The sequence below is a fragment of the Homarus americanus genome, unplaced genomic scaffold (genome assembly GCF_018991925.1).
Source record: "Homarus americanus isolate GMGI-L3 unplaced genomic scaffold, GMGI_Hamer_2.0 scaffold4896, whole genome shotgun sequence".
NCBI classification, from domain to species: Eukaryota; Metazoa; Arthropoda; class Malacostraca; order Decapoda; family Nephropidae; genus Homarus; species Homarus americanus.
This window is the reverse complement of record NW_024749657.1, coordinates 3,823,499-3,891,981: the sequence shown is the minus strand read 5'-3', so window position 1 is coordinate 3,891,981 and position 68,483 is coordinate 3,823,499. Positions and strand designations below refer to the sequence as shown.

The 68,483-nt window shown below is 39.4% G+C and overlaps 3 protein-coding genes across 5 annotated transcripts; 1 reads left to right on the top strand and 2 right to left on the bottom strand.

Moving 5' to 3' along the window:
- Positions 1-6,949: 6,949 nt before the first annotated feature.
- Positions 6,950-8,273, bottom strand: LOC121853563. The gene has a single exon (XM_042347782.1). The coding sequence runs from the start codon at positions 8,107-8,109 to the stop codon at positions 7,234-7,236; it is 876 nt and encodes a 291-aa protein (XP_042203716.1). The 5' UTR covers positions 8,110-8,273; the 3' UTR covers positions 6,950-7,233.
- A 25,827-nt stretch (positions 8,274-34,100) lies between these two features.
- Positions 34,101-48,415, bottom strand: LOC121853687 (lysine-specific demethylase 7B-like). 2 transcript variants are annotated; one of them, XM_042348027.1, is made up of 18 exons: positions 48,313-48,415; positions 45,794-45,879; positions 44,935-45,052; positions 44,050-44,210; positions 43,535-43,676; positions 42,647-42,845; positions 42,377-42,481; positions 42,037-42,182; positions 41,033-41,228; positions 40,359-40,622; positions 39,646-39,836; positions 39,340-39,492; positions 37,953-38,116; positions 37,468-37,633; positions 37,063-37,253; positions 36,308-36,513; positions 35,965-36,061; positions 34,101-35,574 (listed from the first exon to the last, which is right to left on the bottom strand). In XM_042348027.1, the coding sequence occupies exons 1-18, from the start codon at positions 48,408-48,410 to the stop codon at positions 35,492-35,494; spliced, it is 2,766 nt and encodes a 921-aa protein (XP_042203961.1). In that variant the 5' UTR covers positions 48,411-48,415; the 3' UTR covers positions 34,101-35,491. The 2 variants fall into 2 exon arrangements, with proteins under 2 accessions (XP_042203961.1, XP_042203962.1); XM_042348028.1 differs by having other exon boundaries at positions 39,448-39,492.
- A 2,388-nt stretch (positions 48,416-50,803) lies between these two features.
- On the top strand, positions 50,804-66,560 carry LOC121853688 (dnaJ homolog subfamily C member 16-like). 2 transcript variants are annotated; one of them, XM_042348029.1, is made up of 16 exons: positions 50,804-50,974; positions 51,965-52,031; positions 52,464-52,675; positions 53,375-53,525; positions 53,977-54,106; positions 54,353-54,444; positions 54,955-55,245; positions 55,400-55,613; positions 56,200-56,399; positions 56,699-56,775; positions 58,768-58,863; positions 59,270-59,497; positions 60,196-60,400; positions 62,474-62,521; positions 64,675-64,785; positions 65,096-66,560. In XM_042348029.1, the coding sequence occupies exons 1-16, from the start codon at positions 50,823-50,825 to the stop codon at positions 65,234-65,236; spliced, it is 2,415 nt and encodes an 804-aa protein (XP_042203963.1). In that variant the 5' UTR covers positions 50,804-50,822; the 3' UTR covers positions 65,237-66,560. The 2 variants fall into 2 exon arrangements, with proteins under 2 accessions (XP_042203963.1, XP_042203964.1); XM_042348030.1 differs by lacking the exon at positions 62,474-62,521.
- Positions 66,561-68,483: the final 1,923 nt, after the last annotated feature.

Here is a 68,483-nt window from a genome sequence, read left to right as displayed (position 1 = left end):
GATATGAAAGTGATTTAAGATTAGTATTAGCATAATTACGATGGGTAATGTTGATTTAATTACTACTACTACTACTACTACTACTACTACTATTATTACTACTACTACTACGACTATTACTACCACTACCTATACTACTACCACTACAAATAATAATAATAATAATAATAAAATTTCCATCATTATCTTTACTATTAGCATCATCATCATCATCATCATTATTATTATTATTATTATTATTATTATTATTATTATTATTATTATCATAGAAGCAAACGCCGCCCCCTTGTTACACGTAAGAACACTCTCCTCTCAGTGCAGTACGACACTTTGAGAAGGGACCCCCGGCAACGCTGAGGAATACCCCCAACCCCGCCCTCCCCACTGCTGGCGGGCGTATGATGTTTCCCACACACACACACACCTCAGCTCCCTACAGGTACACAGTAGGTGGAGGCATATAGTGAGAGGAGGTGTACACATAAGGTGGAGGCGTACACATCAAAACATAACGAGAGAGAGAAAAAAGAGAGAGAGAGAGAGAGAGAGAGTTTTAACATTAAAGTTGGCCCAGGATCTCGCAATCCACTACCTGTACGGAGCCAATAACATCCCTCACACTGTTTTTATGGTGTGTGTGTGTGTGTGTGTGTGTGTGTGTGTGTGTGTGTGTGTGTGTGTGGAGGGGTATCTTATATCTCTCTTTCTCATCAATTTATCTGTGCGTGCTCTCTCTCCTTCTCTCTCTCTCTCTCTGCAAGTAAAGGAGGTAAGGACAGAATGATAGAACGAGAGAGAGACAGAGAGAGAACAGGTAATAAAAAAGTGTGTACATGCAGAGGAGGAGGATGATAGGAAGAGGAGGTGGAAGAGGAGACGAAGAGGAAGAGAAGAAACAAAAGGATGGGTAGAAGAGAGAGGAAGAGGAGCAGGAGAAGAGAGAAAGGGGGAAGCAAGAGGAGGACGAAGAGAAAAAAGGAGGAAGGGAACGAACAGCGATGAGCGTGAATGAGTGGATACCATGACGCCGAGGGGATAATGAAGGTGGGTGTGGGGGGTGGGTGGGTGGTGGGTGGGTGGGTGGGTGGGTGGGTGGGTGGGTGGGTGGGTGGGTGGGTGGATGGGTGGGTGGTGGATGGGTTGGGTGGGTGGGTGGGTGGGTGGATGGGTGGATGGGTGGGTGGATGGGTGGGTGGGTGGGTGGGTGGATGGGTGGGTGGATGGGTGGGTGGGTGGGTGGGTGGGTGGGTGGGGGTGGTGGGTGGATGGGGTGGTGGTGGATGGGTGGTGGTGGGTGGGTGGGTGGATGGGTGGGTGGGTGGGTGGGTGGGTGGGTGGGTGGGTGGTGGGGTGGGGTGGATGGGTGGGTGGGTGGGTGGAGGTGGGTGGATGGGTGGTGGGTGGATGGGTGGATGGGTGGGTGGGTGGGTGGTGGATGGATGGATAAATGATGAATCATTTTAATTCACCTGTTGACTAACCTAACCTAACCTAACACTAAACTACATTCACTCAAAACAACAAATAAAAAAAATAAAAAAATAAACGATAAATCACCTTCATTATATCGTAAAATTCAGTTAACAAATACACTACACTATGTAAGGTGATGGCCAAGTTTAGATCTCTCTCTATCATTACCTCAGTTATCCTAAGGGAGGCAGTCGAGTCTTGAGGACCAATCAACACTCAAGACCTCTGGACCAATCAACACTCGAGACTTCTAGGCCAATCAACAGTCGAGACTTCTGGGCCAATCAACAGTCAAGACCTCAGGACCAATCAACACTCGAGACTTCTGGGCCAATCAACACTCGAGACTTCTAGGCCAATCAACAGTCGAGAAATAATCACCTGCCTCTGGGCCAATCAAACTGCAGATATCCCATCGGCCGCTAAAGACCAGGTTAATTAGGCTAATTATGGGCTACACCTAAACCCAACAAACAAACAAACAAAGAAATAGAGAGACAGACAGACAGACAGACAGACGTACTCAATACTTTTAATCCTGAGACGTAGATGAGAGAGAGAGAGAGAGAGAGAGAGAGAGAGAGAGAGAGAGAGAGAGAGAGAGAGAGAGAGAGAGAGAGAGAGAGAAAACGGGTATCAGCCTCTCCACACACACACACACACACACACACACACACACACACACACACACACACACACACCTCCTGTGAGTCCTTCTGAAATAATCTATAGTTTTAACCAAGCAGGAGAGAGAGGAAGGCACTAAGCCACTCCCCAGCTGCTTGAGGATATCCGGGCTTAATTCAGAGGGAGAGAGGAGCCCCTGGCCTGAGGGAGGGCTAGGGAGGAGGGGTAGGGAGGAGGTGAGGAGGCCGGGGAGGGTCAGGGGTAGGAGGGGTAGGAGGTGAGGGAGGGGTAGGAGGAGGTCAGGGTGGGAGGAGGTCAGGGGTAGGAGGTCAGGGGTACGAGGTCAGGGAGGCTAGGAGGAGGTGAGGGAGGCTAGGAGGAGGTCAGGGGTAGAAGGTGAGGGAGGGCTAGGAGGAGGTGAGGGAGGGTAGGGAGGGCTAGGAGGAGGTCACTTGAGGAGATGGTGAGGGAGGGCTAGAGGAGGGGTAGGAGATGAGGGAGGGGGTAGAGGTCAGGGAGGGGTAGGGGAGGAGGGTCAGGGGTGGGAGGTGAGGGGGGGCTAGAGGAGGTCATAGAAGGTGAGGGAGGGCTAGGGAGGAGGTCAGGGGTGGGAGGTGAGGGAGGGGTAGGAGGAGGGCTGGGAGTAGGTCAGGGGTAGAAGGTGAGGGGGAGGCTAGGAGGAGATCAGGGGTAGGGGAGGGGAGGAAGGGTAGGAGGTCAGGGGTAGAGGTGAGGGAGGGCTAGGAGGTCAGGGTGGGAGGTGAGGGGAGGGCTAGGAGGTCAGGGGTAGGGAGGTGAGGGAGGGGTAGGGAGGAGGTCAGGGTAGGAGGAGGTTGGGTGTGGGGAGGTGAGGGAGGGGTAGGAGGAGTCAGGGAGGGCTAGAGGAGGTCAGGAGGGCTAGGAGGGTCAGGAGGCTAGAGGTCAGGGGTGGAGGAGGTGAGGGGTAGGTGGAGGCCGGGGGGGCTAGGAGGTCAGGGGCAGGAGGAGGTGAGGAGGGGTAGGAGGAGGTCTGGGGGGGGTAGACGAGGTGAGGGAGGGGTAGGAGGAGGTGAGGGAGAGGTAGGAGGAGGTCTGGGAGGGGGAGGAGGTCAGGAGGGGGGGGAGGGGTGGGAGAGGAGCTGGTAGCAGAGTGCTGTACGTTGCTTGCTGTCCTGAGGGGCCCCACCCGGGCCACCCACCTACCCGCCCGACCACCCACCTACCCACCAGACCACCACTCTACCCGTCCGGCCACCCACCCCTGCCCGACCACCCACCTACCTACCTAACCACCCGGCCACCCAGATAAAAGAGTGTTTCCTATACCTGCCAGCCAGCTTGTTAAAAGAGTAACCCACCCACTGACTGCATAAGACGCCCACCCCAGCCACCCACTGACTGTGCGAGAGCCGCCCACAGACTGCATAAGAGCCACCCACTGACTGCATAAGAGCCGCCCACCCCAGCCACCACCACCGTAAGGAGAGCCGCCCACTGACTGCATAAGCCGCCCACCCCAGCCACCCACTGACTGTGCGAGAGCCGCCCACCCACCCACTAACTGCATAAGAGCCACCCATCCAGTCACCCACTAACTGCATAAGAGCCACCCATCCAGTCACCCACTAACTGCATAAGAGCCACCCATCCAGTCACCCACTAACTGCATGATAACCGCCCACCCACTGACTGTATGAGAGCCACCCAGCCACCCACTAACTGTATTATGACCTCAACATATACAAGTAAATCTATATATATCAGCACAGATCCACCACCTTATGTGTGTGTATGTATGTATGTATATATGATGTATGTGTGTATGTATGTGTATGATGTATGTGTGTATGTATGTGTATGTATGTATGTGTGTATGTGTGTATTGTGTGTGTATGTGTGTGTGTGTGTGTGTGTACCACAAAACACCCCGTGACCCGCCAAGAAAAACTCAGACCATTTTTGTGAGTTGTCTTGTGCCGTCACCTTTAGGCTTATATGCCAGAGTGCGTCCCCTGCGAGTACCTGGAGTGAGTGCGTCCCCTGCGAGCACTTCTAGGAGGAGTGCGTCCTGAGTACTTCTGTGAGGAGTGCGTCCCCTGAGTATTCTTGAGTGAGTGCGTCCTGCAGAGTACTTCTCAGGAGGAGTGTCCCCGCGAGTACTTCTGTGAGGAGTGCGTCCCCTGCGAGTACTTCAGAGTGAGGCGTCCCCTGTGAGTACTTCCAGGAGTGAATGTCCCCTGCGAGTACTTCTGTGAGTGAGTGCGTCCCCTGCGAGTACTTCTCTGTGAGTGAAGTCCCCTATGAGTACTCCTGGGAGAGTACGTCCTTTGCGAGTACTTGTGAGTGAGTGTCCCCTGAGAGTACTTCTGTGAGTGAGCGCACTCTCTTGTGAGCACTTGTGAGTAGTACTTCTATGAGTGATTACATCTCCTGAGTACTTCTGTAATTGAGTACATCCCTCCTGAGTACTTCAACTACCCCCTCCTGTAATGACCTCATATCAGAACAATAACTACACCTCTACACCCGAACCACTACACTGTGTTGACGTTTCTATATCAAACTCTCTGAATCCGAGTGTGGATCCGTCTTCGGCTCCCCGTTCGTCAGACTATAATCTGTATCTACAACTGGATTGGCAGCGTCAACACGGACTAGATGGCGACTCTCTGTGTTGGCTATACTACCATAACTCTCTCTCTCTCTCTCTCTCTCTCTATCTCCTGTTGTTCCCGTCCCAAGAGAGAGAGAGAGAGAGAGAGAGAGAGAGAGAGAGAGAGAGTCAAACGCACACACATTCTTACCATTCATCCCCTGTCTCAAAGCTGCACGCACCTTGTCAACAGTCTGTGTGTGTGTGTGTGTGTGTGTGTTACCTCAGTCTCCCCACTCAAGCCTCCCTCACTCAAACACAAGCCTCAAATATTTGAAATTTGGCGTCTCTCTCTCTCTCTCTTCACCTCCTCCTCCTACCCTCCTCATCAAACACAGTTCACAGTTCGACTCATTCCAAACGTAACCGCACTATTTCTACTGCCAGCCACGTTTTAACACACACACACACTTTACTTGCATATATTTATCTAAAAATAAGTAAAATCCTAAAGAAAATACAAAAAAGTATTCATACACAAATCAAATTACAAGAACACAGACAAAAATTACATACCCGACCAAGCACAGGTAACAGGTAAAACACAGGTAAGAGGTAGAGTGATTCCTCTAATGATTTCGACGGGTTTGAAGCCTCGTGATTACCTCTCACCACTGTGTCCGGTTCGATGCCCTGGTTGGACACAAGAAGGATGTTAGTCAGTGTGAACCCCTACTAAACAGGTGTGTGTGATAGAGACAGGTGTGTGTGAGAGAATTGTGTGTGTGTAAGAAACACCCCCCCTGCCGTAACAAGTTGTGGTGTTTTCGAGCCATGAATCTAACACTGCCCACCTACCCACCACACCCACCCACCCACCACACCCACCAACCCAGCAAGCCACTACCTACCCTTTAACATAATCGACCCATGGTTCATCAGAGACCACGTAAAAGACACCATCACCAGTACTGTTAATCGGGACGCCTCTATACACACACACACACACACACACACACACACACACACACACACACACACACACCTGTGACCTAGCTGCATTAAAACTGATCATCATCCTTCACCTCTACCTGTTGTTTCTTCACTTCTCTACTTTATTTTCCCTCACCTCTACTTTATTTTCCTCACCCCTACTTTTATTTTCCTCACCTCTACTTTATTTTTCTCACCTCTACTTTTATTTTCCCTCACCTCTACTTTTATTTTCCTCACCTCTACTTTATTTTCCCTCACTTCTACTTTATTTTCCCTCACTTTACTTTATTTTCCCTCACCTCTACTTTATTTTCCCTCACCTCTACTTTATTTTCCCTCACCTCTCTACTTTATTCTCACGTGTTTTCAATATACTTTACTGATTTATTCCTGTAATTTAAGAAAGTCTGCTGTATTCTCACTATAAATTTACTGTATTCGCCTTAATTTTTTATCCTGAATTAACTGTATTTTACTGTATTAGTCTATGTAATGTATTCATCCATATTGTAGTTTTATGGTAAGTTTTGTAGTTTATTGTATCAAGTCTGTTCTCGTTGGCGTACAAACATTAATTAATTACGTAATTTCTACTGTACGACGGGACACAATAATAATAATAATAATAATAATAATAATAATAATAATAATAATAAACACTGAGCCACCACTGTTATAATACCACCATATTAACCAGTAACAGTGTATATAATTTTAACATAACATTTTAACATATCACATAAAGTTAAATATCCTGTAAGTTCACATTATTCAACACATCACATACAGTATATCCTGGTATATATAGTCAGGTATATATTCACACCTGTATATCCCCACCAATGACAATCACACGTTCCTAAACAGCCAATCAGCATTCACGTTGCCTGATTCTTGTAGCCAATAACGAAGCAGGAATATGGGATGTGGGGTGACTGGTGCACTCTTTAACACGTGGTGACTGTGGGGTGACTGGTGCACTCTTTAACACGTGGTGACTGTGGTGTGACTGGTGCACTCTTTAACACGTGGTGACTGTGGGGTGACTGGTGCACTCTTTTACACGTGGTGACTGTGGGGTGACTGGTGCACTCTTTAACACGTGGTGACTGTGGGGTGACTGGTGCACTCTTTAACACGTGGTGACTGTGGGGTGACTGGTGCACTCTTTAACACGTGGTGACTGTGGAGTGACTGGTGCACTCTTTAACACGTGGTGACTGTGGGGTGACTGGGGCTTATAAGGAAAAATCACAAGAAAGGGTTACATTTTGTGTCAGTTTATTGATTCAGAAACAAAAACAGAAAAATTGCTGTATTTTGGTGATACTGGCGACCTTGTTGGTGCTATGATGCGGTGAACTCCAGGTCAGAATGGTGCTATGGTACCTGCAATGGTTTGGTGACCTCGTCTGGGGAGGGAGAGGGTGTAGTGTTATGGTGGTAATGGTGCACTAGCTGGAGTCACTTATACTGGTGAAAGACTCGTGTACCTTCATCTCACCAAGTGTTCATGTGTGTGTGTGTGTCACGTGTACAGTGAGGTGGTGCCTCGGGTGCCATAATTAACTATGGAGTTCAATCCTGGCGTAGTTACCCTCGGGGCTGGTCTTCTGGGCACACACGCAGCCCACCGACACCATCTCCTCCGTGGGCATGAACTGGTCCATGTGACGAACCCACGTCCTGATGGGTCGCCGCACCGCCTGGCACCGGAAGTCGCCGCCCTCGTTGGAACAAAGCTCACGCTGACACATGCACTTGGTCTCCACCACGCTGTTGGGCCACACGTTGTCACCCAGCTTGCGAGTCTGTAGCTTGGAGGGACACATGCCCAGGTGAGCGGTCTGCCTCACCCAGTAGGGCTCCAGCTGCAGCTCCGCCAGGTCAACACGGAACAGCTGCACGGAGAGGTCCTTACACACCGTCTCCTCTGTTTGCTCCTGGGAGAACTGGACGAGGGCTTCAGGCACTGATAAGTAGTCATTTTTCCAGCTCTGGTGGACCTCAGAGGCGGGCACCAGATTCACCAGTCCGCGGCGACACCGATTTTTACCTTGTGACCTGCAGGGCCGTGACCGCTTGCCCACCCGTGTTGCAGCAGAGCTTCCACCCCGTGACATATCGTCCCTGACCTTGTCGTTCTCGCCGTTACCTTCGGCAGGCAGCACCAGCGACAACGTGGAGTCTTCCTCTTCTACTGCGTTCACCAGGTATTGGTTTGTTTTGGTGGTGGTGGCGTGTGAGGTGTGGTCCTGGGGCAGGGAGAGCACGGAGCTGAGCCACCACCACTGCGGCAACACCCACGGCGATACGTCTTGCTGCCGCTCCTGTCCATCTTCGGTAAAGGAGTCAGGACCTGCCACTTCACTGGCAGAGGCGACGCTGAAGGAGACATACACGGCAGCCAGAAGTAAATGTACCACAAGCCTCTGCAACATGTTCCTCCCTGCTAGCTGGTATGGCTGTCAGGTGTATGAAGTAGCCTCTTGAGTCACCAGCTGCTGCTCCCGCCTCACAGGTGTTGTCTCTGGCTGTGGTCTATCCTCACCGTTGACCAAGACGTAAGGAGAAACAGGTAATAGGTGATGGTAGTAGTAGTGTCCCCGGCTCAGGACTGGATGGTGTCTCAAGCTGCTGGACCCTAGTTTATATGGCCTGATTAACGCCCCCCACCACCACCACAGGTCACCACAAAACAACACAATTACAACCACTTGGCTTCCAATCACGAGCAGCTAATCAAGAGAGCGAGTCTTTTAGGGGGATTCTAAGGCGGCAGCGGCGGGTGGATTGGTGTTACGTGCGCCTATAATCAGTGAAACCAACACGCCACGATCAGAAGAAGTTAATGAAGTATTGACGATACACAAAAAACACAGTGAATAAGACCTGACGGAGGTGTTATTTTCGTCCTCTCAGCCTCAAGTCTCCAGCCGCCACCAATGAATCAGTTTTCTCAAGTGTCTTATAAAACGCTACCAAAAAATTACCATAATACTGATAATAACAGTGATAACGCTGATAATAACACTGTTAATGCTGATAATAACACTGATAACGCTGATAATAACACTGTTAATGCTGATAATAACACTGACAACGCTGATAATAACGCTGATATGCTGATAACTGATAATAACATGATAATAACACTGATAACGCTGATATTAACGCTGATAATAACACTGATAACGCTGATAATAGCGATAATAACACTGATAACGCTGATAATAACGCTGATAATAACACTGATAATAACACTGTTAATGCTGATAATAACACTGATAACGCTGATAATAACGCTGATAATAACACTGATAACGCTGATAATGTAACGCTGATAATAACACTGATAATAACACTATTAATGCTGATAATAACACTGATAACGCTGATAATAACAGCGATATGCTTGCCAGTAACGCTGATGATAACGCTGATAATAACACTGTTAATGCTGATAATAACACTGATAACGCTGATAACACTGATAACGCTGATAATAACACTGAAAATAACAGCCTGACAATACACACTAGAAATTGCAGTAGTAGCAGAAGTATTAACCCTCTGAATGCTAAACGTTAGGTTAGGTTAGGTCAGGTCAGGTCTGGTTAGGTCAGGTCAGGTCAAGTCAGGAGCTGTGACGTGTTAATAGCTAGCGAGATGAAATGAAGCAGATGGATGGTTAAAGACGGATAGCCCTTTCCGACACACACACTTGTACCTGTGAACAAACTGATGAACTAAAATGGTGAACTGTTGTACCACTGATGAACTGTCGCAGCCATGAACAAAATGATGAACTCTTGGACCAATGAACTAACTTTCCCCAGTCGCCAAAATTGCGGACGAGTGAACAGCATTCCAATTAGAGGCGCGCGCGCGGGCACACACACACACACACACACTTATCAGATAAAATAGTGGAATTATTAACAAAGAGAAAGAGTTGATTTTTTTACTAAGCAACACACGGCGAGCATCACCACCTAAGACTCGGGAGATTTTATGTATACACCTCCGGCCATCGCTCGGGAGAAAACATACATCTGTCTCTCTCTCTCTCTCATCTTTATCTCACTTTCAATCTCAGCACCACAATGGACAAAATATTACTGGACATTAACACTCTGGACAAAATATTAACCAAGAATTATCCCAACAGGTAATTTCGTCCTGGACAGAATCGCAGCAGGTTTTAAAGGTGCTAGTTTGGGCTCGTAGTGTTATTAAGAGATATTCAACACCCAATTTAGTTTACCTAATTACTCAACACAAACAGGTGAGAGACGTAAGAGAAAAAATATTTAAATAATCAGTGCTTGGAATTTTTTTGTAATGAATCCGAACTTAAGATAGTCATGAATCCGAACTTGAAATTTTGTCATGAATCCGAACTTGGAATATTGTGTTATCCACCCGAACTTAGAATTTTGTTTTACGAATTACGACTAAGAATTTTGTTTCATGCATATTCTTAGCATTTACTCTTGGCACATAATCTTAGCAAATACTCTCACATGCTGTACAAACATTCTCAACATATTATTAGCACATATTCTTGACACATACTGTGACATATTCCTAGCACATATTCTTTACACATACTGTAACATATTCATAACACATATTCCCCAACAAGTAACCCTAACATCATTCTACTAAAGAGGTTGTAAAGTGATATACTGGTTAGTTATGGTAAGGGAGGCAACGTTCCTTTGTGTAGCGCTTGACTAGATGTGGTGGTGGTGGTCCTGCCTCACTCACACACACACACACACACACATCCAGTACTAGTGTGGCCGTGTGTCGCCTCTATTACACACAGACACAAGGTTAAGGCCCAGGTTGGTCATTTATCAAGGGGGAGGAGAGGAAGGAGAGAGGCGGGCCAGGCAGTAACAGGTCGAAGCGACGGTTAGGTATTGATCAATAACCACCCCCCCCCCCACCTGCTTAAATCCACCGTTGCCAGAGCCGTGCAGAATGGAACCCTTCCTTTACGCCATAAAATCATATATATTTTCTCTATCTTAGTTTATCATATTTTATTTTAGGTTTTATAACTAGAGAAAGAAGCATCTAGGTGTTGTGTTTATGTGTAATTGTGGAGTGGGAGGTGGTGTGTGGGTGCTGTGGTAGGGTGGCGGTGATGGCAGCAACTTGTGTTTCCCGCTCAGTAAGGACTAGCGCCTCTTAGCGACTGGCTCAATGGTTCCTCATCTAATTTCATCCATTTTTAACCCACAAACAAAATAATATCTTGCCATCTCTACTTACTGTTAACAATATAATACAATAATTACGTGAAATACTTAATATATTTTGTTATATAATTCAGACATTAATTAATCTGATTACTCTTAATTTATTCACGAAATGACATTATCAGAGTAAGCGACAAGTGACCGCTCGATCGCTTAGGGTTAAAATTTTTTATGCACATCAACCTTTCACAAATTTTACTCATGAAAACCCAAACAACATCAAAATCTGTCTAGTTTTTAATACAGAACCATTCAAAATCTGTACCTTATTTCCCACTGAATCTGTATAAACACTCAGATTTAAAGAACCAATCAAAACCTAGATACTATTTTCCATTGACTTTATATATATATATATATATATATATATATATATATATATATATATATATATATATATATATATATATATATATATATAGGCTATATATAGGCTATATATATAGTTTCAACCAATTATTTTTCGCCAGGGATGTAATTACCACAATCAATCAAGCAATCACTTATTTATCATCACTAAAATCAAACTCGAATCACCTGAAGATTAGACACCCTAGCTTTTGTTTCACCTGATGAGTAAACAAACAAACAAATCCACAACGTAAACCGAGTCTTAATATAAGTTCATTTACACACACAAGGAAATAAAAATACACACACACACACACACACGGTACATAAATGTGAACACTAAACTGGGAGGAAGGGGGGGCGGGGGTTGAGAGGTGAGGGAGAGGAGAGGCAGAGGAGAGGTGAGGTTTGAGAGAATAAAGCGTTTAGGTTAGGAAACAAGTGAGGGAGGTGAAGGAAGGAGGGAGGTAGGAACTGGGAGAGGAGAGGGAGGTGGGACAGTACAAAGACGGGAGACTGCAAACACATTTTTTATTATAAAAAAAACACCATGAAACGAGTTGGATCATCGTGACAAACAGTCACAAGGACCATAAGACACACACACCTGCCCTGCTGGAGGGGGGGATCAAAAAGACAGACAGACAGACACACACACCAGTGATCGATCTACGTCTTTCTTCTGGGGATATAAACCCTGAAATTTATGTATGAAGTCGTGGTGGCGGGAACATCTTAAAGCTGAACTCCTCCGCCAGGGGGTGAGTGACGCCCCGCCCCCCACCACACGTCGCAGCCTCTGAGTGGTGGGGGCAGGATGGTCCTCTAGGTGGTGATTGGCTGGGAGGTTCAAGGTAGGCGGGGCTTCTCACATCCAAACCCGGACACAGGTTGGACGCCCCCCTCCCCATACATCTCCTCGCTCCTCCCTCTCATCTTTAAACCCCTCCCACTCCACCCCATCCCTCTCCACCCAACCAACCAGACAATGTCCTCATTTAGCTGTAGCCAAGTCCCTCTTACTAGTGCAGATTTCCTACATCTCAATAAACCTCCGGCCCCTCACCTCTTACCTGCAGATAAAGACACCTCAGTTTATCTCACCTGATGATTAACCTCCCTGAAGATAACCTAACCTAACTCCCAGGTAACGTTAGGGTGATTAATTTTCAGGTGATCCAATTAGTTTTACCCTCATCCACATCACCATCACCACAATACCACACAACCACCATCACCACACACCATCACCACCATCATCACTCTCTAGCGCTGCCTTCCATCACCTGTTGTATTACATAATATGCAAATGAACTCGCCCAACAAAATCATCAACAAAGAAAAGCGTACACACACACACACACACACACACGCACACACACACACACACACACATCCCAAGTCAGTCTATAAATGTCATCTGTGAACTGGAAGACTGACTAACTGATTAATTTCTGTATAGGGACGCCATGCATCAGTCACTCCACCTCAGTCGCTCACCAATTTACTCTGAAATCCCACTCACCACCTCCAAAGCTCCACCCACCACCTCCAAAACTCCACCCACCAGTTCTCAAGTCCCACCCACCAGATCTTTATCCCCTCCCTCCCGTCTTCTCCTAAACCCCTCCCACCAATACTTTAGCCACGCCCACCAGCTCTTCAACCCCACCTAAAATCTCTTGAACCCCTCCCATCATCTCATAAGCCCCACCTACCTTCCCCTAAACCCCTCCTATTAGACATAAGCCCCGCCTATCAGCTCTTGAGCCCCAACCACCTTCATCTAAGCGTTATTAACCTTATCTTAAACTCCTCCCATTACCATTTTATCCAACCTACCAAATGACCTTTCACAGCCCTTAAGCCACGCTCAATGACTTGTAAGCCCCACCCACTATAGCTTAGACCCCACCCACAAGAGCTTAGACCCCTCTCACAATCTCTTAACCCCTCCCAGCAACTCCTAAGTCCCACCCACCTTCTCCAAAACTCCTCCCACCAGGTTTTAAGCCCCTCCCACTCCCAAAACCCCAAATAACCCACACATCTAAAACAAAAACAAAAAAACACAAACCTCCCAGGGACCCCACAGGACCTCACACACCCCCAGGGACCCCACAGGACCTCACACACCCCCAGGGACCCCACAGGACCTCACACACCCCCAGGGACCCCACCTGCCCCACAAGCAAGGTCAGGACGACTCGACCACAATTTACAGTGCTCAAGTTCATGAGCTAATTGCAGGTTGTCAACTTTCCTCAGCCGACTGGTGGGTGTTGTAGCGCACGCACACACACACACGCACGCACGCACGCACGCCGCACGCACACACGCACGCACACAATGAACGACCAGTGTACATAGTAAATGAAAGTGAGGATATACGAGAAGAGGATTGAGAGAAAGTGGGTGGGGGTGAGGGAGGGGGATGTGGGGTGAGGGGAGGGGGGTGTGGGGTGGAGGGAGGGAGGGTGTGATGAGGGAGGGGGTGGGGGTGGGAGGTGGGGGGGTGGGGTGAGGGAGGGAGGGGTGGGATGAGGGAGGGGTGTGGGTGCAGGAGGGGGGGGTGGGGTGAGGGAGGGGGGTGTGGGTGAGGGAGGGGGGGTGTGGGTGAGGGAGGGAGGTGTGGGTGAGGGAGGGAAGATATGAATGAGGAAGGATAGGAGTCAAGCACCCTCCTCCTCACCTCAGGCACAAATCTTCACTACTAACCCGACGAAGCTTCCCTCATATGTTGTGTATATCTCGCCTCATGTAGGTCCATGTGAGGATATGTTGTGGAACGCCTCCTGACCCTCACCTCGTCCTCCTGACCCTCTCCTCCTCCTCCTGACCCTCTCCTCCTCACCACAACACCCTTACCACCACCTCCTCCTCCTGACCCCTCTCCTCCTCACCACAACACCCTTACCACCACCTCCTCCTCCTGACCCTCTCCTCCTCACCACAACACCCTTACCACCACCTCCTCCTCCTGACCCTCTCCTCCTCACCACAACACACAGACAGACACAACCCGCTGACTGCCATGGCCTGTGAGGAAGGAGTAAGGAGATAACAAGGTCTAGCCCACAACACTTAGCTGCAGACACACCACCACTACTACCACCATCACCACCACAACAACCATCAATAGTACTACCACTATTACAGCCACTACTACTACCACCATCACCACCACAACAACCATCAATAGTACTACCACTATTACAGCCACTACTACTACCACCATCACCACCACAAATAACCATCAATAGTACTACCACTATTACAGCCACTACTACTACCACCACCATCACCACCACAACAACCATCAATAAGTATTTTACCACTATTACAGCCACTACTACTAATGCCACCATCACCACTATTGAACAACCACATCAATAGTACTACCACTATTACAGCCACTACTACTACCACCATCACCACCACAACAACCACATCAATAGCAGTTTACCAATTATTACAGGTTTCACTACTACTACTACCACCATCACCACCACAACAACCATCAATAGTACTACCACTATTCCAGCCACTACTACTACCACCATCACCACCACAACAACCATCAATAGTACTACCACTATTACAGCCACTACTACTACCACCATCCCTACCACAACTACTACAACCTTTATCACCACCACCACCGTCTCAGCAACGCCACGCACGCTCACATTTCTCATGTTTGTATCAGGGTACGTTCTAGGTACACCCACCACACCTCACCCCCCCCCCCCCACACCTCTCCTTTCACACACCTCCCCCCTCACCACACACAGCCGTGAGGGGAGGGGGTAACACGAAACATAACTACGTCACTTCCGGTGGGGTGGGGTGGGTGGGGAAGTAAACAACACGAAATAGACCACAGTATATAATTATAACACCAAGAAGTTCACTCTCAGGCGAACGAAGACTTATATGCACACCTGTAAATTTTAGAGCGACAGCACAGTTTTAATTAACCTATACACTGACTGTGTGTGTGTGTGTGTGTGTGTGTGTGTGTGTGTGTGTGTGTGTGTGTGTGTGTGTGTGTGTGTGTGTGTGTGTGTGTGTTTCCAAACGTTTTATACCTTCTCCGTTCACCTCTTATATGATCTCGTTGCCTGATCCAGATGTTCCCAACGTCCATCTCTCACGTACTCTCTCACCTCACGTACTCTCTCTCACGCACTCTCTCTCACACGCACTCTCTCATTCTCACATACTCTCCTCACCTCACGTACTCTCTCCTCACCACGTACCTCTTTCACCTCACGCACTCTCTCACCTCAATGCACTCTCTCTCACCTCACGTACTCTCTCTCACTCTCACGTACTCTCTCTCACTCTCACGTACTCTCTCACTCACGTACTCTCTCTCACTCTCACGTACCCTCACTCTCTCACGTACTCTCTCTCACTCTTACTCACTCTCACATACACTCTCTCTCACTCACGCACTCACTAAACTGTTTATGTAGACAAAATATATAAACACGAAATAATTACATGCCAGAGGTTCTTAACAGGTGTGGCTCCCTAACAGCAACAGGTGTGGCTCTCTTTACAGTAACAGGTGTGGCTCTCTTAACAGTAACAGGTGAGATACCCTAACATCAACAGGTGTGGCTCTCTTTACAGTAACAGGTGTGGCTCTCTTATCAGTAACAGGTGTGATACCCTAACATCAACAGGTGTGGCTCTCTTTACAGTAACAGGTGTGGCTCCCTAACATTAACAGGTGTGGCTTTCTTAACAGTAACAGGTGAGGCTCCCTAACATTAACAGGTGTGGCTCTCTTAAAACAGTGGCAGGGACCAACAGGTGTGGATAAATCAATAAGCGCCCAGCGTAAGACCTTGAGGCAGACAGCAGGTGTGTGGCAGGTGTGGGAGGATTTGAAGAAGAAGATTAATCAGAGAACGGAAATGCGCACGAGGAAGAGGGGAGGAGTGGAGAGGAAGAGGGGAGGAGTGGAGAGGAAGAGGGAGAGGAATGAGAGTGAAGTGATAGGGTGAAGGGAGGAGAGGAAAGACTGGCCGGGGGAGAAGACGAGAGAGATGAGAGAGAGAGAGAGAGAGAGAGAGAGAGAGAGAGAGAGATTCTATATAAATAAATGAATTAATAAATAAATAAATAAACGCATAAATAGAGAAAAAATCCCAAACTGAACCCAACCAAACGAAACCCGAATTTCAAAAAAGCATCGTAACACCACTTTTTCGAACCCACTGACCCCTCCCCTATCCCCCCTCCCACACCCCCTCCTTAAAACGACCATTTAAACCACTTCTCACACAAGGGGGTCGGGAGAATTTATTTATATACAGGGGGTCAAATCTGCGGGTAATTTTTTTTTTCTGGGTCATACTGTGGAGTCATTCATCTTCGGTTCCGGGTAATAAGGACGCAAGAGAGGCTTCAATAACTCGAATTTTTCTGAGTAAATGTTGTCATATCGGCTCAAGGGAGGAGGAGGAGGAGGATGTGAAGAGTAATATGGAGAAGTATTGGCTGGTGGAATGATCTGTGAGGAATATTAGGAGAAATATTAACTAGTAGAATGATCTGTGTGAGGAGTATGCCAATTATTTCGACCAGGAGCAATATCTGAAAAACTCTAATGGACAAATACTAGCTGCCTGAATGACCTGAGCAATATTAGCTAGGAAAATTACGCACCAGCATGGGGGAATATTGGCCGGGCAGGGCGGTACAAGCTAGGTGCACCGTGTGTGTGTGTGTGTGTGTGTGTGTGTGTGTGTGTGTGTGTGTGTGTGTGTGCGCGCTTTCCCGTGTATGTGTGAGTGTGCCCGTGTCTCTGTATGTATGTGTGTGTGTGAGGCGGTGGCCGTGTGTACTGGACCATCGGCTTTAAACACTGGTATATCATGAGTCTATACAGTATAGCCTGTACACACCATGAATAATTTACTGTAGTTCTCGCGCGTGTCTGGTTTGTCCGTCTGTCTCTCGTTGCTCACGTTTACCTAATGTGTGTGTGTGTGTGTGTGATTCATTCCTTATATACACTCTTCTGGTTACCATATCCGGTTACTATTCAAATGGGAGCCACTCTAACCTAACCTGGACCCTTTAACAACCATAACATACAGTAATTGTGGATGCAACAGGTGTTTAATGTTTCCCCGGTAATGCAGCATAAACAACAAAAATTCCGGGAGCCTCGAAGAACGCCTGAAGGTACTGTGAGTGGGCGTGTTGCTACTGCCGCCACTGTTTTGCAGCATTTGGTTGTGGAGCAAAATAAAGGCCGCGCTCATGTTCGTCAGTTGAAATGGGCGCTAGAGTTTTATTGTTCTGGGTGATGGGGAACAAAGCGTGACAGGTCAGCTAGCTCTAGTTATTGCCACTATTGTGTTGACACCAGTTTAATCAGATTCCTCTGACAGCAAGCTCACGTTTGTTTACACTGTGACGTCATACCGCATTACGTTCACTGCTGCGCTAACTTGTTTGCCTCGTGACACCAATGTTATCAGTTACGTATGAAAATGACACTTTTACTTCCGTGTTAATCGTAACTGGCATACAAACAATGGTAAACAATAAGTCGATACAAACACGTAGCCAGAAATGTGTTGTTAGGTTATGAAATATCCAAGAAATACACCTTGTCCTCATTACACCACGCTTGATGAGGCCACTACATACTTAAGAAAATTTAATTGTATTACTGAAGCACAGGAGATATACATAAATGAATACGTATTTATAATTCAAAGGTATAATACATATTTCCTCCTATAAATTATAAAAAATACCTTCTGTACATTAAATAAATTCGCTTTTGGAAGCCTAAGATCTGTTTAAGTTAAGTCAGAAAGACATAATTCGTTAACCTGTTGACTGTGTTTTTTTTAATACTTCATCTAACTTTCATTCTCTTCTTCAATTACTTTTAGCTTATGGGAAAAATCTCTCTTAACGCGTCTTCTGTTGGTTTATTCATTTTTATTACCGCTGGCTGTAATCTGTTTTTAATATTCGTACTTCAACCAGTTCAATTTTCTTTGGCTATTTTAGTTTCTCGGGTAAACTTTTATATATTCATTTCTATGCCACTTCGTTTCATTTATTCCAATTATGTTCTTTGTTTCTTTGTTTTTTAAAAGTATTCGTTTAACTAGTTATGTTTTTTCGAATTTTGAGAGTACTGTACTGCAGTTTATATACTGTATGTTGAGTCACGGTGAGTTCGCTTAGTTTATTCCCATACATTTTTTTTTGTAGTCAGCGTTGTGTTTATATGTTGCAGTAGTCAGTGGCCTCCACACACACACACACACACACACACACACACACACACACACACACACACACACACACACACACACACACACTATTTTGTAGACCGTGGAAAAAACATTTTGTGTGCTTTTCCGTCCGTTCCATGGGAGCCCTGACAGCCTGCCCCGTAGAGGGAGGGAGGGAGGGAGGGAGGGTGGGAACGAGGCTGAAAGCAACGGAGAGAGGGAGGGAGGGAGGAAGGAAGGAAGAGAGGGAGGGAACGACGAAAGGAAGCACAGAAGGAAATAGGAAGCGAGGGAAACAGGGAGGGAAAGTGGAAAAAAATAAAGAGATTGAGACGAAACAAAACCAAATGGCAAAAGGAAATGGGGTGAGTGGGAGAGAGAATAACAGTAGTCAGTAGTAGAGACAAACTGAGGTAACAGGCGTGATCACACACACACACAAGAATAATGAATCGTCCAACTGTGAGCCCCTAAGACCAATATCAAAGATGGCTTAAATACATGTACAAACAATTATTCAAGTGTTGGGTAAATATATTTGGAATTCACTTGGATCTTCGTTCAGTGCTTCAAAATTGGCATGACAATGATTTATAAGCACACACACACACACACACACACACACACACACACACACCTTGAGTTTACAATTTCCTTGCAACATTATATATGGTGACGATACAATGTTATTACTGCGCTTCAACAACTAAGGTTTTTAAGCGCGTAACAAGGTTAGTAATTATACTAGTCCATTAATAACTAAATATTATGAGACAACGATCTATTTACACCAATGTATGTCTAAGAATATTACCAGATTAAGTCTTATGAACAAATTATAATACCTTATAATGTATCAAAAATAAACTGCGTGAAGAGGGAGAGTTAGTCTCCCCGCGTACACACTCCGTGACGGGATAACAGCACTGGTATTGATCGGCCAGGTTTGCCAAGAAAATCCAACACGCCCCTTGCTGCAGTAATCATACACGTCAAGTACACCCATGTTCATCAAAAACTCATATTCCTATACCATTATGTAATTTGTTATAGTATCACGCTGTGTAAGATCATTTAAACGAGGGAAAATAACGAAAATTATTCTGGCTTAGCGTCGGGAGCTATATGAGCCATCGGTGCGGTGCGGATTTTAATAATAAGCGTTCAAGATTCATTTTACCTGTACAGTACTTTATTACCTTGATAAACTTGTCCAACATTCTGTCAAGTAGTGTGATTTATGTCGTGATCATTAAGTGTAGAATTATCTAAAATGTGACTCGACTCAGTACAGCATACGCTACGCTAATCCACCTTTGCAATGTTGACGGGAAACAGATCAAGGCGCCTGTAAGGGACTGTGAAATACGTTGCTGCCTCACTATGTCACAATCTGTTACCGATGTTGTTCTTCAAATACATGGAGCGAATATTATTTCTAGGGTATAATGGCATCGTATCATTTATAGATAGATATTCATTCAACATACTCATTTTCTTTCCGTGTACATAAGCTACACATACCCAGCTCTTACGAAAATGAAGGGAGCAGTCCCAATCATATCGTTCGAATTCGAAACAAAAACTCATAACCAAATTTAAATTGAGTAAGAGCGTAATACTTTATGATCACATTAATACCGATTTAGTCACACTGGAGGTATGGTATTCAAATATAAAATGACTGAATTGGTGAATGAATATGTATAATTACATGTATATAAATTTAAATTAATAAAGATATATAATCAATAACGTACACATTTTCAGATACAGTAGTTTTTTAATAGATCAACAGTAGTTGAGTTATGTTATCATTACTGAGCTCCAACAACGAAGGCCTTTAAGCGCGTAACATGGTTTGCAATACGGTCGTCCAACAACGATTAAAAAAAATATGATATAACTGTGTAGTTGGGTTCAAATTCAATAAAGTCTTAATTGTGATGATGGAGTGATAAGTTAGATAAAGGAACTTTAAAAGGATACTGTAAAGTTAATATATATTGATTAAAAAAATAAATAAATGAACGATTTAAAATTTAAAACTCTTTTTCAACCTTATTTTTTGGCCAGTCCAGGTGCAACGCAGTGGCAATGGCGGAGGTCGTCTGCACGGACTGTCGCTATCACCAAGAACAATGTTTCTTTATTCATCATCATTACCATCTCTCTTAAGTGGTTTCGTTCTTCTAAATTATCAGACAACCAACTAAGACGTCATACACTGTGCCCCAATACATCAAAATACCAGACATAATTCCTACTCCCGCTGTTCTGCCTTTGTCCCCCTATGAGGTAAGTCTATAGTTTATACAATACTGAACTCAATCGGGATATTTTCAGCTCAGGAATAATAACAAGGGAGACCCAGTTGTCCTGTACTTAGCTCTAACCTTTTTGTGGCTCCGTCAACCCTGTTCTAGGTATTGTACAGTACAGCATATGGTAATGTTCAGTATATCTTCGCCACATTTTTTTTTCTGCCAGGATCATTATACATTTGTTTTAATGAGTAACATTCAAACGGTATTCACAAAGTGCATTGAAAAAATGTGTTCCCCTCCAGAGAAGATTCCGTCAAAAAGCGTGAAGAAATAGTGGCAGTTTAAGTGAACATGACTTCAGCTGACTGCCGAGTTCGGGTTGGCACCAAGAGCTGAGTTCCCACCAAAGTAGTTCCCCCAACAGCTTTCTTCGTACATCATCTTTAGGAGGGAGAAAGAATCTTGTACCGGAACCTCTCACAAAATATTGAGAGCCCCAAGAGCACAACACCTTGACGGCGTGGTGTAAAATGTCCAGTTTAGGAAATAGCAAACATTTGTCTCGTTATGCCAACACTGAAGTATACTGTAAGTTCATTTAAAGGATTTTATTTACGGTATAGCCTTCATTTGGGCCATAATTGTATAACTAATCACTCAATTAAAAAATAATGATCACAATCTTTATATATTATAAAAACCAGCATACAATGGAGCTCTTACCGGATTGGGTATACAGTAGCACAAAATTCTGTCACTTCCAGTCTTCCTTTCAAGGCCGAGTTCTGGTTGGATACAAGACACAATATTCTTCGGCCAGTGACCATGGAATGTTCAAGTGTCAGGTCACTCTTGAAAACTCTGTTGCTAACTAAAACCTTTTTCATAAAAGCGTCACAGACTCAACCGGTTACCAAGTCGGTGACCAGTGTTGTGGTTCTGACGTCACACTAACAACGTTCATTAGTCACATGTATAACAATATTGAATGGATTTATTAATGTTTAGAGAACCTAAAAAATCTGAAGTTAATCAAATAATATAATCTTGGAAAAGCCTAAACAAATTACTTCCATGTTACTTTACCTTCAGTCTTTAGATGACACACGAACCCCGCCACAGTACAGGTAGCCTAACAGGTAATTTTATAACAAGGACGGAGGGAGACAAGCACAATGTCAGGACCATAATGCTATTCTATTAACCTAAATAACTAAACGGCGCACTCAAAGCATCACTGGATATATCAATCGCTATTGTTATTTAGATTTAGTTTCGCGCTTTTGACAATAAAAATAATTTGGAAATTCGGTATTCCAGGATGACATTTCTCCCCCCCCCCTTTACAGACGATCACCAGGCGTGGCTGTGTAGGACATTGCACTGACTTATACATTAAAAACATTTTGCATCATTTTGTTAGACATACATTTTTGTTTACTTCTGATATCCATATTAGTGTTGAAAATAACTCGCTACTGTAGTTAGTTCTTAATGGAGGATTTGTATAAGTTATTGGTTGATAAAATGATTCCGAAGCCAAATACAGTCTGAATGATTGAATGTGAGAAGAAAGAATGGGGAGACTAAAATAAATATTGGTATAATTGCAAGATGGATGTACCTGTACTGTAAATATATAATAAAGTACACCAGTCAGAGAGGACAAAATAAATACTATACCTATAGCAGAGTCCAGTACAGTAATAAGTTTTCCAGGAGAGCATCACCCACTGTTGCATGGGTTGACCACTGATTAATGTGTAACACTTCTTTATTGTTGTCCACCATATATCATGGGGTGTAAAAATAATAATAATAATGATTGCCCCTCATGTAACGAGGATAGCCGGCCCAAGGGCCACCTAGGCGTGAATTTGTTTAAGGTGTAGAAGCTGTCGCCAATACAACAACCACACCCTAAGTTAACGAGCTGCATGACCCAGTGTCAAGGAATAATCCGACTAGACCGGACAACTCGTCAACTGCACTGGCTAACCATTACCCCGGAACACGATCCACAAATCGATTAACATCCAGGTCCCCAATTACTGCTGGGTAGACAAAGGCAAATGGCATAAAGAAACTTGCCCATAGTTTCACCTTGCCCGGGGATCGAACCCTGGGTCCACTCGCTTGCGAAGCGAACATGTTGACCATTACACCACAGGTCACCATATCCTGGGGTGTATAAAACATAGTATATGTGGGGTGCTCTACCTCACACAGTATGGGAGAGTTGGTGTAAATACAGTAGCAGTGTACGCTACACTGTTTTGTAAAAATGTAAACACACTGTCCACTGCCTTACAGGTTTTTGTGACATGTGTATATGCTTGTACAGAACAGTATATGTTGGCAATTTAGTAATACAAGCATTCCTTTGAATTGCCACAACAAATCTATAAAGCAGTTTGTATACATTATTTTGTGACACAGTATGAGTAGGTCTGTACTCATGGCATCACTAACTCAACAAACTGTAAACATTTTCTCTCATACACGAAGTAAGGAACAAATAAGACTGAATACTTTTCTCAGTTTATTACAAAATTAAGTCTCTGCGCACTGTACATACTGAACTAGCATTAGTGAACTATGATACAAAAATGGCAATGTGTAAGTGAAGTCCAGCAGCCTGGCGACGGTACTACATATGATAGGTAGTGTTGAGCAGAGGTACTAATGGCATGAATGGAGCAGCATGATCTAAGAAACAAACTCTTGTGATGGGGACCAAGACATAAAATGTGAAGGCAGAATATTTAAAGGTCAATGTATATCTGGCTAGGATTGTAAACTGCAGCAGAAGAGCAGGTCATGTTCAAACAGATAATGAGTCTGACCTAACAAGCTGATGTCCTCCACACTGCTACCCAATAATATATGATCAACAGGTGTAGAGGATGTTCAATAATACATTGATACATAAAAATAAAGATAATTAATTTACTATGCAAACGGAGGATCTTTTTGTGTTGCCTAATATCACCAAACTGATACTCTTATAAACAGCACATATGACATTCATTACGTAGTATTGACTTTTTCTTTATTTTTATCATTTTTTTTTTAGATATTGACTTTTTCTTTATTTTTATCATTTTTTTTAGATAAAAGAAGAGTTAATGAACTATTATCTGAACATGCAAAAGGACCAATGTTCCCAATGTTTCCGCTAGTATCATACATACCTCATTTCATGCACTATAAAATACATGTAAAACTTACAACACCAATCATAGGTTGGCCAACTCTTGGTTATGGCTAACATATGAACACTGCCCTGCTCCAATGACAATACCTGCTGCAGTAACTTAGCTTTACTTGTATCACCGGTCAATATCAGCCTTTCGCCAATACCATCTGAACTTCACAAATAAACAAAGAAATCCAGTAAATAGGAGGTGCTAATTGTTGACCACATTCGTTAAATGAACACTATAGCATTCAAGTGTAAATTAAAACTATTCTAGTGGAAAATATCCACCTATATAGATGAACGCTAAATTAAAGCTGGAATTGCAACATGATGAACAAACGAAGGATGCATTACACTTGTTGGTTCAAAATTTAACACTGATTGTCTCCTTAAGTTCCTGGAAAAACATAAAAGACTCAAAAGAAATATACACAATGTATCCAGAGCAGATATATCTTCCACCCAACTCTCTGCTAACGACGATACTTACACGCATTCCTTTCATCCTAAACCTAATTTGTGCTACTGGCAGTCACCAAATGTTTTCCTTAGCATTAATATATGGAGATGGATGTTTGCACTGCACAGTGAATAACATCTACATACACGTGATAAGTGAACAAACTGATGACAAGTGTGTGAATAAACACACCAAATAACATATAAGGGAAGTCAATGGAAGGTCCTCATGAACAGAACATCCTACTGATTACTAACAAGCATAAACATGAAACTTGTGGCTATGAGTTGACAGTTCCTTCTCTGAAACTCTAATAGCATCATGGAAAGGTTCAGCAGAATTTTCACATCTTTTCAAACAAAACATTAAAAAACAAATGAACACAGGTAGTACTAAATCATACAGTATATAACCAATAATTACTCCAAAATAACTCGGGTGTTGTGTTGACTACATTCACAGTGCAAAACTTTATTTATATGATGTAACCCACGGCACAGAGCATCTTCAGCACCTTGAGTGCGATGGCTCTAATCCTCCCGAACACAATAATATCATACTCGAGAGAACAGGTGATCATATTCAGAGTTCACACATCATACTCAAGGAATTAAATCATTATAATCTAGGGGTTAAGTCATCATCATACTCGAAGGTTAAAGTATCTTAAACAATGGACTAATTCATTGTAGTTAGGGGGGGTTGGCATCATAATCAAGTACCGTACTTAAAATTGATTCAAACATCCCAGACACACAGATCAAGGAATACATTACAAGTGCTGCTTTATTTGAACTATCTCTTTTAAGAATTCCTCATCACACTTCTTTAAGGAATTCAAGTGAGGATAATGGGCTTTGATAACACTATACAGTATACAATGTTTGCTCAATATTCTGACTAAATTTATCTTAAGGAAGCACTATATTTCTTTTAAACTCATGAAACATTCTTAATAAAAGATAATATTAATGCACTTCAAAATCAATGGTAATTACTGTACAATTTGAAACAATAACTACCAACTCATGAATGTAATAACTTTCTCAATACATACTGTACTGGTATCTAAAGTGATGAAATGAAGTTAAATTACATATTTTAGTCCCTGTAACTCATAATTAATCTTGTGTTTTTTTAATTAATCACCTCACGTCAACCACCTATAGGATAAACGTCACAGAATATATAATCATACGCTGTGACTTTAAGTTTTGCGCACACACACACACGTTTTGGTTTTTCCTTTAGACACTGAAGGTGAGCAGACTGTCCCCAAAAAATGGTGGGTTTGGTTTGTTTATCAAGATGTCTGAATGAGAACGGGCACTAGTGTTTTATATCTGCATAATAAGTTGTTTAGGTCCATATGGCCTTCACAACTCCTCTATATAATTTGTACAGCTAACTTCTTTCAATCTTTTAAGAGGTTTCTCTTTTAGTGAAACTTATTGCACGATAAATATCACTCAACAGATATTTCCTTTCAATATACAGTACAGTACAGGCCCTGAAATGACATCTTCAGCCTATTAAATCAAGGCCATCTTTTGTGTTTACCAATATTGTACACCCACTACTTGTACAGTATCAAGATTATCAACATGTACGGTACACCGATTCCTTTATGACCCAGCTCTTTCATGTTAAAATTCTTACAACAAGCATATGTACACCTGATGCAATATGTATATTTCTTAAAAAAATATTTGACAACTAAAGTATCGCCAAGTATATACAATACAGTATATGAAAACTACAAGAAATTATTCAAATACCAAGTAGAGTTGAACATGGTGACACTGATGGCATGTTCAAGCAAATAATGCATGATAATGTAATGGAGAGAGAGGCTTTACCAATGACATATGTACCAGAAATACCAAAGTTGTGAAGTGAGATATGCTGTATCGACAATTATTCTCTAATAATTATTTTGATGTTTTTCATTAGATCTAGACAATCTCACTGTTAACACACATTTACTATGTTTTAAACTGTTGTGCATTTTGACCTAGACAGAAAGGTAATGGATAAATCAGGAAGTACCAATTCATAAACATTCCAGGCCACCCACCTTGATCAGTATATCCACAATACAGGAAGTTCAAGATGGTTACTCTAATGTCTACACTTCATAAATTTGTTCGTGTAAATCTTAATTGTTCAGTGACGGAAGAAGATGCTGTCAATAAATATCGTAGGGGCAGATAGAGAATTGGATACGAAGGCGTAGAACCTTTGTCTAGAATAACACTAAGTAAACTAAGTATACTGTATAGTCAATAACTATTAAGAATTACAACTAAGAGAAAATGCAGTCACAGTGGAATCATACAGAACTAAACTTAACAAAGAGTTCCAAAATATTGACAAGAAAAAACAACAAAGATTAATTAAGAGGGGCGTCCATCTCTCGTCTCGGACCTTTCCTGCCATTTACACCACTCTACCATACCGTATTCATTCCCTCTTTTTTTCCGTGCTTCTGTATTCCTCGTTCCATCGCAAACAAAATTTGGATGATACAAAGAAAGGAAATAGAGAAAGAAATTTATCATAGAGTAGAAACTGGTCATCTTTAAACCATAACATCCAGTCTATAAATGAGATGGGCAGACCTATTGTAATGAAACCACACAGATAACCTTCACAGAACCCGTCCATACATGCCACCTGCACTTTGTACTATGAAATTCTGGCAGAAGAGTTGATTTTACAAACCTCAAGAGAGAGAGAGAAAAAAAACTTGGATATACAGAACCCAGAATGGCACCACCTTGGTATATGCACATCAAATATCCATACAGTACACCACATTTGTTACCAAGTGCCATAAAATTTTTATAAACTGGTCTCTACCCCCATGCCAGGAGGAACATAAGAACTGAATACACAGATACAAGACTCCAGATAGCATGAAGAGATAATGAAGATAACAGGAGAGGAAGATAAAACAGTGTTATGAGAAATTTTGAATACAAGAACCTAAGTTAATATGATTATCCTCAACACAAACCTACCAACACTATCACTCTCACACCTTGTTTTATTTCGCTTCAAGTCCTTGCATCACTTTTATACCAAGATAAGAAATAAAGTGTACTGTGATGTCATGTTACAATTTGGATATTTTTTCCCGTTTTTTTCCTTTAAGCATTCTTTCTGCTTGTGGATATTTCTAAGATCTACATTGGTTTCTTGGATAAGGTTCCCGGCGCGATTCATCAACTTCTACCGCGTCGACATCAAGACGCACCCAAAGTAAGGTGTCCCCCCCCCCCCAATGAAGAAGCAAAACTAGATCAACCTAACACTACAGCACATAACAGACTCAACAAAAATACTCTGATATGTAAGATATGAAATGCCTTCACATCACAACTACAAAACAACCTTTATTAAAATGATAGCGAAAAATAGGCAAGAAAATAAATACGTAAAAAATAAATTGGAGTCGACGCACACACACACACACATGCCATGTCAACGCACTCCATAATGTAATGGAAAGTTAGCCTCTTGTGCTGTCTCCAAAACTATTATCCATAAAATTTATTAATTATGAGAAATACAGTACAGAAAAAAAATAATCACAATACACAATAATTATTTGCAAAGAACATAGAGAGATATACTGTACTGTACTAAAATGTTGGGTTTAATAATTACAATAAAAGAGAATGGTGTAAACAAAATGACTTGGTTGAAAATAAAGTAAGAATCATAACCGCAGGTAAATTCTAAAACAAATCTTGGAATCTCGTACATTTATCGCCCTACATCCTAAGTGTGTTTTTTTGGGCGGGCCTGGACGATCAATGGATTGGCACCGTGTAATGAACTAACGACGTCCGTGGATCAAGGGAAAATGTCTCCGGACAGCCAGAGGTAAAAAACAAAAACACCTTACCTACGTGATATACAAAGCTTATACACACATGGATAAAAAAATTGCCAGTAGAAAACATCTGTATACTCTACTGACGATCCATAAAACAATGATTTATATAATACTACGAAACTAATAATAACTAAGAAATATCATACTCGATGGATACATACCAAGAGAGAAAAATAATAATAATAGCCATACTAGTACAGAAACTGCATCCTAAAAAAAATTCATTTACATATTACTCAACTGCATGACAGAGTTTTGTGACAGGAGCAGCAATGGTGAGAAAAACTGCAGCATTATGAAGAGCATCGCTTAACCATCTACAGCACAGGATAAATGAGCTCAGCTTAAGAATCACCCAAAATAGCTGATCATGTCACCTTTTGTACCATGGAACCTGTAGCTTGCATATCTACAGTCACAGGCTAACCCACAACTCAAGGGCCAACCCAACACTCAGAAACTACTTGAGTCACAGATATATGATCAATTCCCCGTTTTTGTCCGCCGAAAGAAAATCGGCCCGTTTACCAATTTCTCAAGTGGTGACTGACATATAATGACAAAAAATGCTATCCTATTGGAGATATATCAAATTCTATATACACATCAAACAAACTAAATTATAGAGATACACATATAAATTAAGGGATTATTAACAAGGAAGATATTGCATGAACTTAACTCTTGTTGAAAAAAATAAAATAAATTTCCAAAAATTTTATACTTACACTCACTAGTATCAATACCATCTTTTTTTGTGTGTATGATAATGAGGCAAACAAAACTGATGGCAGCTTACTGTGGTATATGGGATAAACACCTTTAATATTCAACACAAAAATACAAAAACCCATGAACTATATAACGTATCTATCTTTAAATGACAACATACCACCCGACTGGACTGAGTAAACACAAATCAAAAGAAGAACTATGATGCGAGGTAAAGAAGGCTCCTATATGGCCTCTGTATTTAGATTTTTGTATGGTCTAACAATTGCCTTGATCCAACAACACACACACACACACACACACAGGTAACTCTAGCAACTATCTTATGACATGGAAAATGTTTTGTAAATTTATTTAAGGGACACTGTGGCTTCCCAATGGTATCAATAAATATTTTCCAGAACTTCACCAAGTTCAGCAAAACTTTATATAAAGTCAAGATCTACATAAATGTGGATTATGAAAGTCCTATAAAGTCAACATACAGGATATTGACTACAGTACTAACATTTTTAATAATGCTTGTGATAATTTACTTAAAATTTTCTTTATAAATTCAGCATTTAACAAGGGTCAGAAACCCCTTAAATTAAAATAAAGTATACTACAATGAAATTGAACTTTGGTATCAACAACTAAAATTAAAAAAACAATCCAGTTTTAATCATGAAAGTTATATGTCTGAAATTAAATGATCATCCATAGTAGTTTTCAGCAGACCAATCATCTAACAATGCCCCTGTACGGCACAGTACAGTATATAAAGAAATAGAGAAATGTCCCGCTACAAGTGTCACATCACACCCTTCTATCAAGTTACCACATCTGCTGGGGCACCTTTATGCTTATAAATTTCACACCTAAAGATTTAACACTGTAAATCATGAAGTGATTTGGGAGATTTTTCACATGGAAGAGAATGATCTGCTTGACACAATCATTTACTGTGATTAGCTTAAGAACAAACCAGTTGTTAAAAATCTGTTCCATTAAGCACAGCACTGTACAATATATTATTATTTTTTAATCATATACCAAAGGGAGTTACCGTATTTTGTCACAGACATACAAAATCCAAGAGCAGGTATTTTGAATGAAATTAAAGTGACCATATTTTCACCCCTTGACTGTCACAGGGCGGAAAAACTATTGCAGGTTGTGTGTCTGGTGTCGTGTGGCTGTTGACTACAAGTATTAACATTATTTTCATATAATTACTCTTATAAGATCAATAATGTTAAGAAATTACCTATTTTTGAATCCCCATAGTCATAGATAAGCTCTTTGTTGGATATATCTGAAACAGGGCCCAATTGAATAACTTGAGGTTTTGTTCACTGGGTTCACACCAAAACTGTCTATAGCAGGTTCCACAAACAATGCACATCAATGAAGAACCTCCTCCCTACTTCTGGTTAAACCTTCCCAATCTAATCCTCATTAATTATGTGACAAAGAAGAATCGAGGACCCCACACACTTTATATTTATTGTGTACCCAATTTAAGTTAAAACCCTGACAATATTTACGAAGAGAGAAGAAACCAATACTGAAGTCTTTCAAATATTAACTTACAACATTCTGTTCATCAAAACATTTAAATTCTTGAGCGAATGGTTTGCTACAACACCTGCATGATAATACAAAACGCATCGCCACACGTGAAACTGTTAAATTGTGTACATTACAATGATTATCTAAGACAGGGTGAAGTACAATGATGATTAGTCTCTTCAAACTTACTCATCTTCACATCCAAACATGTCATGGGTGATGTGCCATATTTATACAATAACTCTAAAATATGGCTTCCAGGTCAAGTGAACGATCCTGTTTCTTGCTGACTGAGTTGTATTGTACATTTACACACATCTTTAACCTTTACCTCTATACTTGTCTTTGAACTGGCACACCTCTACACTTGTCCTTGTTCTGGCAAACTTATCTTCTCTCCCAGAAAAATAGTTTACTATATTTCAATGGTAAAGGAAAACAAAGGTCATTGAATTATCATTTCACATGCATATGAACTTCAACAACATAACAGAACCAAAAGTCTGAATATCATAACAGTGCTAATCAAGCACCTGATTCATCAAAGCACTGATGACATAACATAAGAATGATGAGGCAGATAAAGAAAAGAAAAAGAAAATCATCTGGACAGAAATCCCTTCAGTTATGCCATAGATCAATGTTTAACTAAATCTCTGTATCTATAAACAAACACAATAATATGTCTACAACTGACGAATCTTGTCACAAACTATTCAGACTCTTTCTGCCAGAAGAAAATTGAGTGGATGGAATATGTTTTAGATAAAAAATCTATATCTTATCACTACTGTACTGACTACTGTACTCCATTTGCATGTTTTACCTAAGAATGGATAACATTTGTATGAGGGAATGGGAAGGGATAAAGGAAAGTTAATGTATGGAAAAATTATGAATTATAAACCTAATCCTGCATCTCAGGCCTTGCTATTTTAGTAAAATATTGTCATTTTTACAAGATAAAATAATTTACATCACAAATTTACCATCATTATTTACAAACTCTTGAGATCCTCTGTATACAAGTTTACATTTACAACACGACTGAAAATTTTGAGATCTTAGGCAATATTTCCAAGGAATTTATATTAAAATCTTTTTCTACCAGGAATCTGCATTGTCTTTTTTACAATGTTCATAATGAGATGCATGATGACTAATGTAACAGCAAACAGAAATGACCAGGTGACAGTAAGACAGAGGATAAGTGAAGGAAGAACACCTGAGAGAGAGTTACACACCACTTTCCCTAAGACTCAAAATTATCAACCATGTTGTGTATACCCACAAGTCAGTATGGCCAAATAGGGGTGTGGATGGCACCAGTCATCACAACACGCATCATGCAACATGCATTATTTCCACAATATATCAACCATTCAGGTCTCACAGCATCACACCTGATGCGACTTGCAAAGTTTTTTGAGATAATGTATAAACACCGTATGTATGCATGTACCACGTAACTTATGCTGCTCTGTATAAAAAAAATCTTCTTAAGATTTTTTTTGGGTGTTAAAAACTAGGTTTTTATATACAATTTACAAAGAGGGAATAATTTCCCTCTAATTATTTGTATATATAAATATATATATATATATATACACACACAACACCTTGATGCTCAAGGTTGTCAGAATCTATATAAGTAAAAATATACAAATAAACTGAATTTATTGTCTTGATATTTTCATGGACTAACACAGAGTATAAACTGCATATCTACAAGTACCTTGTACAGTAAAATACAACATGAAGTTTTCTTTTAACATCCATCACCATTCAAAATTAACATTAACCTATCATAATAAATCAAAATACACTAATGTGATTGTATAGTAAAGTGATTGACACGAATATGACTCTTTTAAACTTTTATACTCTACATACACCCCAATGGTTATGACATTATGATTCATTACAGACTTTAAGCTGTCTTTAAAGCATCCATGGCACTACCTGTTCCTTCACACTTATCATTAACCAATGTCTTGGAGCTCATTACTGGAAAAAAACAAACAAAAAAGACCAACTCTAAATATACATCATCATCGTTGTCACTATCACAGCTGACCCATGCAAGTGTGGAAAATGTCCATAAAAAAGTGCCGATGATATATATATATATATATATATATATATATATATATATATATATATATATATATATATATATATATATATATATATATATATATATATATATATATATATCTTGATAAAATCACACGTTTTCATTGATTTACATAATTTATAACTAACCCAGTACTCTGTCTGCTTCATGAGGTTTACTGAGCAGAATCTTTCCTAAAATAAACCCAACACAAACTGTGAATTATATAACTTTCTTAGATCCCTCTCACACCTTTCAGTAGCTCTCAGACTTCCCTCGACACAGCTATCCCAAATTATACTTAACCGAAGCCTCTCTTATAGATACTCAATGTACCTCATTATCATTACCCATACTGTAGATACACTGTACACTACTGTATTTAAGTAATGCAAATTCAGAGTCCCCAACAAGACCACTGATTTAACTGGGTCGATGAGGAGGGCAGGAAAATGAGGAAGAAGAGGTGAAAGGAAAGAGAAGTTAATTGGAAAATGAGGAAGTAAAAGAGGTGGAAGAAGAAAAAGAAATTAGAAAATTTGAAGAATGAGGAAGGATTTAAGTGGAGGAAAAACTTAAAAGAGGGATGTGGAAGGAAGGAATAATGATGATGAGTTGTTTATTTGTGTTACACTGAGGCCAGAACTTTCTTAAATGACAACTCCATGTGAAAATAACTCTTCTACTTGACACCCAAAGATTTCAAAGTCTAATGTCAACGACACACTTTCCTGCCCCCCCCCGTAATGAAAAATTTATACTTTGCATCAAGAACCTTACACCATTGGAATACTTGTAATATCACACTTGGCATTGGCAAGAAAACAGTAGGTGAGTGAACGGCCGATAAATTGCTATGCATAATCTTAATAATCTCAAGGTCCATTCGCTACAAAAAAAAAATCATAATAAAATTGTCTTAATTATAAACAACCATTTACTGTATATAATGTTAATTAATCGAAGTCGCTAATAGATTCCCTGTGATGTATTTTTAAAGAAGAAAATATCTGATAACCACCAGTCTGGGAGAGTTTGGGGGACATGGCCGGTGTGGTCAGTTATGGGAGATACATTCTGACTGATATCAAACTAATTCTTTTGACTTTATTTCTAATTTGTAATGTATTGTGAGATTCTTACTTAAATTTACACTATGTAAAGTTGCTGACACAAAATCTTAACCTGTAGCTGTAGTGAAGCAACTTTACCTGCCTTGTTAATTATTGTGGGTATCAGCACTACGTCAGGTGGTTACTTTTGTAAGATATTGTCCTAAATCTTTCTGAATAATTCTTTGTATCATGGAAAATACACTAAAGAAGGGGGACTGGGGCTGGCCTATAAATGTAGTTGGAAACTGTTCATCACCAATCTAAGTTTTCCTCAAGTTACTGATTAAAACAACTTCTTACTGTTAGAGACGGAGTAATGCTCGCCTCCAGTGTCCTTAACAGGTAGTCAAGCCTATGGGACCCACTTTCACATGAACTACCTTTCTACAATAAAAAATTTAATAAATGAAGGACAGATATTCAATATGAATATTGGTGAAAGTATAGTAATTGAGACAAGGCTTAATATTCAGTGTTGTCTCTCCCCCACACAATGAACTATACATTTTTTAAACACATCACCACCAACTTAAAGATGTATTTTTCATCATCCAATGTTTGAATTATAGTAGCAGTTAGAGCAAGGTGATGCATGAACATTTTCTCTTAAGGATTTATAATTCCTCAGGTTCACTATAAAAAGATCTTCACATTGTCACCTGTACAGTCCCAACAGAGCAGCATAAACTACAAATACCTAACTTTACCTTTCAACAGGAATAATTGTGATAGGTCAACATTACCCGCAATTACAGCAAACAACCTGATTACCGAATACAGTACACTGAGAATTTGGTTCTTTCAATTGTACACTATTAATAACATATGGCAGACACATCAACAAATTTTTCTGTTTAAGATGATAATTACACTTTTCAAACATTTCTTTCTTTCAAGGAGTTCTGTTTAACACCACCTATGCTTGGTTCTTGTGTCCCGTCACACAAGCATGAGGCATCATGACTACTATGAAAGACTTTTGATTAACAACATTTTAAATTGTTTTTTCCAATTATACAGTATCTTCTAATCTTTTGATTTTCTACTTTGCTATTTTGTAGTAATCCTCTTCAGGTTTTCAAAAAACCCCATTCAAAAACAAGAGAAAACACTGTGTTCCTCCCTCACTAAAGTACACTGAAAGACTTTGTGCTTTAATTATAAAAGAGCAAATTAATCAGCAGTGGAAAACCTTTGCAACTTATATCTTTGGTGATTTTAAAATCTTGCTCTTCTCTGTTTTCCTCACAATACACAGTTCCCCTCAGAAAGCAGAAGCAAGTACATTTAACAATGAAAAATCTTATATTTCTTTGGACATGGAAAATGAATTAGCACAAACAATCTTATCAAAGTACAATACCAAAACAATTGGACTTTTAAAAGAAACAAGATCAGAATAAGTTACTCCAACAAATACCATGTACTGTACAATAATGAATCCTGATTATTGTCCCAAAAGCACAACGCTGCTGCTCAACTAACAGACTAAAGACAGCCAGAAAAGCAAACAACCTTGCCTTGGGCTGCTGTGTTTCACCAGACTAGCTGTTGTGGTACCTGACAAACCAACTAGTGAAGCATTTTATGAATCTTGAGGATTTTACCTAATCGTTGCTTAGCTGTTGCCATCCCCTTTCTTGGCTTGTTTGAAACTGGAAAAAAACAAACATTAAGTACAATAATAATAATTTAACTACATGTTGTAATTGTAATTAGTGTATTGTATGTTGTAATAAAGGGTGTTGCAACTATAATTAAGGGAATTGATCTAATAATTGAAACTTTGACCTTCCCCAACAGCTATAAGGAAAGATTCTACATTTATTTTTCACCTATACTCCCGCCCCACTTTAAGACAGGTGAATATTGATACAGAAGCCTCAAAGAATTATGACAAAAAAAAGGGAGTGAAGACCTGGGGTATGATAAATTTAAAAAGTAACAAGAAAAGGCAAAAAAACGGGTAGAAATACACACACACTACTTAGCTATTCCCTGAGTTACTATAAAACACATGAACCAAACTCTTATACTGTACTCACTTTTACTAATTCCCTTGAGGCCAGCACCCCCTGAGGAGGTACTTGGTTGAGAGTCTAAGCTCCGCTGCTTTTTCCGGTGGTACGCTCTCTTGGCTGCCTGTTGGGGGCGTTAGAAAATAATGGCTGATAACAAGGTCAATACATTTAGAAATCTTGGTTACATTTGCAAACACTGCAGATGTAACCCACCAGACTTCAAAATAATGTTATAACTAAAATATACATAGACGTATTTGCAAATGTTCTTATCACGTTAATGGTCCCAGAAGACACAAAACAGTACACAACTTCCAATAAAGTTAATAATTATCATAATATAACCTGTTCTAGATCTGAGACTCACTGGTAAGTTTTGTCGTCTTGCTGCTGCCTGTTCTAGTCCCTTCTCTACCGCTTGTCTCCGGACCCCCTGCCTCATGGGTCGTTCTGGCCGTGGTCCCTGAACTCTTACGCGGGCTTTGGGGTTCCAAGCCTCATCTTCTTTCTTCTTACCCCGAGGTTTGAAGACAGGAAAGTCCTCATCATCAGATATGTCAAGGGTTGGATACACTGTAAAAAGAAGCATCAGGTAACTACAGCTTTCACTCATGAATATTCTTCTCTTAACACATGATACACTATAACATAAGTTCCCAGATTTGGTTGTAAGAGCCAATTAAATACCTACTGGGTCGTACAAGAGGGCCCAGAGTATAATGTGTCAAATTAATTACGTTACCTTTTCTGTACATTTATCCAGGAATTATACACTGTACTCATGCTTGTTACCTCTAGTCATGAAACCTATCAGTCACAAGCATTACCCTGGTAGAGTTTATACACACAGACAAGTAATAGGAATATAATTTTTTAGTTATATCACACCAAATCCTCTTCCATTTTCACCACTATATTTTCTGGATCTTCTTGGCAAACCTTCTTTACACGACCACAGTGTAGCAAATGGTGATTAGATCAAGTCAGCTGATAGTGGTGGAGGAGGGTGAACACTGCCCCCACCATCACTTCATCCAGAAAAGTCTTACCAGAGGTGTGACTCTGGTCAACACGTACAATACTATACCATATCATTAAATGAGAAAATTTTACATGACTCACCATAATCTTCATCCTGATGAACTTTGCTCATGTGTTCATCATCGTCGTACCGCCGTCTGGCTTTTGGTTGGCGGGAGTTAGCTGAACTTAGTTTTCTGGAGGGAGTGCGTCCACTGGGAACAACACGGCTCATACTCAGCATCCCTGCGATGGCTTCTCTAGTGGACGGTGACGCCCGCCCACTTTCACTGCTACGTCAAGTAAGAGATGACAGGAATATATAAACAAATGAAGATGAAACTTCAAGCTACATCAAAAACAGTACATCTCTTTTTATATTATATAAACAATCAGCAAGACACAATTATTATAACCCCCTCTACTGACCTCATCATGTAGTCAGCAAAGGTAATGATGATGCCTTTGGAAAACACAGCTCATAATAGTAACATCAACACAACTTACTCCAATTCATCTATACGTGCAGGAGAATCTTCATTAAAGTCTGGGGCATAAGCTGACGCTCTGAGGAGTTCATCAATACCGTTGTGGGCCGTGTTGTGTGACGGTGCTACTTCCACTTCCTCTGCCACATCGACTGTCTCACCACACACTACTTCTGCTCCTGTCACTATATTAAAACAGATAAATAAATTAGTGATGATGTCCCTCCAGGCAAATCTGATGGAAATATCAAATAAAAGTCACACCAAAAACTTTCTTCGGTAAAACCTTTCCAAATCATAATACTAAAAGATCATGTCATGTTAGAGGTTTTGTCGCTTTTCTGTAAGACTGCCTTCTGACTAGTGATGTATAGTTTAGTTATGTTTCCTCACTAATACGTCACCTCCTCCTCACAGATGATCAGCTCTTTACAATTTGCTATCCAACCAAAACAGTGAATAACAAATAAACAAATAGTGTTGTAATATCTACAGAACACTCACAACTGAGCTTTATCTTCAGAGGTTCTTGAGGTTGAAGACGAACACCTTTACGACGAGGCGTTTCATCTATCATAAGGCCAGAAGGTTCCCGCTCATCGCTGTCACCGTCCTCGTGGAAGTCGTACACTGACTCATTGTGTTGTTTTATTTCCGTAGTGTCACTCCTGTGAGGGAAATTAAATATATATTATACGGTACACACTACATCTCACACGCACACACACACACAAAAAAAATATATATTTCATTATTTTTTGATGATGTTAATGATGATGATTATTACACATTCTTTCTTCATTTCCATTTATTCCTTAGAGGTCATATCTCCCCAGACACCTCTTCAGTGTCACCAACTCCTGTACATAAATCCCGAATTATTTACACACTATCACTCACATAATACAATACTTTGATTAAATTTTTTCCCTAACCCTATTTTTACCTTATCATTCCCTGGTGCATATGTTCTCTCTGTAATCCACCTTTCCATTCCCTCCCAACCTTTAGAATGACCCATCCATCATGTTCTACAGCCTACTCCACCACACAGCTCCACATCTCAACATTCACCACCGATAACTCCATTTGTTCTCCCCCTTTCCACAACACATTTAACTTTACTCCCTTCACTTGTCCCCAACTCACCTTTCCTTTGACTCTTAGCTTTCTTTAGAACACTAAGGATATTAAGGTTCATTTTATTCATAATAGTTTCAATCCTCCCTCTTTGTATCACCCTCACCACAACCACACATCATCAAATACAGGTACCTCAATTTTACTACTTTTTTTTTTTTTGAGGGGGAGGAGTGGGTAACAATGTATGGTAGAGTGATTATTAGTTATTAACCCCAAGGTGCCAATCTGAGAGAGGTACATGAATTTCACCATTCATCTTGAGTGGTGAAATTTCTCCTACATTCACTTCCCAAATGCTCTGTACAAGTATTATTTATAGGAAAATTTTTCCAAATTTCTTCCAAGTTGTTAGGTTACTCCCCCTCCCTCACATCAGGAACCCAGCACAGTAGTCAGATAGAGACCTGTTTACCAGTGTACATGTATGTCTTATTTAGCAAACCAGAAAAACTTCAACTTTATTACAATTCCAACTCAAGAGAAATTAAATACATTAATACTTTTAGGAAAATAAAAGGAACAAGATAAAGCAAAGATGTAAAAGAAGAAGGAAAGACTGAAGAGTATAGGATAATGAACATAAATGAATGGCATCACAGCTAAAGGTTCCCATCTTGGGGTGGTTTTCTCTACAGTAATCTGGAAAATAATTACTGTGTTACTACTTCAGTGTAGTGATGTCTAAAAAAGAAACAAGGAAAACATTACAATCACTAATACAAAGAACTAAAAACCAAGAGTTACGAACTCGAGTTTAACTCTGACTGTGGTCACAGTTGTTGGTGTTGTGGACATGTCAGAGTCAGTGCTGCCTGTGCGTCCAAATTTCAACCGTACACCAGCAGGATCTACTAACTTGTAGGGGGTTATTCCTGGACTGTCTGACCAATCATATTCAGTTCTGAAAAACAAACACAAACACTTTGAGGCAAAATATATACTGTATCATCGTATTAAAGCAAAAAATATTTTAAAGCAAAGGGTAAAATTTGGGTTAAAATTCAACCAAAGACAAAATTACTATAATAATGGCACAATCCCTCTGATCACTTACTTAACATTGCTGGGATACTCGTTCTTGAACTGAGGATACTCCGGGTCATGAGGTGGAGTACCACTCATCCCATAATCTGAGGATGTGAAGCCCAGGCCATATGGATAGGTCGCAGTTTTGGGGAGAGTCAGTTTGAGTGTTCGCTGTTGGTCATCTGTTATAGTTGTAATGTCTGAACTCCCAATTTCCACCTGAAAGGACGAGAAAAGAAGAGAGTGTAAAATATATTTAAATATGGCTAAGAACATTAAAGAAGTACATGTTCACTTCTGGAGTTTATCAATTCATTAAATGGGATAAAACTGAACCACACCATCCACCAGTTACAGTATAGTGCCACAAGATATTTCAGCACCTTACCCTTTCACTATAGGGACACCACTATTAATATTTTATTTGGCTCATGACAGACAATTTCATTCGGCTCAGAGGGGACCCCATACATAAGGGGTTAAATATATGGTTGAGAATACGTAATAAGATAAGACAAATATACTGTCTGAAATCCATTAAAAGTGAGCAGGATATGATAGTTAAATGAAGCAAGATGCTGAAAACTTTGCAGAAAGATCCAGAAAACCAAGTCGAAGATCACAAGAAAATTTACAAAGGCCACAAGAGGGATGACATTCCAAGGTTTGTGTACTCCAAATATTAGGTAAGTTTCATATAGCAAATTCAAGAATCACATCAAGTATGAATCACGAACTTACTTGAGGCGAGTTGACCTTGAGAACTTTGACCTTTCTATCAGGCAACCTCTCCTCCAGTACATTATTGAAGCTGGTTAGATTGGTGTAGTCAATGAAGTCGTCCGCTAAAACTTTCTTCTTTCTTCGTTTGGACTCGCGTTCTGGTTTGGGTGGATTTAGAGCAATTACTTGTTTCTCAGCGCACCGAATTTCTCTCTGTAGATCTTTAAACAATTTTAATGGATGGATTCCTGGAGGTACTGGTTCAAGCCCACCTCTGCCATTCTGAAGTGAGACAAAAATCGATTAGAAACAAATTAACTTTAACAGACAAAAACTATAAATAACTTTAACAATACACAAAATCTAAAAGTATAAAAAAGTAAATAAAAAAACCTATATTACCGCACTATCACCACTGTAGGGGGTAGTCAACGGCACAGAAATTAAGTACACCGAAAACAAAAATAAAAAGACGATCACGCACATTCAGACTAAAACCACACAACACACTACAGAAATTATCATAAGACCGACACTCTCTATTATGTCTCTCTATCTTTCAAGCATGCATGTACACACACAAAAAAACGAGTAAACAAATAAGATGAAACTCCATTAATTACACAATCCAACTTCAAAACAAACACAATCCAACTTCAAAACAAACACAAGTCCAAAAGTGTCAGCCGCACCTCTCCTCCCCATTGTCTGAGAGCCGCTGACAGGGAACGTGCACCGGCGATCATGATTGGCGGGACTCTTGTGCCAGCTGCCCCCATATCCCGCAGTTCCATAACTAATCTGGTGGCGGCGTACCAACACACGCTCTCGTAGTGGGGAAATCTGAACTTTTCCGGAGCGTTGATCTGTTTCTCAATCTCATAAATCCTGGAATAACAAACAAGACATTTATCGAGGAAACATTTTAACTTACCCGGTATACAATCAATAATGTACATGACTTCCTCCCTAGAAAATACTAAGCTGATCTTGACGACCTCATTTACAACATAGATTAGAAATAGTGATTTTTTTTTTTAGTTTTTACTCTTATCAAGCCTTTGTTGTTCTATTTCATACCACAAACACATATGAAAATAAGAAACGAAGAAAAAAGTTGACCTTAAAGACCACAGTCCACTCGACAATGTATCCCACCTCCATGCAACTTCAGGACAGAGTAAACGGATTTGTTCCATAGACATAATGTGCAACCCAGAGCCCAATCTATTTTCTGTGCTATTTCGGTGACTGTTGGCATATGTTACATGACACTAAGTGACTGTGGAAAGGTAATACCACAGAAGAAAACATTTATTACATTAGCCAGAATGATTGAATGAAATGAGTGAAGATTGTGTGAGTGTGCGTGTGTGTGTGATTCTGACTAGCTTGGGTTACAGTGCAAAAAAGGTTCATAGAATAAAGAAAAATCTAATTGGCACATCCAAATACATCTGAGAGAGTGTCTTTATCCATGGAGATTTGAGATAAAGGAAATATATAGTGGAATCTATCCATGAGCCATCATAATTCTATACAATCAAGGATAGTGACTCCAGAATTCCACTGTTTATATCAACATACACTGTGTATAAATGCTTGAATTTACACTACAGTAATACAAATGTTTAAAATATCAGTTACCACTAACATACAGTATCATAATGTACAAAGTCTGATGATGAGTACTTACTGAAGCTCGAGTTCAATGTTATGAGAATGAAGAAAGTTTCCACCGAACACAAGAGTATCTGTAGGCGTGAGGACTGCATGGATCCAACCAGTGGGGATGAACAGTGTTTCTCCGGCCCGCACCACACACCGGTAACACGTGTCAACCTGGACGAGCAAAACAAAGGTCTAATACAACAATAAATGTAACCCATAAACAGTAATAATATACTGTACTAGGACACAATAATGGTATCCAACTGACTCTGATGACTTTTACACCCAGGCTGAAGTGTTCCTTGCTAGCTCTATCTATGTCCTTATTATTACAGGTAGCTAACACTCCAACAACAAGCTCTTACCTGGTCACCAAAAAACATCTCTGACTGGTTGTTCGCCTTCATCCATCTCTGATACAAGGTAAGGTTGGCTGCTGTTGGTTTAATCAGGTAAAAAACTTTTTCTCCCTGAAATAAGAGAAAAAAGTTCTGATATTGATGATATTCTATTCTCTTTTACCGCGATATCTTCAACAATAGTGAATAGTGCACATGTTAACCAGATAAAAATGGGGAGAAATTAATGATTGTAAACATAGCTTACAAGCTGACAAGAGATAGAGAAACACTTACCCAGAGTACATGATACCACACGGACGTCCCCCCAAAGTCTATGTGAAAGTCTGTGTAAGAATTCTCTACACCTATAAGGGCATATTTAGAAACATTAGGACGGGCGAGAGGCGGGCCGGGTGGAGGATCCGTCGGCCACGAACTCGTCACCCAACACAATTTGCGGACAATATAGGGCGGCTCCACTAGTTGACTCAGGCTGTAAGAGAGAACGACAACTGACAACAGGAAACAAGACAATAAAATATACAACTCATAAAATACAATAAAATAGACAACTTATACAATAAAAATACACGACTCATACTATAAAATACGCAACTAGTTTAATGAAATCTGAACCGTAAAATTTCCCAATGCCAAAAATGGACCATTACTAAAAGATAGGTGTTACCCAATTACAATTCGCCAGGACTCTAGACACAAGCAAGATGGCCTCTGTGAAATGACAGGGAGTAAACCAATTAGGAGCCATTGTAAAAAGAGGAAAAAAGAGCATATTAACAAATAATCCACAAGAGCATTAAGAATAAATACCAATATAAATGAATGGAGAATAAGAGTGAGCATACAGTGAAACCTCCATATAACGAACTATATAGAGATGAAAGTCCGTTATATCGAGAGTTTGTTAGAGGTGAAACCCCCATCTAACGGACTAAATAGAGATGAAAGTCCGTTATATCGAGGTTCCATTAGATGTGAAACTCCCATCTAACGGACTAAATAAAGATGAAAGTTCGTTATATGGAAGTTTCACTGTATTTAAGTCACGACTCAGTTCCTCTACATTAAGTAAGAAAAAGGTTTAGAAATCACTGCAAACAAGATCCACTGATGTCTTACTGAAGCACAATATATAAAGTTAAAAAGACTTAATTCACTCACCTGGTATTAGAAAACTCAAGACTAATGAGGTTAAGGACTGTCGTTCTGGCGGGACTGAGAAAATATTCTATAAACTCGTGTAGCTGCATCTTGACGTCCGTTTGTCTCTGTACATCAATGACATCCACCTCATGTTCCGACCCTGAGGATGAACGAAGGGATGAATGAGAAGGGACCTAACTTACCCTAATCTAACCTACCCTAACCTACCTTAACCTAATCTTCCATAATTTAACCTAACCATGTTTCTCCCATATTCTAAAGGAAAGCAAGTGGCTAATGCTCCACTGAACATTGACACATTAAAACAGAACACTTCATTAACAGTTTCAACCAATACTTGCACACCTTCAACGTTTTATGCGGTGGTATTATCAGCTGTCTAATAAAGGATACCTCTGTTTGGGTTACAATAAGAATGTCACTTCAAGAGAGAGAATCATATATTAGAAGAATGCAAATTGCAAACAAGATGTCGGTTCCCTCAGATATTCATTGGTGTTCCTAAAACTTACCGACATAATTCTCGACATCCAGGACATTGAAGGAGTCGTGGGGTACTATGAGATCAAGTCCATTTCTATCTTCAACCAATATGGGTTTGGTGAATCCATTTGCAACAATATATGGCAGTGTAAGCTGTTGTCCTCTGAGTCGACAAACCACATCTTCACAGCTGGAAAGAAAAGAAAATCAACGGTGAAAAAGAGAAGAGATGAATGATTCAGTTAGTGATGTATCAAAGGAACCTGGATGTCTTGGCTTTTATTAAAATGAAGTAGAAGGGCAAAGAAAAAATCTGATAGGGACAGGTGAACGGTGTAAAGGCAGAAGTGTGTGTGAAAGGGTGAGAGCCATAGAGTGTGTGGCAGAGGTATGGGAAGATGAAATGTGGAGTTACATGGCAGTGCAAGAGAATATGTCACAAGAATATTATCAAACAAATTAAACCTTTGACAGAAAGAGTAAGGTAAGCAGTAAGTAAAGATTTATCAGCAACATGTGATGATGTAGGTGGGTGATGAGAAGACCAAGATGGTGATGGAAGGCTGGGGTGAGGGTCAGGGATATCCAGGCAACAGCTGTGTGGGTGGAGGTGGGGGAAGCATGGCATTGAGTGATACTTGGGGGGTAATACATTATGCTGATACATAATACCAGTCTCTTAAATGCCAGTAATTAAAATAAATAAATAAATAAATAAATAAATAAATATATATATATATATATATATATATATATATATATATATATATATATATATATATATATATATATATATATATATATATATATATATATATATATATATATATATATATATATATATATATATATATATATATATATATATATATATATATATATATGCATGTATTGTACATCTATACTATACATACCTGGGGAAATGTCTGGTTTTGAGTTCTTTAATGAAAACTTGCGTGCCTGTCTGGACTGGTTTGGAAGCAGCATCAGTCTCGGAGTAGTCGTGGCGGTGCCAATTTAGACGTGCTTTTACTGGAAGGCAAATCAAACATTTTACACAATCAGCTAACACCTCGTTATAACCCAACTCCTCCTGGTAAATTTCTTCACAAGAGTATATAAAGTTGTCTAAACTGGGGACACACTAACACTGGATCAAGCCTCTACTTCACACCTACAAGATGTATACTGTATTGTGCTGGTTATAAATACAGTAGTCTCATTGTTTATATATAAATTACAAGGCTGTAGAGATACACCAGAAGGCAAGAGGTACTGGCAGTCCTTCTACAGTACTGTATAGCAGTGATCAGACTTATCGTTATCTCATTAGTCTCTCCAACCACAGGTAAGGGGCCAAGTGGAAATAAGCTTTTAATAGTCCCTTTTAGATGATCCTTATCTGAATCAACCTACTGTTTACGGCTGTAGAGAAACCTACATTACCTACATACATGGTGAACCAATGTAAACTTATATGATGATTTACCCCCAAAAATACCCATCTATTTATCTACCAGGGAGGGAAGCAATGGGGGACAAATGTAAAGATAAATTTTAAGAAAGTGGGAAGGTGACATTCTTACGCTGGGTGGACATGAACAGTGTGTATACTGTACTGCACTTTTCATTGATTCATACAAACAATGTAAAGAGAGTAGACATGAAAACATTTTTTATAATAACTGATTAAGCCTGTTCAGTAGATGATAACATGGCTGCTGGTAACTTAAACATAAAACACCAAGTACTGTACAGTATAAAGTGACTCACAAACAGATGGTCCGTTGTAAGCTTCACAGCGTGGACAGTGAAACCTGTCGATATCTACTGCCTGATATTCTCTTACTCCAACACATCTGTAACACAAGAAACACATTAACCTTATCTCAATAACAATGAATATGAGACAATGATAATACTGTAAACAGACAGATGGAACCTTAAGTGTTCATAATACAAACTGTAGACATAGAAATAAGTAACTATTATAACCTGCCAGAACTGTTCTTTACCGACTATAGGAAACAAGAGACATTACCACCAGATAAACGCAGGTGTAAATACTGTAACTACAAACACTGGCTTCCACCTTACACATGTGGGCATGAGTTATGAACAGCACACTACAATCCTTTGGTGGTGAGGCTATAAAAGTGTAGCTATCTGGTTTCCCTGCAATATCTTATCTGGATGAATACTGTACTGTATGTAGCCTAGCTAATGAGCCTAACTGTTGATGGTCAGCTGAGGACAGATCAGCAGACTAACAGGGAGAGTATAGTACTGTAGTCTAGGGATCCCACAACTTCAGTGCAGAGTCCTAACTGGTGTATGATATGTTTCTGTTCTTCTGAAAACAAAAGCCATAATAATGCTGTAGTAACATACACCTTCACCAGTCCTAACCCTGAGTCTCCCCCAGTTCCCCTCCCCAAACACTTTTAGTGAAATGGAAAATACAATACTGTAGTGAAATATAAACACATCTCCACAAGCTTTCTCCTTAAAGTTAAACAAATCTTTCTAATCAGTACACATCATGGCTCTATTCCCCTTCAACTCATAAGGCAATACTGGCACACAATAACATGAAAACAGAAAATACCACCACAAAATTTGTCCCTCAATGGTAAGCACCAGGCAGTCATGGTCAGTCTCATAGTTACTGTTCATAAAACTATTGCTTGTACAGTACAGTAGGCTCACTGTAGTTTCCTCCATTCTTATGTTCTTATGTAATTGTGAAACATCATGCACTCAACACGTACTGTATCTCACAACATTTCACATTCTCAAACTGGGATAAAACAAAGTAGCTACATCAATTTGAATGTTGACATGGAATAGTATTGGTTGGGGTCTGGAGTTGGTGTGTTGATCACTTTGAGACGTGATAAGAGTTGTGCTGCCAGGAGGCTTGGTGGGCAGACACAGCTGAGTGTTGGGGTGATCATCAAACAGGCAATGACCAACTGTAACGTGGGAATGGGATATAAGTATAACCCCATTTATTTACAAAATACTCTAACAAAATCCCAAATACTACTATAGTTAATCTTTATAACTAACCATGGTCATTTTTTCAATCATTAACTGGTGTCCAGCTGTTAAGATCAACACCCACATGTGCAGTGAGAGACCACCTGTCACCCAGGCTGTGAAGTAAGTCAGGTCTGAGTAAGTGGTGCATGGTAACGTTTCTAAAACTGATAACACTGATGATGGTAACTTCCACGAATAACCAATAGATTTTTTTTTTAATTTGTCAACACCAAGAGTTTCCTATCTCTATACAGTACCTGTATAAGTTAGAAAAGAAACAATTTATGAAAAAAACAATTTCCCCCAACAAACTCTGCCTCAGTAAGTAAACAGCTGTAGTAAATAAAACAAAGTGTACTGTACTAAAGTATGTCAGTTTCCCCTGCACCACTGCCTATCTTTGCACCTTTCGTAGCTCACCAGATTAATAAGGCAGTGGCTACACTCCCGGTCACGGCAAAATAGCCTGACAGGCTGTTTTGGGCTATTTTCCCAGTCCATTATTTATGTAACACAATTATATAACAGTACTTACAGGTATTATCAACCACATATTACTAATTAAGTTATCCTAACCAACCAAACATACCTAACTTAACCTAACCCTACAGGATATCAGGATACTCACACCATCAGAAACGGGACATCAGGAAACTCACATCATCAGAAACAGAACATCAGAACACTCATACCATCAGAAACGGGATATCAGAACACTCACACCCGCCAAACAACGCCTGGCTGACGGTCTGCCTCTAACCACATGTAAACCTCCTTAACTTCAGACTGATAATGTTAACTCATCATATGGTTAATAGTGAAGTTTAACCCATGGGGAGTATACGAGCAGAAATTATAGGTAAACGTCAATAATATCCCAGCCATGACACATCTACCGGGATATAATAAGGGTTATAGGTGGTTATAGTCGCCAAAAGTTATACATTTTACATACGATAAGACTTTGAGTGCCTACGTGACAAGTTATCTTTACGTGTACCTACCGTAAAATATACACCTAATCACTCTTTTTCCACACTACACTTGTTATATTTCACGATGAACTCTTTTCTAGCGAGAGGAATGAGTTTAGAATAAGAGTAAATAGGTTAAATAAGAGTTAGTTATGTTAGTACAGGGTGACTGCTTCAGCCTCCAGCACAAGAGTGACGACGGTTCTCGCTATTTAACACTGAAACATCCTCAACTTTACCAATTTTCTTGTTCATTATCAACCGTATGCTTACCTTCCGTGAAACCAGTCTTTACAAATATCACATTGTATCATAAAACGGGACAAATCCGTTGATTGTCCACATAAACAATAAATAACGTCCAACGCCATTTTGCTCAAAACAACACACATCTGGTATATATAACACATGAATTTTTATATGCGTAGTAAAATAATATATACCAAATTTGTTCTAATGCTTCAATATCATGATAATATTATATATGAGAAAAATTTGATAGTAAAAGTAATTTAAAGATAATAAATAATACTCTATATAGCGGATGTTGCGTCAAAGTTAACACAGAAGGTAATTATTCTCTGTAATATTTCTGAAAACTTTGGGAAAATATTTAAGTAAACAGTGACAAATACGTGTTTAAACATTTAACATCCTTATTTTATCTTTAGTTTCTTACATTTACCATATTTACAGCTTTCGTGAAGATATATTAACAACTTTATACTTACACGATAAAATTTCGCTCTGACAAAACTTCTTTATTACAATTAACTTTAAGATATTTAAACCTTGTGATAATTATTTAATACTTTTCATATCGCTAAGGCTGGTTCTTATCGGTTTGAAGTAGTTTTACATTCTAACTTCGAAAATATATATAGTTTTGGGAGACACTAATAAAAAGTGCTGGGATAGAGGTAATAATCCCAGCCTCGTCACCTCTACGAGTCAGCAAAAAATAAATGTGAAAATTAATTTGTAATGGCAATGCAAAAACCTACAGTCCCAAGAAGAAGGGGTAGATTCTTTAAATATACAATATTATAAAAAAAACCAACAGAATATGCCGCAAGAAACACCAAATTAGCATTACTTTTTTTTTTTACATTTTCATCCTAACGTAATGAAACCTAACCTAACTTAAGTAATTTAATCATTAACAACTTAACCTATAACTAATGTAGCCTAGCATTTTAAAGTTTTAGCAACGTAGCCTAGTGTAATGTAGCATAGCTTATAACCTAACCTAGTCTGACTTAACTGAAGCAAGTGTCTTAACGTTTAGTTGCCTTAAATTGGTTAAGATAACTTAATTAGTAATTCGGTTGGTGCCATAAATGCAATATAGTTTTTCTAGTGGTTTTTTTTACTTTCAACTTCCGCTAAGGGCGTCACAGATGAGAATATACATTAAAATACTCCTGTTGACCTTATTCACACAGGATGGGAGGCCTCGGTCCATACCTGTTGTCCACATATATTAACAACAGGGAACCAGTCTACTACAGCCGGACCCTCGGAAATTTGTGAAGGTTTCAGATGACGAACAAAAGTTAGGTTAGTTTAGCAATTGTTAGGTCATAAAATGTTAAATATACTTATTTTACATTTAATTTAGTTATGAATGATGGTCAATTTATAGTCGAGAACAAAATTCGATATTGTTTTATGTTGATTTGTCTCCGCGGGATTTACACTCCTCATTCCGCACGCCGTAATTTTTAATCTTTTATCTTTTTCGCCACTGATTAGCTCGTTAGCCACTAGAGCCGTCCGTCACGTTTCTGTTGGAAGTGTCGTCACAAGTCACAACACTCTCTGGCAGATTGTTTCAACGGTTTTCAATTCCCATCCCGAAAATGTTTGCCTTAATCATTTTCCGAACTTGTGGCCAGTCCAACCTTGAGCTGTGTATCCGTCAGCTTCAAGTATGGAGACTAAAGGAGGTACAGGTGTTGAGGGAGAGGAGGTGAGGTGGAGGTACAGGTGTTGAGGGAGAGGAGGTGAGGTGGAGGTACAGGTGTTGAGGGAGAGGAGGTGAGGTGGAGGTACAGGTGTTGAGGGAGAGGAGGTGAGGTGGAGGTACAGGTGTTGAGGGAGAGGAGGTGAGGTGGAGGTACAGGTGTTGAGGGAGAGGAGGTGAGGTGGAGGTACAGGAGGTGATGAGGGAGAGGGGAGGTTCAGATACAGGTGATGAGGGAGAGGGGAGGTTCAGATACAGGTGATGAGGGAGAGGGGAAGTTCAGATACAGGTGATGAGGGAGAGGGGAGGTTCAGATACAGGTGATGAGGGAGAGGGGAGGTTCAGATACAGGTGATGAGGGAGAGGGGAGTTGGAGGTACAGCTAAGGGAGAGATGTGAGAGATGCAGGTACAGGTGTTGAGGGAGAGGAGGTGAGGTAGAGGTCAAGTTGCTGTTTCGTGGATACAGAGAAAGACTACATTGAGTCTCTATATATTAAGTTAAAAACCCGGTTAACATGTTAAATACGCCCCTCATCGCGCCTCACTTCACTGGACCAATCAGCACCGCCGCAGTCATCGATCAGCTGGACGGGTGTTTGTTCTTATACCAAAGCTAAAACTTCAGCTAAAATAATAAAGAATATCTATCATTTACTCCTTACACATGAGCTAAAAAAAACAAACATATATTTACTAATATGTATTTAACAGTACCAAAATAATTATTAAGATAGATATAATTGAATGAATAATTGTTTTATATGTTGAAGCATCAAGACATCTCGTTCCTGTTAGAATTCCGCACAACAGCAATCATGCGGCGAGTCGTGTGGTGTTGCTCTATATTACTAACATTATTCTTGTGTGTACTCGCTAAAGTAAGAGATCCTTATAGTATTCTGGCCATTAAAAGAAAAGCTGATACCCAGGAGATAAAGAAAGCGTATAAGAAACTAGCAAAAGAATGGTAAGGTGTTGGTTGAATGTGTCTATGTTGAGGGCCATTAGTGTGTGTGTGTGTGTACCCCCATGTGTCACACCCTTACTGTAATAGATACATAGTTAAATATATAAATAGATACATCTATAGATATTGAACTCGTGGTCTTCTGTTTCCCCTCAGAACTCAATAATGTTTAAAAGTTATTAATCACTTTGCATCATTTGTAGCTTAATATAGAATTCATAGTGACGTATTTTAGAAGCATCACCTTTATGGTTTTACATCACTATTTTTTTGGCAAGTAATGTTTTTATTTGTCATATATGAATCTGTTATAATGTATATAATAGGTATAAAATTACTTGTACCATTGATTACAGTCCGTGAGTCAGGGAATTACTCCAAGTACCAGATATTGTTACTTTATTTAATCTATGTTTGTGGAATATTAACTTCAGTTGTTATCAAATGCATCCCAGCGACCTTTCCACATGAACTGTTTCATTTAATTTTACCACTAGACTCAATCTAACCTAAGTTAACCTAAACTAAACTAACCTAACCTAACCTGTATTGCACTTCCATCCTGGGGTAGGTAGGTGTGATTCTGGTCTATGATAAACCATATACTGTACTTTTATCCTCTTCGCCACCGATCAACTCGTTTATGTGGATGGGAAGGACACTGGGTAGCATTTGTGTGTGTCGCCAAACTAACATTGCAAAGCCTTGTCTTTTGGGGGATATACTGTACTTTAATAATGTAAGAAAGAATATTGTATTTGAACAAACAATTTAAAAAGTTTCTGTATGTTTTTACAGTAACTGTAAAAAACGGGAAAACCAGGTTCATAAAGTAGGATTAGAAACAATTACAGTAATCTAAGAACAGAAACAGAGATAAGAAATATCCCTTAATTTTATCAGTTGTTAGTTATGGTGTCAGGTCAGGTGTGTATATGTAAGGCTCTCTATACTATTATTTAAATTAATTATTTTTGTGTTACTCCTCAGGCATCCAGACAAAAATCCTTCACCAGAAGCAGAAGCGAAGTTTATAGAAATCAATCAGGCTTATGAGGTAAGATAATTTACATACATCTAATAGAAAGTTTAGTTGATGACAGAAGCACTTATTCTCTCTTACTGTTGGCTGGTGTAAAGAGTTTCCACAATACATTAAAACGTCTGTCTTTATGGGGCTTGAGGCTGTCCTTCTTATGGGAGCATTAGGGTGGGTACAGGTGACAAGCTGGGGAACGGGGGATGGGGGGGTGGATCTTCAAATGTATGCCATAAGTAAATAATTTTTCATAATTTTCCAAAGAACATTTTCAACTAGAAAAATGTGTATAGTGTCAACGTATAGGAGAATAGCTTATGAATTTAGTTACAGTTATTGCTTTGTCATAGAGGACTCAAACAACTCATTAATCTATAGCCTCCTGGAAAATAATTAATAAAAGTTAATAATAAAAAAAATATTAACAAATTTCATCTGTTCTCTTTTAAGCTGTTAATGGACCCAGAACGGCGCCGGCTGTTTGACACCACAGGCCAGACAGAAGAGCAGCCCAACTTCCGCAAGCAACATGACTATTCCTCCTATCGGCGCTTCGATCCCTTCGACGACATTTTCAGTACTTTTGGAGGGAGGTTCCGCTTCAATTTTAAGCACGGAGACGGAACAAATACTATTTATAAGAAGCAATCTATAACATACAAGTACGTAGGTCTGAATTTAGTCTGTCATCTCTCCAATTTATAGTTTCCTTTTGAATTAGTTGTGCTGGGTGTTACCTATCACAGTGGAGAGTTGTGCTCCTGTATGTGGACTTGATCACAGTCTACAATAAGTCATGATAGGGAGATACTTTTTAAAGTCATAAGATGTGAAATAAGCTGGCTGAGGACACCTGTTATACATATGGCTTTACATCACACCTGCCTGATAACACATAGATAACAGAGCATAGTGACTGGTAGTACATGGTCTAAAATATTATGGCATTTTTATGGAATAGGAAGTGATAAGTTGGTAAAAAGAGGACATACGCTACTGAATTGTAATTATGTGGTAGATGGGAAGGAGGAGGTAGAAGGATGGATGGAGTAAAGGGTGTACTAGATGTGAGTGGGGTGGGTATTATGGGAGGCACGGGAATGCATGGATGATAAGAGAACCTGGTATAAAATAGCTTATAGGGATGTTACAGCAGTTAGGAGGCATGAATGACAACTGTACTATATATTATACTGTATATATGTTGCTTTTTGGTTGTTGCCACATTACCTGTAATGGGAAAGAGATGGCGAGATTGATACCTTGATGAAATAAAGAGTATGAAATATAAATAGATATGTAGATGATATTACTGTATCACTTTAATAATTTTTTATCACTAATCATTTGAAATCTTACAGGTCATATCAGAACTCCATCATCCCATTAAGCAAGAAACAACCATACCTGTTGCTCTTCTACTCTGATTGGTGCATACCTTGTGCAGATATTGAACCCATATGGTGGAGACTGGATGAAGAGCTGGAGCCAATTAATTTTGGAATGGCCACTGTATGTACTATTTTATTACCTTGTCTTAAAGGGTAAAATGGCCAAAACAGTAGAGGGCAAGACACTATGGCCAGCCAGATGGTAACATTGGCTTTGGCTGCATTTACTTTATTTTCAGAGCTGTTACATTTCAACAGCAGATGAGGGAAAAATAAATAAGAAGTTTACTTTTGTGCATAGTACTCTTTAACGTTTGATCTTAACGCAGTATCTTTAAAGAAACTTGACTTGTTGCAGATAATTTTTCCTTAACCTTGGCAATATTTACTCAGACTGAAGACATGCATGAGGATTATTTTACATACTGTATACAGTACAGTACAGTATTTTATATTACAGAAAGTATAAAATGCTGTGAGCTCTTTGTCATAGAAAGTGGACATTTATATTTATCCAACAAAGTTCAAGTTACCAGATATTTAATCCAATTTATGCCTCAATCTTTACCCAGGTTCATGCTGGTCGAGAAATTGAGCTTGCTAAAAAAATAGGAGTTAAGACGGTGCCGTACCTGGTGATGTTGTTGGACGGCCATCCTTACCACTACACCGATGCCTCACTCAGCATGGTGTCTTCCTTAGGTAACATCTCGGGCTTTTTATCTATTTATTTTCACTTTAGTTTCCCAGTGTCTAGTGAATTATTATTACCGTTAATACAGTAATAAATATTCTGAAGTGTGGTTACAGTACTGTAATTACATGTACATTATATCCTAGCCCACTGATTATCTGTTTATTTTATACATAGAAATCTCCTGTCATTTATTATTATTATTATTATTATTAGGTAAATGGTAAGTTTTCACGGCTTGTTTCCATTCACAGATTTCATTCGTAGTAAATTCCCCCACAAATTAGTACAACGAATAACAGAAGAAAATCTTGAGAACTTCCTTGGTGGATGGATGGACAACAGGGTAAGTGTTAGATGATGTGTCTGTTGCAGTCTTTATGTGATTATGGACCTCTTAACTCCTTCATTTCAGTAACATTATCTTTAATTAGCAAAATCATGAATAGTTGTAGACCTTCTCATCCAGCCTTCATCAACAACAACCTTTTCCAGCCATTTTCCAAGCTTGTGTGGGTTAGCTACAAATACAGTACTTGACGGCAGCTTTCCATACTGCAGTCTCTCCTGTCAGGTTCCTAATTACTGTAATGTCATTTCTTACAACCTCTCCCAATGTCATTCTTGGCCTGCTCCTGTCCCTCCTCCTCCACATTAAGGCTCGTGCACTTTTATTGTTTGGAGGATGCTCTGCATGGTATACCTTGTTACCTGTATACAGTTTGTGTAATTATAATTAGTAATACATTTATAGTATATTGTACTGTAAATACCTTTGGAATTTCTATTTTGAATAAACTGTCATGGACATAGTTATCAGTTATTATCTGTATTTTAACATGTCATTCATTAATAGGTTCGCGTGCTGATTTTCGGCCGCCTCGATATCATCAGACTCCGTTACTTGACTGTGGGGTGGGAGTTCCGGGAGAGAGCTGTCATCGGGTACGTGCAGATGGACCGGGGTGATACCGATACCATTCGAGCTCGCTACAGTGTGTCCAATAAAGTGGACACCTTGCTTGTGTTCCACGAGGACTTGCACACACCAGTGGCATCGGTGGCAATGACAGATTTGCCGTACCCAACCATGAAGGATATTATTGAGGGCAACAAGTTCCTGGTGTTGCCTCGACTCTCCTCACAGGTGCAGTGTGTTAATGTGACTAAACTGTTTGTGGTCTGCTAATGGGGTTTCATGAATATTACTACAGTATGGCTTTAGAAATAATAAACTATAAAGGCTAACTCATCTGCCTTGTACCACACGTTAAATATATATTATTTGTGTTAACTTACAGTCTGTGTTTGATGCCTTGTGTCCCGTGGAGTCTGTGCGATCCCGACGTCGATTATGTGTAGTTTTGGTCACTCAAGATGATCCGGCCCATGACCCAAGTCGGGCAGCGTTGAGGGAATATGCCACCGGTGACCAGGCCAGAGAGAGGGATCGTGTCCGCTACACTTATCTCTTCAGGGAGAAACAAGTAGAATTTATGAATGCCCTTACAGCAGGTGTGTGCATTAGTCTAAGCCCATCACTCTTGTTGAATATTTGACAAAAAAAGACCAAGCTTAAGAAATTTTATTTAATTGAATGAGACATTTTGTCAAAGAAGTGATATTTTGAGATTTATTTATTTTTATTTATTGAATATTTTTGTGTGGTCCCCCCACCCTCCTCCAGCACGTTGACACCAGCCAGCTCATGTCACTCGTAATTTGACTGTTGTGTTTCCCGCCTTAGTTAACAATGTCTTCCAAAAAGTGATCAATGGGTTACCCACCACCATGTAGTGCAAAACATAGATGAGTTAATCTTGACAGTAAACAAGAAATTGGAGCTATATCTTACGTTGTGTTGAGGTGGGTGAAACCATGTGTAAGCTTATGAAGGAGTGTGGGGTTAAGAACAAGTATAATCTATGATTTAAAGTCATATAAAGAACAATTACCTTATGACTACTTTCATCCATACATTTTACATATCTCTTTACTCTACGCAAGCTGAAATAATTTTCATATTGTTTTTTGCTACTGTAAGAAGTGTGAGGTATCTTTTTTGGTGTTTATTTACAGTTTACTCGTACTCTATACCCAGGTTCAGGTTCCCCAGTTGAGACCAATCACCACATAGTTATTTTGTGGCGTAAGGACCAGAACCACTTGAAGTACGAGTGGCTGGAGGAAGGGTGGGAGGTGGAGCCAGACAAACACAATACCTCCCGTGAAGCGCTCAAGGCGGCCATCCAGAGACTTCTCCATTCCAACCAGCCGATGCCTTTTGAAACAGTCGTCCAGGTTCGTACTACACACAGGCAAGAGAAGTCAAGTCTGTTAGTTATGATGTGAGACTTAGCTTATGTGGTATATTTAATTATTTTAAAGGTTAGTTTTCTTATGGTTGTCTTCCCATTCTTGCAAATGTGGATGATTATTTAATTATTGACTAATTTTAAGATGTTATTCATGGCATAATGATGAGAAAATGTATAACTATTTTGCAATCTACATAAAAATTTGAGTTGATAGTAGAAGGATTTGGGTATTGAGTTTATTTAATGTGGAGAATGTCTCACGAATAATTACTCCCGCATCAGGAGTTGTTTGATGAACACGCTCAGGGGATCGTCTGGAGAATCGTCAGCAAACTGGTGTCCGTACAAGATTATTTGAGGTAGGTAACTCACTTGGTGTCTTTGATTAAGTTTAAATTATATTGGTGGTAAGTGAAACATCGCCCATTTTCTGGACTTACAGTTGTTAATGTACATGGTCCACACTACTCTCTCTCTCTCCCTCATTATACTGTACATTGGTCTTTACTGTATGTGAAAGGTCTTCCTCTTCTTCTTCTCACCCCTAAAGTCTTTTAAATTGACGTTGTTTTGAAATTTATGTGGCTCTTCATTTCTCCCTCTCTAGAGTTTGTCTCAATGTTATTATCGTATTGTGTTACAGTTGTATTTTACATTTGTGTGAGTTTTGTATTTTATATTAATTGTAAATTCATAGGTCCTTTGTAGCTCACTTCCTCTACCAGTACAGTACAGTGTAGTCAATAAAACATACAGTACAGTACAGTATAGGAGGAACAAAGAAGACTACAGTATGTGAAACCTTGGAATATTATTTGTCTTGAATTGAAATTGATGAAAATGAAAAAGTGATTGGTAGTGAGTGAAAATTTGGATATTTGTATTGGATTATATGATATCCCAGTTAATATGAGCAAGGAAGAGCAGGAGAGAAAGTGGAAAAATGACATTCAAAAGTGTTTTAACTGGTAGAGGATGAAGTAGTTGCTATATATCAGTGCAGTACTAGAATGGCCTCAAGTGTCATTGATAATGGGAATGGTAAGATCGTCCTGGGTATAGTGTGTCAACTGTACAAGAGTTAGGTGTGGCAAATATATCTTTTCTTTGCAGTAGATACAGCCATGATCTGTACCTTTTGTCTGTTCCAAAGGCCATGGCTGAATGAGTTAATTCCAAGAAAATTGAAAGAAAATGTGGGTGCACATGCATGCCAGTCCCAGGCACACCACCCCACCCTCCCTGAGACTTGGCACATAGCAAGAGCCATGGTGTTCATCTGTTCAAAGGTATAATGGAAAATCAAGAGTTTCAATGTTTTAGCAACAAGTGTCTTTGGGTTGTGGTCTAATGTTAAAGAACCTAGTAATATGCTGAAACTCCTTATTATATGTAAGCATTGTGAAACTTGTGCTGATGATTGTGCAATAACGAATATATAGAATCCTGAGAATCAGAATTATTTGGTACAGATCTTCGATTGGCTCCACAAAATTCAGTTTCAGTATAGCACCTGCTGATTCTCAGCCTGAATCTGCTTAGTGTTCTGCTCTGGTTGAGGATGAAGAAGTTCTCCCTCTTCAGACTTTTCATAAGGTTGTTCTGCACACATTGGCCTCCTGTGCAGACTTAATTATAACAGTACGAAGCTTATGACAAACTCACAATAGAGTTTGAGTCATATACTTAATAGTGTTTCTTTTAAGGTTTTTTATAATACTATATTTAACATATATCATTGTCCTTCAGAATATACAAGAACTGTCATTTAATGCATTAGGCTGAGAATGTGTTCACCAGTATTGTCTCTGAGCTTTGTGCTTTTTCTTGTTTGTTTTTTCTTTGGTAAATGTGTTTTTTTGTGCCATTGAAAACAAATTGTTAGAAGTATTTACAAATGTGTGATTTAGTAATTTTGTAACTACCTGTGCCAGGAACATCAGTTTTTGAGCATTTAGCCCAAGTCATAAGACCATTCCTGTGTCCAAAATATTTAAAGTTGTTTCAAATCTGCAGGTGATTGAATCTAATAACTGTTAAGTCCTGTAGCTTAATTATGGCACATTTGAATGCTCACCTAATCACTTAGTTGTTCAGTGACTTGTGTGATACTCCTAACAATCCTTAACTTATTATACCACAAATAACCCATCAAAATTATAAATTATTTTTTATCAGTTAGATAAAATATATTACAGTGTAATGTGTATTTTTTTACTATAGATTCTTTGTAGACTGTGCGTAAAATGCATTGCATGACATATCCTTCAATTTTCCAAGCTTCTCTGTTTTATAACTAGTTGCTGCGTCACTCAGTTGATGTGTATTATGATGAGTATTTCCCCCACCAGGGATAACGTGACTCAGGATGACCTTCTCCCCGCTGTGTCTATCCTGGTGACGGTGCTCTTCATTATTGCCGGAGGATACGTCATGTCGTACTTGGTGTAAGTCATAAAGAGTTTGCGTAGATGTACTTCTCTCACAGTTTGGATCTGAGTTCATGAGCTGTTATTGTTTGAACTTCTTCCTGCCTGAATGCTCTTGAGAACTCTTATATGTACAGTCCTGTTCTTTTACTATCACACCTAACAACTTTGCCTTGAATAGTTAATATATTGGGTTCCTAAATGACTTCTAAGACTGTCTATATGAGTTACTTTAATTCAGCACAGAGGGGAACCCATACACGAGTGGTTAATTACCATTTCATTTCACGTTAAGTAGGACAAATCATTGTTCACTTGACACCCTTAAATCTGTCACTTTCTTGCATTATTGATATTAAGTGACACAGATTCGAACCTTTGCGGTGATTGTCTTGTAAGTAGATTCTTAAATTTTATTCTGCAGGAAACTTGAAGAGGAACGAGTGGGCAATTCAGACTCCACGTTTATAGATTCGACTGGAAAGGTTACTACTCAGCCACAACTCGTCGTACACGAACTGAGGGGAGAGACTTACAATGGTCTTGTTCGTATGTTGAAGCCCGGCTGTCGCACCATCGTCATGCTGTGTGATTCGGAGAGCAAAGCTAAACTGATGCCAAAGTTCCACAAAGCTTGTTGGCCGTACAGGAAGTAAGATTACTGTTAAGACCTATTTTGATTATACAGTGGTCTTGTTTTGATTATAGTCTTGTTTTGAATACCATATACAGTAGTCTTGTTTTCTATGTTCATAAGTACTGTACTCTGATTTTCACGTATCTCACATTCCTACATAAAATTCTAATAAGGAAGTTTTCAGCACAAAGTTAGAGAAAGAGACAGGAGATTGGGTAGTGGTCAGCACCTGTACCTCCCACCAACAACGTATACATAATACTAAAACTTCAATCAACTTTACATCCATCTAGTACTCATAAATTCAAGTTTGTGCAGTTAATAATCAAAGCTTCGTCTGAAATTTTTATCCTAGTAGCCAAGTCTTACTGTTATTCGTAGCCAGTATAATTTTTTAATCTTAGAATTTTTAGTTTTTTAAATTTTAAATTTTAAATTTTTAAATTTTAAATGACTGTACAAATAAATTACATTTTAGGATTTCACACCTAAATTGAGAACAGCTGCAATAGTAATGATCGTGAATTAAAGTCCCTATTAAATAAGATTCTTAACTAGGAAACTGTGGGAGTACAGCCAGTGGATATAGCAGGTGTTGGTATTGGTAGTTAGGTACCTGTCACTGGTCATCACAGGTGTATGACTAGGGTTAATACTAAATTAATACTTATTTGTTCTTTAACAAAAATATATACAGCTGTATATATTTTCAGAAACAAAACACTGATGTTTGGCTTTTTAAATGTTGAGCGAGCTTCAGCTATGGAGTGGTACAAGCGCGCGTTAGTCTTGGGGCTTCCTGAACCTCGTGACCTGAACATAAACCCCAAGAATACCCTCGGCACGGTCATTGCTCTTAATGGACACAGGAAGTACTACTGTCTGTACCACGCCAAGCATCCTGAAGCTGTGTTTGGGGTAAGAAGCTCTCTTGATCAATAGGACAGGTGATAGTAGTGAAAAAGGTTAAGATTTGTTATCACTTCATTACCTTAAGATCACTGTAGAAGAGTTAAATAGCTGAAATATAAGGTGAGTGTCCAGTTTTGTCCTTGTGAGAGAAAATGCTTCTGTATAGAATGGAGACTGAGGTAAAGGACCTGAAAACATCCAGTCTGGGATGCTAGGAAGGTAACCAAATTTACATACTAGAATAAGACTTGAAGAGAGAGAAGGTGGAAAAAAGACAGGAGAGATGAGTGAAAAGGTAAAAAAAATATTTGGCATAATTTTCCTCACTGGTAATAGGACTCTTACTCTGCTTACCTTCCTCAACCTAAAGGAGTTCCACCTAATTTCTACAAATCTTAGGATGACTGTTTGACATCAAGGTACCTGTCATGGGGCAAATGTGCATTGTGACATGTTCTTCACTATGTAATAAGGTCACTACAACTTCATTTCTGTTAGTCTATACAGCGGCTACCAGGTATACATCTTTTAGTAATAAGGTATCCATGATGATGTGCAAGTGCATATTAATCTCAATCTCTAAATAAGGCTGCAGCCCCCTTGTACTGTATTCCTTTTACACAGTTTGATTTTTAGTAACATTACTTGGCACCAAACACTCACCATGAAGCTGAAGTCTTGACCTGAGAGTAATATTAAAATAACCTCATTTCTGCAAAACTACTCACATGTTTCTCCTTTCAAAGCTTTTGACCATTGTTGACATCCAGTATTGCCAGGGCACCTGTCACTGGGTTTAGATGTCCAGCTTAATCTTGGTCTCTGCCTCAGCTAGTCAAAATGTTGCTTCATTGATCACATTTCCATAAAACTTTCACATCCTGCATGTAAAGATGTCATTTGGCACAGTAACACCTGCAATAGGAAAGATGTGTGTCTTAGCCTGAGTCTCACTTTGATCTAATTCTAAAGTTACAAGTACAAAATATGTTACATTATTATCCGCAGGACTTACTGAATTCAGCTCAAAGATGTGGGTGTGTTATTGGTGTGCTTATGAATGTGGGCATAGTTCTACTTATGGGAGTGGGTAACAGTTGTGAGTGTTGATGTGTAAGTGTGGTTCTCACCCCAATCATCTCCTTGAAAACACCAACTCTTTTTTCATACCCAAATGGTTTATTTTTCAACCACACACTCTAGACTTACAGTACTTTTTTGCCAGACATACTTCTTATGATCTCCCTGAATTTTTTTTTTCTTGGATTTCTTCTTTTTTCCACCAACCATCACATGTATACAAGAGTGGTTGGCTGATGGAGTACTTCATGTTCCAGTCCTAGCTTCTACTTTCTTCTTATTCCATAGTGGGTTGTGTTAGGCACCCAAGACCCGGGGCAAATGATGTGCTTACGGAACTTTTCTCACCTTTGATTACTATCGTGCTTTTGGTGCATTTGTACAAAGCTCTTGTTCCTTACTAAAGGGTTTTTTAGCTTCTGGGCAAAATATTTATAATTAATAGAAAAAAGAGAAAACTTTTCAATAATGATTTTGAGGTCAATAGCTCCTCATTGATAAAATAACTTCAGTATATTTCTTCCTATTTCTTACCTTTACTTCCCTGCCTACACTATGTGGGGTGGATCAAGAGGGACTGAAACCACAGAGATTAAAAAGTGACTTCAAACTCACTTTCTCTAAGCTGTAGTGCGGGGCTGTGCTGTACTTATACAGTTATGCCACTTGGGGTGTTTGTTACCTTGTCACCATCATTCTGCAGATGATAAACAATTTTCCCTTTCTTGTGAATAAATGCCAGTCTTGTTTTAGTAGATGTATTAATTGCACTGTACATGGTAGATGGTGTTGGTATGGATAAGAAAAATACACGACTTCAATGAAAAATCTTTCAAAGTATTTAAAATGTTAAGTTTCTATTTACTATAAAATATATTGTACCTGTGTTGAAAGTGCCATTACTACATTCAGAAACCTGGTTGATAACATAGTACAGTATTGGCTCTTCAAATTTCTTTACAAGAATGTTTGCATTACTATAAGCATTGCTACTTTCAGTTCACTCCAAATCCAGCAACATCTGAGACAGAAGGAGTTCGTCGAAGGGTCAGTACATTTCTCATGTTCACGACTGAAATAATGATCAGACAACCTTTTCCAAATACGATCATTGTTTTATGCCCCTAAATATTGGAATGTGGTTTCATATTCCCAGTTTGTATGTTAACATTGTGCTTGTAACTCAGAGTACAAAAGTTCACTAAAAGTCACTTAACTCGCCACTTCTTAACCCTTCGTTGGCATGATATGTGTGTGTACAGATACTGCTCTGTACTACATCATATACAGTAAACAGCAACCCAATGTCCTTTAAGTGCCTGCAGCCATAACATTTGTTTGAGTACAGTCATATGAACAACAGTACTACTTTTTAAGAACATTTGGTCTGTTGTAGGTATAGGTCAGTTGGTCTCTGTGAGGGGAGTGTAGGGCTACTGTATGAGAGGATCTTTGCCCATATAACTTCTCTCCCTTGAATTGGTCTTATACAATATTAACAGTATTAACTGGTCTGTCTGTCTTGTATTGCTGTTTTTTCTTTTCTTTTTTTTTTGAGTGTTAAACATTTCACAAAATTATGTAATAAACTTAATCATTAAAGAAAACATTGACCAACTTTCTCAGAATGGCTAATTGGGTGCAGTAGAAAGCACAGTACTTCACTGTACTGTAAATTTTGTACAGTGAAATTTTATACTGAAATGCATCTTTTTCTTTTTTGACAATACCTGTAGTAATATTAGTACGGTATATTTCATGGGGTTTGTATTGGTAGTCAAGCTTCTTTTAATTTATAATACAAGTATTACTATTTTAAAGGTAATGAATTACTGTACGAGGTTGAATGCATCTGACAATCAGTAAACAAGTGCCCTCTTTATATGCATCATTCTCTTAACCATACACACCAGAGGCTTGTTTATGATGAGTCTTTATGATAGAACATAACATAGGAAAGGTTAGACAGTAAAGGTGATGGAGAGGACGGAGGAATGCCATAGTGTGGGGTTGTTATGCCAGGACCACCCCGTCATAGGGCAGCTGCTTGGGTAGTGAGTTGTAGAGGGGAGGTAAAACATGAAGGTGATGGATAATGAGGCCCACAGTATCACTGCCAGCTGGTGATGGGTGTACAGTACAGTATTGTATGTTTCCTCTACATTATGTTGCCATACTTATAGAGGTTCTTTATATGATAAATTGGATTAAGGAGATCTCAGCTACAGTGTTACATATGTTAGGCCGTGTTGCCTCACACTAGATAACTTTTCAATATATTTTTCATGCCATAGATTTGATCTTGGGAAAAATCCATTATTGATGCTGTTGATAAAGTTCTTGGAATGCCATTATTGGTATTAATTTAATCTTATGACATCATCTCCTGATGGTACTATATATGAGAACTTCACTTTTAAGTGAAAATTTATCTGCAGTGGATCAGTGCATTTTCAATTATTCGTTTTTAATTAATTGGATGTGTTTAAAATCATGTGCACGATGTCAGCGTATACTTTACGAGTATTGTCTTTGATTTCTTCTGAACTGTTCTAACACACCATCCATAATAGCAAAATTACAAGGACTGTTCTTCCCAAACTACTTGTAATGTGTTCTTGAAAGCTTGCAGTTACTCATTGGTCTGCATTCTCATCATTGATTTGGTGTATCAATATAGTTAATGATGATTCATCCATTATCTTTTATCTTTAAAGAAATGCCTCACAGTGTTTTATATTATACATATGTCTGGTTTTCTGCTTCATTGCATATTTTCTTTCCTGTGTGTGAGCAATGTGTATGTATACTTTTCCCTCTGAATCTTTATGTTTGAGTATGCAAATACAGTATAGGTATTTCTATTTGAGTATGCATTTGCATGTACAGTAATGTCCCTTGATATTTTTGTACAATTTCGTGTTGAGTTTTTTCAATACATTATTACAAAGGAATAGTATTTTGGTTGTTGGCAAATGTTCAGGAGTAGCCAGTAAAGTGATTTTAAGTACTGGGTGGCTGGTTCATGGTAAGTAATGTTTTATCAGCTTTGCCTGGCCCTTGTATCACACTTGGCCTCACAGTTGATACACAATATCTTCTACTTACGACTGTTTGGTTACCGGTACATCTTCCTATACAATTTCTTTATTTTGTGGATATTTGATCATTTACCCGTATTTCTGATTGCAATTTTGCAGCATGCGCGATCAGGCATCAGTGGAGACTTCATGGGCTTCAGTGACAATGATTCTGAGACAGATTCTGATGTGGAGGTGGGAGACAAGAGGAAGGATTCAATTGCTTCTGATGTGAGTCATATGGTTTGCATATTTATGTGTGCATCAACATTAGGTACAGTAAACACAATAGAAGCCACATAAATTGTGTTTTTAAGAGCAGTTTATATTATATAGAGAGTAAGAAACACAAAGATGTGAGAAAGAAGTACATGTTTTAGACAGTGTAAGACAAGATTTGTACCTTCACTCCATGCATCATGTGTTAGGTGACTAGTCTTGCCTATGATTGAAATACTGTACGTACCTATATTTTAATTTTAATCTATAGATGGAGGGAACCTGTTTTAGGAAGTAACGTCTTTTGTACTATTTACTTCAGAAACCCCTGCTCAACTACTACAGCAACATACTTTTTGAGGAACAACTGCTGGAAGGGCTGAGTAACTGGATGGACCGCCTGTTTGAGGGTTCAACTCTACGCTACCACATTAACTACTGGCCAGACTGGCCCGGCAAATAGTGGATGTGTCATGGATTAGGTATTGTTCAGAATGTTTTCATTACACTATATGATTTGTGACCATATCAAGAGATGAAGGAGAAGTCAGAGTCTAAGATATGAGACAATTCATGTACAGTATACAGTATATAGATATTGTTCACGGTGTTTTCTTCCATTCATCATTTTCAGTTGTGGTGAAATTTGTAGTTACAGGCAAAGAAAACAATGTGTTAGATGTTCAGTAACGAATTATTGTAGTGTATTGGCATGTGTAGACTAACAAAACCTAGATTTTTTTGGTAGATGAATCTGTAGTAAATAAGACATGACATATTTACACTGTTACCCTTTATGTATACTGCATTACTAACTGTAGATAATTACTCATCAATTACGATGTCTGTATACATGGTATATAATATACCATTAACAAATCCTAACTTGAAGGTAATGTTGATAATATAGAAGTTGATATTAATATGAAGGTGAGACTTTTATAAAGTATCACCTTTCTCATTTAGAAACTTAGAAGGTTACATGTAGAAGTGGGAAAATTTACACTTGACATCAAATGACCGCCCTTTTAAGAACCTCGGCTCAATGTCCTGCACTGTGGGAGCCAACAGAGGCAATGTTAGAGTGTAAATTATCTTACAGTTGTTATTCTTGAAGTAAAAATAATCACAAATTATCACAAACTGTAGAAGTAGGCAGAAAGTAGATGAAAGAGGCATAGCTGATCATTACATAACTGAACCTAACAGTGAGGTAACCTGTGATTGACTTGAAAAACATGTGAATCTAACCATAAACTTCTGTGATTTACACCATCAAAGTTCTGGGGTCAGGGGGACTAAACAAAGAACACTCCAGTCACACGTGGGAGCCTCGTACTTGGACACATGGCTTGTTGAAGTGCAGTACGAAGGAATGTTATATCCAGTACAACTCTCATACCAGGATATGAGATAGATAGTCTACAGTATGTTATGTGTTTGGAGTAATTTATGTATTAGATGTGACTCTCCTCATAAGAATCGAACTGAAAAGAAATGGCATTGCATATAATTAAGAGATATGTTCAAGAAAATCACACGTTGCCTCAATAGTTTTTACTTTGATTTATTTTTAATATGTAGATTTTTAACAAGTCATAGTCTGCCAGAATATAAAATTATTTATTTATTTTAGTTATGTTGTTGTCAAAGTTTGTAAGATATACATGGATTTCTTGCAGCCAAAAGGTTCTTTCTCAAACCATAAACAGCAAAAGGCTGTTTTATTTTAGTGTATGTGATAAACATGTATTATGTAGACTGTAATTAAACTAAAAAGGCATATACCAAAGATTATATTGCATTATGTTACCAAGACTTTTAAATGTTAGTGCGGTAGTTTGATCCAGACTCTTAGGGTAGTTTATAAAAGTTACATATTAAACTAATTACTGTGACTGAGGACACAGGAAGTTGTGATTCTCTGACATCAAGTATAGACAGATTAGTGAGAACTAGATATTCAGTCACTGTTTTGGTGTATAGATCAAACATTTTAGACGGTGTGTTCAGAAACTTCCAATCTGCTCAAGGTGAGTCTTAAGACAACTGAAGAAATCCTTCTACAATATACTAGACAGATTTTAGAAGTAGAATTACTCTCAGCTCTTCATGAACCAGCAGATACATCAGTTGTTTTTTTCTAGTGATTAGTGAATAGAATATGTGCCATGAAAAGTATTGATTGTAGAATGGAAGAATATGTGTGCGAAGATGGAAATTACTGCCTACAATGTAAACAACAAACTTTTTTATTTCATATTCTGTTAAGGAAGTAGGGGTAATAATTTAGCATCTCCCTTTTAGCTATTAGATGAGCTTAATGAAATGGTTCCCCCTTACCTACACTGCCTAGCTCTGCCTGACTTGAGGGACATTAATACTTTTCACTGCGCCTTCACACTACACGTGCGGGTCATCTTGCCTATTTATACTGTGAATGTTTAGCACGGTGTTGTCGTTACTGTTGTTGTCTTGAATTAATGCACTTATACTTTGATTATTAAGCTGTTCAAGAAAGATTATCTATTGTTTTCTCCTATTCTTTCAATTATTTTTAACACCATTTCCTCTTCTTTTTGGCTTGAGTGTTCGTCAGACTGTCTTTTCTTTTACTAGTATAATATCAAGGAACATCAAGAGTGTATACCATGAAGTAAAAGTCTCTCCCATGACTCTTTATAACATGATCTACACATAGTGATTTGTTAGTGGCAGTATCATGCTAGAATCTGGTACCTGTATCTGTCCCCACAAATCCCTGGTGTTAGTTGATGCTCATTCAGAAAGACACTACCTCACTTACTATGAAACTACGCTCTCAGTTCTTCTTTAGTTTCATATTCATTTGTAAGGTAATTTTGTGGTTTTGTCCAGTGTTTGTTGTATCAGTCAGTCTAGCAGATTAGCTATTACATCAATTCGAAATGGGTTAATGTACTAGAGGATATTACCAGTAAATGCCCTTAACAAAACTAACTACAAACATGGGCTTTGATGTGGCTAAAGAATACTGTATTGCATTACTTATACAGTGATATCCCCGTTAGCCAGAACAATTGGTGCAGAGCACTTCCAGGAATGAGAGATTTCCGGGTAACGAAACGACTCAAAGCTGGAAAAAAATCCCTCGTCCCCGGAATTTTCCGTGTAACGGAAAAATGTTCTCGGAATTTCCAGAAAATGTGCCCGATTTTCATCTCTCAAACCTGGAAAAAACTCCCCCATCCCCGGAATGTTCCGAGTATCGAGAAAATTTTCTCAGAATTTTCCAGAAAGTGTGCCCCTTGGAAAATCGTTCCCAAAGCTGGAATTTTCTGGAAAATTCCGGCTTTGGGAACAATTTTCCGAGAAAATTTAAATTCCGGCTATCGGAGAGTTCTGGGTTTGAAAGATTCTGGCTAACGAAGACATCACTGCTGAAAGGCATTATTTTAATCTGCAGTGCCTTGTGGTTGTACTTGGTGTGATATACAAGTAATAAAGGTTGGTTGACTATGATCATCAAGAGCTCTTAGAAACTTAGTTCCTTCTCTGAAGAATGGTATTGTTTCATCTCGTGGGAACTGGGCATTGGTTTTGTATTTTTATAAACAAAATTATTGTTCTTAATCTATCTATGTAGTCATTAAAACATAACTTCTTCCTTGAAATCTAAGAGTAGAAGAACCCAGATAGTGCACAGCATTATTACTCATCATTTATGCCAC

Excerpts from the sequence above, each read along its gene's own strand:
- LOC121853563 (XM_042347782.1), bottom strand. The coding sequence starts at position 8,109 with ATGTTGCAGAGGCTTGTGGTACATTTACTTCTGGCTGCCGTGTATGTC.
- LOC121853687 (XM_042348027.1), bottom strand. The coding sequence starts at position 48,410 with ATGGCGTTGGACGTTATTTATTGTTTATGTGGACAATCAACGGATTTG. Across the intron at positions 42,846-43,534 it reads CTTGAGTTTTCTAATACCAG|CCTGAGTCAACTAGTGGAGC; the intron begins GTGAGTGAATTA and ends TCTCTCTTACAG. Across the intron at positions 39,837-40,358 it reads TCAAGGTCAACTCGCCTCAA|GTGGAAATTGGGAGTTCAGA; the intron begins GTAAGTTCGTGA and ends TCGTCCTTTCAG.
- LOC121853688 (XM_042348029.1), top strand. The coding sequence starts at position 50,823 with ATGCGGCGAGTCGTGTGGTGTTGCTCTATATTACTAACATTATTCTTG. Across the intron at positions 53,526-53,976 it reads TTAATTTTGGAATGGCCACT|GTTCATGCTGGTCGAGAAAT; the intron begins GTATGTACTATT and ends ATCTTTACCCAG. Across the intron at positions 55,246-55,399 it reads TGCCTCGACTCTCCTCACAG|TCTGTGTTTGATGCCTTGTG; the intron begins GTGCAGTGTGTT and ends GTTAACTTACAG.